The 60,948-nt window shown below is 42.1% G+C and overlaps 4 protein-coding genes across 7 annotated transcripts in view; 2 read left to right on the top strand and 2 right to left on the bottom strand.

The window, feature by feature from the left end:
• The window catches only part of GPR155 (G protein-coupled receptor 155), a 21,060-nt gene extending 941 nt beyond the window's left edge, over nt 1-20,119 (top strand). Inside the window, exons 2-15 of the mRNA XM_010217973.2 lie at nt 4,086-4,485; nt 5,802-5,967; nt 6,452-6,607; nt 7,515-7,598; nt 8,473-8,593; nt 10,358-10,442; nt 10,524-10,614; nt 11,614-11,845; nt 12,471-12,569; nt 14,256-14,389; nt 15,714-15,809; nt 16,880-16,944; nt 17,539-17,676; nt 19,897-20,119. Of these exons, the coding sequence (XP_010216275.2) occupies nt 4,086-4,485; nt 5,802-5,967; nt 6,452-6,607; nt 7,515-7,598; nt 8,473-8,593; nt 10,358-10,442; nt 10,524-10,614; nt 11,614-11,845; nt 12,471-12,569; nt 14,256-14,389; nt 15,714-15,809; nt 16,880-16,944; nt 17,539-17,676; nt 19,897-20,119 (2,090 nt within the window). The remainder of the gene's footprint in view (nt 1-4,085; nt 4,486-5,801; nt 5,968-6,451; nt 6,608-7,514; nt 7,599-8,472; nt 8,594-10,357; nt 10,443-10,523; nt 10,615-11,613; nt 11,846-12,470; nt 12,570-14,255; nt 14,390-15,713; nt 15,810-16,879; nt 16,945-17,538; nt 17,677-19,896) is intronic.
• Nucleotides 20,120-25,170: 5,051 nt separating this feature from the next.
• Nucleotides 25,171-31,325, bottom strand: SCRN3 (secernin 3). Of its 3 annotated transcripts, none has more exons than XM_088527030.1 (7): nt 31,155-31,325; nt 30,807-30,988; nt 30,147-30,346; nt 29,276-29,488; nt 27,474-27,636; nt 26,945-27,125; nt 25,171-25,408 (listed from the first exon to the last, which is right to left on the bottom strand). In XM_088527030.1, exons 1-7 carry the CDS (start codon nt 31,317-31,319, stop codon nt 25,253-25,255), a joined length of 1,260 nt encoding a protein of 419 aa, XP_088383156.1. In that variant the 5' UTR covers nt 31,320-31,325; the 3' UTR covers nt 25,171-25,252. The 3 variants fall into 3 exon arrangements, with proteins under 3 accessions (XP_088383156.1, XP_088383155.1, XP_088383157.1); XM_088527029.1 differs by having other exon boundaries at nt 29,276-29,491; XM_088527031.1 differs by lacking the exon at nt 31,155-31,325 and having other exon boundaries at nt 29,276-29,491; nt 30,807-31,009.
• Nucleotides 31,326-31,395: 70 nt separating this feature from the next.
• On the top strand, nt 31,396-49,858 carry CIRSR (corepressor of RBPJ and splicing regulator). The gene is made up of 10 exons (XM_088527032.1): nt 31,396-31,537; nt 32,454-32,548; nt 33,065-33,138; nt 34,023-34,036; nt 34,127-34,182; nt 34,501-34,549; nt 34,760-34,877; nt 45,163-45,269; nt 46,688-46,773; nt 48,395-49,858. The coding sequence occupies exons 1-10, from the start codon at nt 31,466-31,468 to the stop codon at nt 49,164-49,166; spliced, it is 1,443 nt and encodes a 480-aa protein (XP_088383158.1). The 5' UTR covers nt 31,396-31,465; the 3' UTR covers nt 49,167-49,858.
• Nucleotides 49,859-54,774: 4,916 nt separating this feature from the next.
• Nucleotides 54,775-57,210, bottom strand: SP9 (Sp9 transcription factor). Of its 2 annotated transcripts, none has more exons than XM_088527060.1 (2): nt 57,169-57,210; nt 54,775-56,136 (listed from the first exon to the last, which is right to left on the bottom strand). In XM_088527060.1, exon 2 carries the CDS (start codon nt 56,101-56,103, stop codon nt 54,778-54,780), a length of 1,326 nt encoding a protein of 441 aa, XP_088383186.1. In that variant the 5' UTR covers nt 56,104-56,136; nt 57,169-57,210; the 3' UTR covers nt 54,775-54,777. The 2 variants fall into 2 exon arrangements, with proteins under 2 accessions (XP_088383186.1, XP_088383185.1); XM_088527059.1 differs by lacking the exon at nt 57,169-57,210 and adding an exon at nt 56,687-56,738.
• Nucleotides 57,211-60,948: the final 3,738 nt, after the last annotated feature.

A 60,948-nucleotide genomic window follows, 5' to 3' on the forward strand; every position in this document is an offset into this window, starting at 1 on the left:
CGGTTTTTGAAATAGCTTAAGTTTACTAATTTTTACAAATTAGTTAACTAATTTGGCATTGTTGATCTGGCGCAAGGAATTCATCTAGCATAATATTGCTGTGTACCAGTTATGACAGCCGTGTGTTGAAGCTTAATCGGTTCAGAAGAAGCATCCAATTTCTGTACTACTAAACTTATTTTGTGTCGCAAATCAATTTTTGTCCACTGATCTTTGTTCTGCTGTAACCAGTAGACATGCCCTAGGCTATGTCCTGGGAGGAAATGAGCCCTTTAAAAGCACGATTATTGTATGGTTTGTAGTTTTTCTCTAATCCGAATCATATACGGATATGGCGATGCCTTTCTCATTATGTGCTGATAAACGTCAGTCCAGTGCAGTTTAAAAAAAAAATCAGAATATAACTTATGTAGTTATGTACACTTTTTTTGAAAGTCTATAGTTGGAATTTCAAGCAATATAAATAATTAAACTTGAACTTATTTCAATCTATAAGGCTATTATTTTCTTCCTTTTTGTTAAGCAAGACTTCTTTGTTTGTTTTTTTCCCCCCCTCTCCTTTTGTAGAGGTTTTGCTGATGGCTTGCTCATAGGCTTTTAGCCCTGTGTACCATGACACTTAGGAAGCGGTTGTGGCAGGTTTCTTGTGCCTACTGCTGTGTGAAGTGCAGGTTGCTACCCCCTTTGGGAGGCTGTTCTGTGCCCAGGTAGCTTTCAGGGCTGCCACGGCCTCTGCGGCTGGTGTGGAAAAGCCCCCAGCAAGTACCAGTGCTTCCCAAATGCCCCTCGTGCGGATGGCGTTTGGGGAAGGTGCTGGGACTGTGCTGTGCTTATCACAGTGCTGCTCCCTGGAGGGCAAGCTCTGTATGCCTCTAGAGCTCGCTTGAGATTACGCTTATCATCCAGACCAGGGTAAGAACAAAGAAAGGAAACAAGTTTGTTCTAGCAGAGTAAAAAGCAAGATATTTAATAACAGAATTGCAAGTACAGTTATGAAACAGAAGCGTAGATATGCAATTCTAGATTACACTTTGCAACAACTTGTACTGTTTTTTAGATGAACTTGAGGAGCAGGCAGCTGTGTTCCTTGTACTGCACAGGGCAGCATGCTCTGGAAAATCCTGAACCTTTCTTATTCCCTTAGTTTGCTGAATATGTGTAAAGTATAGACAAATGCAATTGCAGCCTTTTTCTTCCTTAGATCATAATAACCATGTTTCCCTTGGATGCTTCTCCTAAACTTATTCTTCTGGTGTGTGTTTTTTTTTTTTTTTTTCACCCAAGATAACTCAGACAGATGGGGCTGTGAAGATCTGCTTTGCCTCTTGGCCTTACATTGCAGTTGCACTTAGCATTTCTCTCTCTTGACCTTCAGCCTTCTCTCTACATCTCCTTCCACTGTATTCTCAGAGTTAAAACCTCTTTCTCTACATCTCCTTCCACTGTATTCTCAGAGTTAAAACCTCCTTCTACTTTGAATGGCTTTCATGTCAGTTTACTTTTTTCTTTTTTCAGACATTTTGCCACTTTCAAAATATGAAGAATATCTCTGCTATGATACCAAATTCAAAAATTTTAGTTCATAAAGAGTTTTAGTGGAATGCCCAACACTACAGTAATAGAGGTTCTAACCCCTTTGGAGTTCTTTATCTCTTAGGGCTTGTATTTTCTTTCTGTTCCTATCCCCAAACTTTTGCCAGTGTCGGGTTTTTGCTGTCAAAAGTGCCAAAGAAAGAAAAACCGGAGAGTGAGTAGTTCTGCTAGCGGGTGACTTTCTTTGCAAATGTGTGGCAGTGTTCAGGACACCTGTAGGTGAGGCGCTTAGGGACACGGTTTAGCAGGCAAGGTGGGGATGGGTTCACAGTTGGACTGGGTGATCTTCAAGGTCTTTTCCAACCGTAATGATTCTATGTCAGAATGGTAATTCAGAGCAAATAAAGTTTTGGTGGTTATACATAAATAAGTAGATCTTATGAGCAGAGATGCTTTTAGATTTTTTCCACATACACTATTCTCTTCTGTATTCAGCCACAAAAAGTCAAGCTGTATAAGTATTGTTGTTCCTTATAGTCACATAAAGCACAACTTAAGCTTCTGCAAGCATATCAATGCCTTTTTTATGCATTGTGGCAGATATTCTTTACTGTATATGTTGTAACTAAGTCGCTGTTAAATGTAAAGTTAAGTTTTCATTATTCATCTTGGAGAAGTAAATCAAAGACTCCTGGAGAGGATGCAGCTCACTGGCTTGCAGTTTTTTGTTTCAGCATAGCAGCACAGCATAGCTGAATTCCTTTCACTGTTCCTGCAACTGTTGCTAATAACTCAAGTACTCTGAATAATGTTAATTATGTGGAATGCAAAAGCTCTGAGTGAAAGTGAGGTGCTTAATCTAGCAATGTAAGGAAAGTATCTGAAGAAGGACTCTTGTAAGCTAATACTCTACTGAAACCTCAAAGTATTCTGAAAGGATTTTGACTTGTTGGCCGCCACCTGATATTCTTGGTTTCAGAGGTGCTAGCCTCTGAGAAGGATCAAGCAGGTCTTTACTTTGGCAGAAATATTCAGAAAACTTGTTATCGTCTTTCAGAAAAGGTTTATCCTGGTATCATTTACCTAGTACTCATTGCTACTGAGAAATGAAATTGAGGCTTTTTCTTCTTTCATTTTGTTTCAAATGTTATTTTGAAGTTATTTTGCCTATGCAAATGGTTTTCAATTTGTGTACAAAATGTCTACCCTACAGGTGGCTACGAAAAGGAGGTCGTTTTTTAAAGATCTTTTCTTTTTCTTCACAATGCTTTTTTTGTATGTCTGAACAAGTTACACTAGGTAATAACTCACACACAAACCATGAGATGAGAGTTGAGATTTGGATACTGATTTTGATTTTTTTCTTGGCACTGAGATGCTGGTGTTCATCTGCCCCACACAATCTCTTGTGGAATCTACTGGCAGTGCTGGAAATACATAGTTCAGCAAAATAGAAATGTTATAGATTAATCTGCATTATGTTCTCTACTCCTGTGTGTGGAACTTGCAAGAATCATGTCATGCTCATGCAGTTAGTTCTTGTGGAAGAGAAGAGGCAGAAATACTTAGATGAACCCCTCTTTATAGGGAAGACAGATATAAAAATGGATCCAGGAAGCTTAATTTGCTGTTTCCCACTGTTGCGCCAGACTAGTGGAAATGAAATCTTCATAAACCACCAACTGCCTCACATAGCTGTCTGATTTTAAAAAGGGGATGTAAGGAGCAATACTGGGGTGGCAAGATCTGTGATTTCTGTATTAAGCTGATAAGTAGCCAGTGCAATTCTTGCTCTTTTTACAGACAGACCAAGTAAGCCAAGGAAGAGGTAGCTCGCTGCCTAGTCAGGACAGAACACAGCTGTGTGTCTGAGGAAACCAAAGGCTTACCCAGCGTTAAAGAAACAAGCCATGCTCTTGTCACAGCTCTTATCCCAAGGACTTTCGGAGAATGGATTAATAATTTTATGCTAATATACTTTTAAAAATGTTGTTATTGTTGTAATTGTGGCTTATGTAATAAGCATAGGAAGATCACACCAAGTCACCCACTGGTAGTTGGTTATCTTTTAAAGACACAAGACCATCAGCTTGCATCCTGCAAACGTGCTTGTGTTTCTGCATGACTTGCCTGTGGCTCTGAGGAGGAAAAGCCATTCGGTGAAAACAATCACTTTGTTTAGTGTTGGGATGAATCAAAGGGCATGTGGGATTATTTATGTTGCTTAGCAATGTTAAAATCCTGAAAAGGAAGGGGTTTATTTTTTCTGTACCTATTGAATGTTCAGAGGATTGTTAAATAGTGATGGATTGTTCATCTTTGATCATCAGTATTTTACATGACTGTGGCCAAATTGCAAGTAGTTGTGCTTTTCTTAACTATGTCTTCTTACATCAGTTGTAAATGCTGTTAGTTCTGAAAGATATGGCAATATTTTTTTCCTCTACCTCTCAGACAACAGAGATTAATTTCAATATTAGTTTGTTGTTGTTGTTACTGTTTTTTTTTTACTGCAGTATTATCACTCATCATTTATCATTTCTGTCTTCTAGTTGAAGCTTTATATCAAACCACGTACCCAGAATATCTCCAGTACATTTACCTAGTGGCTCCAATATCCCTTATGATGTTAAACCCCCTTGGGTTTATCTTCTGTGAAATACAGAAGTGGAGAGAGAATCGCACTGTGTCGCACAGCAAAATGAAAATAGTGGGCCTAGCACTCCTTCGAGTCTTGCAGAACCCAATTGTATTCATGGTCTTCATAGGAATTGCCTCAAACTTTATTCTTGGCCAGAAGATTCCAGAATATCTTGAAAACTTCCTCGATGGACTGGGCAGTTCATTTTCTGGCTCTGCGCTTTTTTATCTTGGACTAACTATGGTGGGACAAACAAAAAAAGTGACAAAGGGTATGTTTGTTGCACTGATCCTTCTCATCACAGCTAAACTGTAAGTTCAACTTTTATATATATTATTTAAAATGTTCCAATATGTTTAATCCATGATTATAGCGGTCAAATGGCTTTGTGCTTACAATCCTTGTAATAGTGCTAAGTTTCACCTCAAGCATTTTAGATGAGTTCTTTCTGACGTCTTTGATAGAATATGACTATTAATAGAAAAAAAAATCAAACCACGAATCTGTTGTCAAACTCCACAGTTAATCTAAAAAAAGCTCTATGGCTTCATGAACTGTCTGCAGGTCACTTACCACATGTTGTATGGGAATATAAGCTCTTTGGGAAACAGCTGGCTTAAAATTTACCTGTTAAATAGTCAGACAACAATAAATGCAAATATTACTTGAATAGCCTTTCCATTTTCTTTGGATTAGATAACAAATCTTTGAATTAGTTTGTTTTCTTCACAGTGTCTTTAAAGCTCCCGAGCTATTTTGGAAGCGGTTAAAAATGATCACACTCTTAAACTGTCTGATTTTTGAGCTTGAATAAAAGACAATTTTATATATAAGCTTATGCTATCTTTATCTTTCCTTGAATATGCCTCAATTGCTGGTAAACAAAATATTTTATTTGCTATGGATCTAAAATTTGCATAACAATCATTATTTTGATGGAATTCATACTGTAAAAATTGAAGATATGAAAATGTGGAGATTTGAGTATTGGTGCAATTAACTAATTAAAGACCTAGTTTGTAAGTTAGACCAATGATACACATGCAAAATGCATGGGAAAAATGAATGCTGGTTAATGTTACCCCTCTGCTTCATGGGTGAATCTTTGTGCCCCCGTGTGAGGCTTGAGCAGGGGATGCTTGTAAGGTCTAGGGTATTGCTAAGGGCAAAGCAAATAGCTTCAACTGAGATTCTCATGCTGGGCAAAGAATTTCAGAGCGGAAATTCTCTTAATCTTGAGCCCTTGCTTCATGTCAGAGACCTTAATCCTGCCCTCTGATTTTCATAGCAGTTCTGAGTTTTGGTTTTATATTTTATGTTTTGAAAACTGAAGTCATACAAAAAAAAAGGTATCTGACTGTCAGGAAATCTACTTGTATCCCAGAAATTAACTAGTGTGTTCTTTAGTGTTTCTTTTATGTATTTTTTTTTCCCCAGTTTAACTTGTGACTCCAATTTTGGAAGCACCTGGTAAATGCCGTGGTAGCAGTAAAGGCAATCACTAAAAGTGATGTCATTATTTCTCATAAATAGCATTCAGACAGGCTTTAAATGTCTATTAGTTCCTATTCTCAGCAAAGTGGACCTCAAGCCTTTAGGCTGAGTAGTCTTTTCCCTTTCTTTTCAGACTTATGATGCCATTTCTCTGTAGAGAAATGGTGGAACTCTTGGACAAGAGTGATGACGCAGTCAACCACACCAGTTTGTCAAACTATGCATTTCTTTATGGAGTCTTTCCTGCAGCGCCTGGCGTGGCGATCTTTGCAACTCAGTTCAACATGGAAGTAGGAATTGTATGTAATGACTCCTTACCAAAATGTCCTAATTTGTCCTTCAATTGGTTTTAAAAAGCTTGTTGAAATTACTTCTCTGTAGTATAAACTCTGTAGGTTTACTTATCCTGCCTAGAACTCAAATCTGAATTATATTTCAAATCATTAATTAATCAAAGTAATTTTGCTTGGTGACTCCTACACTGGAGTCAACAGTATCTTTGACATCTGTGAAAAAGCTCTGTACGAATTTGTAGTAGGGAACTCTGTATTCATGTTATTTCAGAAACTTCTTAAAAACACCCATTTAACAATCCCTATAAAGCAGATATTTCCTGACTCAAATTCAAATAGATTTGTTGTGGAAAGAACTCCGTGATTGCTTAAAGCTCTGTGTACGTTTAAGTCTCGGACATCATTTTAGAAGTCGATGCGTTCCTAAAGACAGGTTATTTGACCTGAGATGCGACTAACCCTGCTCTGGTTTCTTCCTGCCCCTTTGCAGATTACCTCGGGCATGGTGATCAGCACGTTTGTGTCTGCCCCCATCATGTACGTGTCTGCATGGCTCCTCACCATCCCGTCCATGGACCCCAACCCGCTGGCGGCGGCGCTGCAGAATGTCACCTTCGACATCAGCGTCGTCAGCCTCCTGTCCCTCGTAGGTGCTGCCAAAGAGAAGCCTCATGCTACTACTGGTTACCTCACAGGGACTAACTACCCCAAAGCTTGTGCTCGGATAGCATACAGGCTATACACAAATTTCAGCTGGAATTCAAGCCCCTAAAACATTAATTAATATGTAATTAATGAGTCTTAAACATAATATTTTATTGGGAAAGTTATTTTAGCTTTATTAATTTCCTTTCGTAACAGTTCTAGTTACCAAGTTCTTAAAAGGGGATGGGATGTGACAACCCAGATTTCCAAAGTGCATTATACTTTGGCTCTACAGGTGCTATAAATAGTGGGTTTTTTGTTGTTTGCTTTTTATTTTTTAAGAAAAAGTTCTACATTGGAGGAGGCTGGAATTTTCCTGAATTAGTGTTTCACTGAAATCCTCATGTTATGACACATGCCCCAAGGGAAACAACAAGTGAAGACCGCCCCTTGCTGTCGCGAGTCATTCTGAGAGATTGAAGTAAGGGTGGGATGGAGACGTCTAACAGCCAGATTGCCTGACAGTTCCATGTTTGTTCCTGAGGACAGAAGTGAATTTGCATGATTGCCCTGAGGAGCAGCCAGTTTCTGCGTATCATAGGCAGTCTCTTGGTACTCCCTGGAAATATTTCAGCATCATGAGTAAACAAAAACGTGATTGTTGGTGGTGGTGGTGGTTTTTGTTTTATTCATGGCCATGTTTCCCGTGGCACAGTGACTAGCAGCAGGCTGTGCAGTACTGACTTTCATATGCAGGAACCAGCATCATTCATAGCATGATGCAATGGAACTTGTCAGGAGGTTTTGTTGTATGTTTAATTCCAGCATAGTTTGTCATCTTATTCTTTTGTTTGTTCATTTGTTTGCTTGTTTATAGTCTTAAATTCGATTTTATTTGTGTGTTCCAGATCTGGTCTCTCATTGTTGTTCTTCTGAGTAAGAAATACAAACAGCTTCCTCATATGATTACAACAAACCTACTTGTTGCTCAGGTAAGCAGCAAGAATAATGCCTTTTTAAAAAAGTCTTATTTTTAACATTATTGCAAGATTGCTTTCTACAATCATATCTTTTTAGTTGTCTGAGAGAAGGGGAATCTAATGTGCGGTGTGTCTAAACAATATTTATGCCCTAGTATGTATTCTTGGGAGACTTAAGTGACACTAAATGGTGTCAGTGTTATTTAAGCTTGCAGAAAATTATATATAATGCCTGTGCCTCCTTTTGTTGAAGTCAACAGCAAAGCTGCTAGTAAATTCAGTGAGACCGACGTGTGAATGTAAAATATCTGTACAGAAGGCACCTTAAATGTTTTGTAGAGCTATACCATTCAAAATACTGAAGTCTATAAAGCCCTCTAATGGGGTCACATTTTGAAAATTATGTATGTGACTATCAGCTGCTTCTCGTCTCTAATAGCATGAAGTTAATTTTTAAATATTTTTAAGCTGCTGTATTACTTTTGAAGCCAATTTCTTAAGATTCCTTCAACACTAGTACCGTCATATATGAGATACTGCAGGTCAAAATTTTTATAATTCTTGGCTGAACAGTGCTTTTTGGTGTCAGCTTTATGTCCAAATGCTTTCAGACAAATGCTTTGTACTTACCACAAGCTTTGCATTTTGCTTATTACAAGATGCATAAAGATCAAGATTACATATTTTTCCTGACCTGTCTTATTATTGTGTTGGTTTACAGCTCTGCAAGCTGTTGAATTCATAGAATTATGAATTCCAGTGAATTTAGGAATGGAGTTCGAAACCTTTTTGTAGCTATGCTGCGCTGTAGTTTTTTTTGTTGTTTGTTTTTGCTTGCCATCCTGCTTTTCCAATTCAACTTATGGTGTCTCTTCTTTCTTCTCAGTTTACTGCTTGCATCGGAATGGTGATATGGAATTTCATTGTTAAGGAGAAAGACATCACTGTACAGATCCTCGTATTTATATTCCTGTACAGTGCACTTTATAGCACCTACCTGTGGACAGGTATGATTTGGCGGGAGGAAGAATTAGATGGTCTAACAGAAAATTGATGCACTGAAATAATTGGATCATATCCTTCAGAGTGATTACTATTTATATGTACTACAATATTTTAGGTAGACACTTTTTGCTATTCTGAAATGTTAGCAATGCAGAAGGAAGTGTCAGGCAATGGTTCTGCTGTTGGTAGTTTGTGCCTAGACGTGTCTCGTTCGTCTTTGCTAGATGCAGCAGCCTTGTTTGCTTGTAAGGAGGACAAGAGCCTGTTCTCGAGGCAGAAGCAATTATGAACAGACTGAATGGTGGCAGGTTGCTCTTCAGCAGTGCAAAAGCTTATTGACAATTTTATTTAATGCAGAATGCATATTTTACATTTTTCTTCCACTGTCAACTGCAAGTTCTAAAGACAATGTACATGTTCTGCAGGTGTAGGTGAGGAGTCAAAGGGCTGTTTTGAAGCAGATACGGTTATAGGATACATCAAAGGAGAACTTCATTATGTATAATTTTAAAAAACAGGCTATGGGTGTTCAAGAAACTTTATTATATACCATTCCCGAGTCCAGAGGTCTAAGGGTTTAAGACTGTGGTGTTTTTGTGGAGCAGGGTGTTTCAGCAGCTCTTGATTAGTAAAATGTGTGTAATGCTCTCCTTGCTTCAACAAGAACTAGATTTGATCCTACAAAACTTGTGTGTCACATTGACCACACATTCATGGTTGTTTATAGAGGCTACATGTTTAGGTGTGTGCATGCACATATACTGCAAACAGTGAAGTGTCCCTCATATGTCAAGGTTGCCTTAAATCTTAAAAGCTATTTGTTGAATTTATTATTCTAGATGAGGTGACCCTGTTATTACAATAAGTGCTCTTTGTTAGAGAGCTTTTTTATTTTAACTTTTAAGGAAGACTATATTTGTAGGTGTGAAGCTTTACCAGAGATGCTTCTGTTTACTGCAGTTGCTAAGCAGTCCAGTTGCATTCTGCACAGTGAGTCCGTTACGGGCCATGAGCTACAAGTTCTGTCCATGGTGTTTGTTTAAAACAAAGCAAAAAAGTTAATGCCCTAACACCTTGCATTTATGCTAATTTTGTAAAATGCAACAAGAGCGCTGTATTTTAACCAATTTGATTATCTTCATCAGAAAATGGACAGGCTGTATATTGTCCGTTCCCTGCATTGCTGCCCCTTCTATCTTTCTGACTTCCAAGTTTTTCCTGTCTTTGTTACTTTCCAGTATTGCCTGTTTTTTCCTTGCTTTGTCATCTTCCCTTAGGAGAAAATGGCCCACACATAGGACCCGCAGGCAGGGGAGCTGAGCTGCAATGCAATAAATAGTTGGGGGTCAATGAGCTTTTGTCAGTGAGTTCTCTAGTATTTTCCCAAGCTCCTGAGTGTGAAGAGAATGGGCAGACCCAGAACCTAGATAAATGCAAATTACGTGCGCACACACACACACACACAAAAGTTGGTAAAGGATTAATCAGTTTTTAAATATTAGTTATTACAGAATGCAATATGAAAAGTGAATATGAAGTATGCCAAATGTCTTCAATGATTTATTAATAATAATCTTTCTCAAAGTAATTGATGTTCCTATTTTACTTCAATGGAATAAATCTAGAAAAAACATTTTAGACTATTATAAGGCCTGAAAAAAGAATGTCTTATTTGTTGAACAGGTTGCATCATAAGGGTGTCTAGATTTTGTAACTGTCGCTTCCCTCTTTGGTAATAAGCAAAGTATTTCTTTCTGTTTTCCTAGGTTTTCTGTCTTTCTCTTTGTTCTTATTGAAGAAGAGCGAAGCAATAAAGATTCCCATGGGGTTCATCATCATAGCTGGATGGGGGTAAGTTGGTATAGCTGTTTGTAAAATAAGTGGCAACATGATAATTAACCTGCTTTGACTGGTTGTATTTTGCTCTTTCAGTATCCCAACACTCCTGGTAGGAATCTTATTAATAGTTGGTGAACGTAACAACGATAGCATTGACTCTGCCTTTTTTTATGGAAAACATCAGGTATGAACATTTCTGTCCTCACCTCTTCTTACTCCTGCCTTGTCTAATACATTATTGAGAAACTCTTGTTCTCTGGTTGCTTCTTATGTAAGTAATTTTCAGTCAAATTATAGGCTATCATAACAACAATATCATTATAAAAGATCAGGGTGTAGATTGATATAAAATGTATATTTCTAATGAACCATTAGAAGAACTTGTTTAAACAAGGACCTTCATGTTTAGGCAGCCGTGACTAAGAAAAAGAGGGAGTAGGTCCCCCCCACAAAGAGGCTTAGGAGTGGTAATGAATTACAGGGTCTCTTTCCTGATGACTACTCAGTTTAGCTTGATAACTATCTCAAGTTGTTACCATCCAATAGCTAATTAATGTATTTTGGCCTCTGATAGATAGAATCTGCATTACATGTGTAGCAGTAACTGCTGGCTGTATGGAAGACATCTCTGCTCAATCGAGGATTGAAAGTCCCTGAGCCTGAACTGCAGTTTTACCAATAAATGGTTCTCCTTAATAAAGGATGTGGCACTGGAGTAGACATTTGTGTTGTTTTCTCTCTGCCCTTTTTATGGATTAAGAGGCTCAAGATTATTCCTGACACTTTCACAAGTACTAAAATAGCCTCAGAGTGGACTCTGGGAATGCGTGGCAGATGATTAGAAGGAAAGGATAATTAATGGGGTGTTCCCTGTATGAGAAGGCATAGAAACAGAACTGTGCCAGAACACATTCCTCCTTAGAATTAAAAGGTCCATAAATAGGACTTGGAATGGAGTGGTCCCGAGGGGAGGGAAGGTGATGATGAAATTTCATAGCAAATAGTTGAAAAATGCTGTATTAATGTAAATAAATATAGTAACAAAATAAATAGTAATAATGGTAATGACAGTAAATACAGAAAACTATTCAGATGTATTTAGAAAAATAATAAAGTTATAGAGAGAGATATATGCAAGTAGTTTCCTTTCAACTTAGATGCATCTTCTTTGTTCTCTTAACAGATAATTACCACAGCAGTGATCCTGTTTGTTAGCATATTGATGTCAGGAATCTCGCTTATGTGCATGAACAGAAGTAGACAAGAGTCGAGTTATGAGGTGCTGAATCCCTACTCGCCTCGCAGTCCCGGAGAGGAGGCGGAAGCCGAAGGGAGCGAGGGGCCTCCGGTGTCGCCCGCAGGCCCTGCGGCAAAGCCACCCGCCGGGCCCGCGGCACAGCCCTCTGCGGGGAAAGGTAGAGACCCCGAGTGCTTGGGGTGCCGCGGAACTGTGCCGAATTTGCTTCCAGCCTGAGAAGAACTTTGCTTCAAACTTGAAGTGCTATTGTAGGATGGAGAAATGTCTAGATATAGCTGTGCAAGGATCTAGGCTTCTGTTTCCAAGGGAAGTTTGACGGCTGTCGCTGTTTGGGTGGGTTAAGCAGAGGCAAAAAGAAGGCGTGTGCGGATGTTTTTATGAAACCAGTGGTGTTGCGATAAGCATGTGGTAAATACAGTCCAGGAGGCACCCTAGGCTGTTTGTCTGCCAAAACAGACTTTCAAAATGGATATGCACCTGCAACATTACTTCTCAATGTGCTTCTAATCCTCCTGGTTTATGTCTTGGTCATTTATCTTACATTTTCCCTATAGTTCTAAGTACCTGCATAGCTTCCACAGTGTTAGTGCTGTGTTAGGTATTTCTGTATATAAATAGTGTGACCCATAGGCCCTCTCTACAAATGGGAAGAGTATGACTGCTTTTTCCTCTGAAGTTATTTGTGAAAGCAATAGATAAAACTTTATAGTAGATATTGTTACACTTAATAAATTATAGTAGTGAAGGAAACTAACTCTCCTGTTACCATATGTGCCTAATAGGCTGCTGTTGTCAACAAACAAATGGTGATTTATCCTGTGCCAGAGAGAGCAAAGCAGCGTCAGATGCCATCGAAAGCAAGATTCCTCCAATTGAGGCAGGTAATACAGAAGTGCAACCCTGTTTAACACTATGAATTTTTCCATAGTATCTGTGTCTGTTGTTCTTTCAGTTCTACCTGGATACCGTCCATTTCATGTTAAATTCAAGTCTTGGACAGTACATGAGGTTTTTTGTTGTTTTGCTTTCTTTCTTTACTTGACAGATACTGCAAATCTTTTGTTGCTCAAGACAAACAGCTTTTTAATGCTTCATTCTAAGCATTCAGACTTTACCTCTCTATCACTTTCCTGTTTGTGCAGTGAGAAATTTAATGCATGTCCTCTTCTTCCTCCCTCCGTTTTAGCAGTTTTTGACTTACATGCACTTCTTACATTCTCATACTCACATCTTCTAAAAACGCCTCTGAAACCTGTATTGTAATCACAAGGAGCAAGCATGTGCTGCTGACTAGATAAGAACATCATGTTGCTGTATTATCTGTATCTGGGAAGGAAGAGACTGAAGGCCTTAAGAGCCACTGGAACAGTAGAATAGATTGAAAAGACTGTCCAGAACCTGATGGAAAATTCTGTATGTTCAGCCCATTCTCACCTTATGTCACTCCCATAGCCAAAACTATCCAAACCAGTGCAAACTTTCCTTTTTCTCTCTTGCTGTTTTTGAATGTTTAACAAGCAAACTTGTTTTCACATGCACTGTTTGCATGCAGTATAGCTTAACAAATCTGAATTATTTCCCACTGAAACATACTTAGATGCATGTTTTCACAAATGCTCACTTTAGGCCCTCTATGCTTACTCCCACCTCCCTTTTTTCTGGAAAGTAATTCAGATAAGCATCATAAGAATGCTTCCGAATGACGGAGGAAGACAAGTTTAATTTTCTTATCCTGAAAGATAAGATACTGTTTATCCTGAGTATGTCAAGTAGGAATATTTCTGCCTGCTAAGTGAATGCTTCGGAGTTACAAATGAGTGAAAGCCAATGGTATTGGATACACTTGTTTAGCTTTCACTGTAATAATTACTAATCCTTCTACTATCTCATTGAACTGCTATGATAAGTATCTAGTGTGAATTTTTAGGTATTTTCTTGCCAGGAAGTTTTTTGCTGCCATCTACTGGAAGACGCTCAGAATTCCTTTAAGGTCTCTACCCAGAATAAAAGCAATCATTCTGTATATTTGACTTTTTGATTGACAGAATCGTGGCAGCTTTCTGATATGCTATTTTAAAAATACAATAGCATAACTCATATAAATAGGAGAAGGTTGATTGTCTGATCTAGAGCTCAGCAAGGCTGAGATACAGAATAAAAAAAGCTAGAGTTAATAGTATATTTGAAATATATATTTCAGAAAATAATTCTAGGTTTAAAACTTGCACAGAGAAGTTGCAAATTTTTCATTATTTCTATTAGTGACTTCTAAATGTTAACCACAACTTAAGTTTTACATTAATCCTTTCAAATAGAACTAGAACTGTGGATTATTTATTTATTTATTTTAGTATATGTAAGTAACTGTTATATTTGAGAACAGATGTCTGAAAGGGTTATTGACCCACTTTTTTTTTTCCCTCTCCATTAAATCTTGTAAATTCAGCCCAGATACTTACTGGGGTTACTTGTAACATTAACACACTAACAAATTTGCTCATGGAGCTAGAGATAGGCCATGCTTGTTAGGTCAGAAGCCTAATGCAAAAATCTGCTTTGTTTTTCAGCTGATCAATGTGTGAGTCAGTGCAGTGCTCAAACTTGCATATTGGCGCAGGAAGAACAACTCCTACAGACTGCAGACAAGCAGCTGGCCAGACACGTGTTGCTGTGTCTACTCCTCGTTGTTGGCATGTTCGCTGTAAATATTTTTCTCCTGCTGTTGATTAACTCACTGATGTGGAATGGATTTCAGGAGCATTTTATATATATATATAAAGAGAGAGAGAGAGTGTATTTATATTTCCAGTCAACATCTCATATTTGTGACAATACCTTAAATTAATCAAAGACTTTAGTCCCTTGTCAGAAGGGGAACATTGTAAGATGAATTTTGCTGTGCTATATAAAGTTAATGATAAAAACACGGTGGGGGGAAAAAACACAGTGGAGAGAAAACACTGAGAAGAAAAAACAGAGTTATATCTTTAGCAAATGGATTTCTCTTCTGTCCCTCTCTCCATTTTTCTCAAGAGCTGTTGTTTTCCCTAGCCAGTAAAAATAACTGTTTAAAACAGTATTTAACAGTCTCTAAAGATAACTATTTAAAAATGGCTTCATCTAATCACACTGAGATTTGGAATTTTATTTCTTTAACAGATGCCTTAGTAGTGAAGACAATATAAGAATTAATTTAAAATAGAAAAAAAATCGGGGTTTGGCACTGATTATTTGGTTGTTGTTGTTGTTTGTTTTGTTTGTTTGTTTTTTAATGGGTGACAATAAGAGGAGAAAATATTTTTACCTGTAAATGAAAAACTACTGTACACAAATATACAGCAACGTAGCAAGTGTGGCACAAGAGCTACTACTGTTAATTTCAGGACTTAGTAGCTCTGTAAAAGAAAGCTCTTCCTGTAACAATTATTTCATGCTGATTTATACATATTTTGCATCTTTACAGTAATGAGGTGTTCCATCTTCTAGAGTCTATTTTGGTTGTAGCTGAATGCTTACTTAAATACTATGAAATGAAACCAATTGTATTACTAAATTGACCTTTACGTGCAAATGGATTAGCTTTGGATTTGTTTTCTTTTCTTAGGCATCTAAAATAGGTAAAGCAGTGTGTGCTTCAGCTAACCACAGTCTTACCTATGTAGAAAACACTAGTCTAAGCTAAACAGGCCTAAGGACAATACTGGGCCAGACAGATCCTCAGGATTTATCTGTGTTAAGATGACTGCCTAAATGTGCTTAGGACAGGTTCCTTACATAAACATGTAAAAGGACAGAATCTCCACGATGCTGTTTTTCTTTTTTTAATGTTTTTATTTAAAATCAAACATATACCCTTTGTCATAGCTCTAACTAACATGGTGTCTTAAGATGTTTATTTCCTCTTACTTGTCTTTGAGTTATCATAACATAAAGACAGTGAAAATTGAGTGTGAGGGCTAAGAAAGTATTCTTGCTTTTGAGAATCAATTCTGATCTTTTTTTTTTTTTTTCCCCCCTCCCAACAGAATCTTTCCAGTTGCTTATGGTGGCTGTTCAACCAAGAGCCTGGCAGGCTCTATGTGGAACTGCAGTTCTTTTGTGCCATATTTAATTTTGGCCAGGTACTTATCAGTGTTTGTTCTGACTGACTTTGTTAGTGGATGCTACAGCACATGTTGTAACAGGGATATAAGTTGAAGTCTTCAAACAGTGCTGATATACAGCTCCTTGTGTTGTTTTTTTGTGCATGTTTTCCTTAACATTTTTTTTTGGCATTGATAGTTTTCTTATCATGACACAGTTGTTTGATGTGCTTTTGGGATGAACGTTTCCAAGGCATAAAGGACAACTGAGCGCCAAATGCTCGTAGAAACTAAGTAGGATTTTAGCATACCTGTACCAGAAAGTTGCTCCAGTATAACTTGTGTGAAATGACACCACCGTAACTAAATTGTGTGCAAGAAGACTGTGATCATATTTTATCTATACAATTTTAACTTATTAACTGTTGAGTTTTAGTTACTACTCTATTAACTAAAGCCTGGACTAGATTAATCCTATTTCAGTGTAAAATGACACAAGTTAGTTTTGTTACCTCTGGAGGTGAGAAGAACAAGGCAGTCGAAGTGTGAATACAGAAAGAATATTTTGCATGTGCGCAGACAAGTGTAGACTGCAGATACAGTGCAGTATCGAGTAGTTATACTAGCCTTGATTCAAAGGCAGTACAGAAATTCAAATTAATCAGAGTATTGTAGCATGTAAATTACGGTCGGTCCAGTCTTCTCTTGACATTAATAAGGAGAGATTTAAATAATTGGTTACATAAGGATCCTGATGCTTTGAATATTAGATGGGATGTCACAGCAGTAGATTTACTGATGTCTGTTTCTTGCAGAGTTTCTCTGACAGAATAATATGCATTAATCTTTTTAAAGCTCAAATGAAAAACCAAACCAGAACCAAAATACATTTCTAGTGGGGTGCAGAGGAGGATACTTTTTGCATATATATTCTGGCAGAAGAAAAGTGGGGTGGTTGTTGTTGCTGTTTTGTTTTGTTTTTTTTACACACACGCACATGCACACTCACACTTCTTTGGCAATGAATAGTTAGTGTTTTGTTTTAGTCGGTGAAGAGCAAAACAAAGAATTATTTTCCTAATGTTGCTATTTCTCTATTCTTCCTCCAGGGCTTTATTTCCTTTGGTATTTTTGGCTTAGATAAGCATTTAATCATTTTGCCATTCAAACGAAGGTAAACATTCTTTATACATGTGCCTGGAAATTTAATAATTAATAAGGGTTTTGAATGCTCACTGCTATCTCAGTTTTTATTCTTTTCTATCTTTTTTCCCAAAAAGTGTGCCTGCTGCTAGCTGTGGAGAGCCCATTGCAGGTCCCTGTGCACAAGTGTGTAGTGCCGTCCTAAGGGCCCTCCCATGGGCAAAAATCCCACAGGCAAAATCGTTGTTATCTAATGATTATGCAACATGTGACAGCATCAGTGATAGTGATGAGTGTTCAGAAATAGTTCTAGCTAATAAATAAAACCTTAGGTATGAATGCTGAAGCAAATTTCTGTTATCACTATTTTAATGTCATGTATTCCTGACCTCCTGGAAGTTCTTTGTGTAGATGGAGACTTTTATCACTGCCTCAGTGTGAAGGCATAAATCCAGCAGCCACAGTGGCCTCACAGCCACTTTTTGCCTCTCCTTCTGCTTAAGCCTAGAGCAAAACCTCTGAGTGTTTGTAGGCAATAAAGTACTGAGAAGATTGTATATAAATAACTGCCATTTGGTGACTTACTCTTTTTTTTTTTTTTTTGATTCTCTCTATTGTTTTTAAGACTTGAATTTCTGTGGGGCGGTAGAGAAGCAGCAGGTCATACAGATCCTGCTCTTCCCGAGGAAATCAGGCTGACCTGTCAGCAGTTTGTTCGATACCACCGAGATCACTGTGTGAAAAGCATTGTGAGAGGCAGAAGGTAAGGCCCCCTCCTGTGTGCGTGAGGGCTCCCAGGGCTGGCACAGCTCAGCTGCAGGGCGCGCTGAGGTTTCTGTGGGGGACTCCTGGTGTGGCAAAGGTACTCAAATATCAGCACAAGGATTAAAAAAATAGCAATAATGTTTAGAGAAATGTGTCCAGTCTCAGACTGAAGCACTGAAGTTCCAATTACAACATTGTCCTGTCTGAGCTATGTACGAGTAATCAAAAGTTTCATCGTTTATCTTTAAAACTTGGCCTCAGATTTTGCATTTAACTGCAGTTTAGGAGACAAAAACTTTCTGAAGAACTGCATGTGACTGACTCTGTGTCTATGATGTTTGGTCAAATTTGAGGGAATCTTCCCTTGAAGAACTGTTCTCCGTTTTAAACATTTCAGTGTTTTGGAATGATTTCTTTTTAGTTTCCATTTGTTTTATTTTGGGATTAAGAAGATGACAGTATTTATAGGAAAGAATTTTTGCTAACTCTTACCACTCTTTGCCAGAGGCAAAAGCTTCTGGGCATGCTACTGCCACTGGAGTCTTTATGAAACCACTCAGTGTGTGAGGCTATCGTGTTTTTAGGACCTTTGCTCCTTCCAAGTTTGTATAATTTGTTTTCTCCATTCCTGTCATGAGTTGTAATCCTCAATTTGTGACCTCACCAGAGCTATCATGTATAAATTCTGATGCCCCAACTGAGAATTAGGTTTTCAAGTGTGTGTAGGTAGATGGAAAGAGGATAAGCGCAGGTGGAAGCAGAGGGAGAAGGATGATAACGATTCTTCCTATTTTCAAGTATTTACTATATGAAGCTGAGACATGAGGAATTGTTCTAATAAGGCACTTCCACTCTTGTGGAGCAAGAGCTCACACCACAAGTATCTTCTGTTGTTGTTTTCTCATAATCTGAAAACAGGTTCCAGAACTGGTGGTGGGCAGTATTGGCTGTTCTCCCATGGTTTCAGTCCTTCCAAAAGTCAGTAATGTTGCATAAATAATAAGTTATCAATGCTCTTAAGAAAGATGAGCTATGGCAGTTCAAGGACTTGCTGCTTTCATGCCCAGACAGAAAAGATGTACCAGAAAATGTTTGTTTTGAAAGAGAGCAGGCTTTATATCTGTAGCAATCTGTGCTTCAGCTATCATTGTGGTTTCTTGGCCTTTGTTTTTTTTTTTTTTTTTTCTGTTCCCTTGGTTGGTGGTCTTTTTGGTTTTTTCTTAATCACATGTCATCTGAGAATACATTTGTTGCTCCATTTAATGCTGTGTTTGTGCAAAACCAGTGCCATATCTTATTCCCTGTTACAAGTTAAAAGAAAGTATGTATTTTCTTCTTTTAAATATACATCTAACTGGACCCTAATTCTATACTGTAACTGAGACCTTGTAATCATGGCTTTTATTTTCTTGCTTCTCTGCTAATAGATGTTAAGACTTGCTCCTAAGTCCCTGTTGTTTTAATTTTAAAAAAAAGAGAAAGAAATTCATTGTTTTTTTGCTGATGAGCGTAATTCTAATCATCTTCAGAAACCCTGCACATGGGTTCCATAGAACAGATTTTAGATAACCAGAAACATTCATTGCTGCAGGTAAACTTCCAAATGGTATTTTTACTGCTGCTAGCTAGATGTGAGTGATACTGCCTCATAAATATGTAACAGGGGATTAGTTTAATCTTGTTGTAAATGTCTTTATTGTGAGTCCTGCCTCTGTGGTAAATATTTAACCAGATATGCAAGTTAAATGATTTTTATTTGCAGTATATATAAGTAGTTAGTGTCTGTTCAAGCTGAAGAAAATTATAAAATGGCATTATAGTGCAGCTTGAGTTGCTGATGCTGCAGGCACCCTGCACTCGCATATTTTGCTGCAGAGGTGGTCACAGTAATTAGAGTACATGGGAAGTAAGTATCTGGTAAATAGCATTATACTGTGTGTTTGTAGAAAAATTGCTATTTATGCTTATTGTAGCTTATTTGCACAAGCCTAAAATAACTTGTCATGTAAATTTTGCTGTTCACTGAAACGTCTGTAGGAAAAAGTAGCGAAGATTGGCATGTCCCTAATATGCAAAGCTTACAAGTTCTCTTCTAACATACTCTTAACTATCACGATGTCTTTCCTTGTTTCCTGCTATTCTTCCCTGCCTTTCCCACGGTGCAGTGGCAGTACCAGGTTTGCAGAACATGCGGGTGAATCATTCCTTTGACACACAGGTGTAGTGCCAAGATCTCCACCGGCATCTTCTTCGGCTGCGACCTGGTGAGCTGGCTGCTGCGGGTCGGCCTCGCGTCCGACCGCGGCGAGGCCGTCGCCTACGGGGACAGGCTGGTGCGAGGCGGCGTCGTGCAGCACCTCACTAACGAGTTTGAGTTCCGCGACGAGTACCTCTATTACCGCTTCCTTCCCAAGAGGGCTGCTGCGGCCGAGGGCCGCTGAGCGGCAGCCGCCCCGCGGGACGGCAGGTAGGGGCGAGGCCGGCCCTCACCGCGCGCCCTCCGCTCGCAGGGCCCTCGGGGCGCTGTGCGACTCCGCTTGCCGCGTGTGGGTCTGCCTGCAGCCGCCCCAAAGACAAGAGGAGCGAGGGCTGTTATTAGAGAGCACTCGAAACAGACTGTGGCTAGAAGAAAACACAGTGCTCCGTATTTAGGGGTTTTTTTTTTTTTCCATTTTAAGTGTAACAAATAGTTAAATGATGTGTGGCGCTGTCGTGTTACAGACACAGTGTAACAGCAAATTTAGTGACCAGTGCCACAGTGGAAGAAAAAAAGATGGATGTTGGGAATATTTTATGTTGTTCTATGCTTTTAATATTTATTTAGTGTGATGAAAACTTGATCCCTATTTAAGGTTAGACTTCCCACGGACTTAATAAAAGAATTCTTCCATCTTACCCACACTCTTACTACTTGGTACCCTTGTCCAACACCAGGAACTCTTCTTGGCTGTTTACACCTTAGATCAAGCAGTTTTTCTCTCAAAGATACAATCTTCCATTCGTAATGCCGTGAGTGCTGTGAAGAAGATTATGTCGAAGGATTAAAGCTGAGAAAGTCTTACAAGCGTGTAAGAATAAAACCCCCAAATAGGCAAGCGTTTGGTGTGAACAACTAGGTTTGAATTTTCGCCTTCTGGTGGTAGCTACGGCTTTGTAAAGAGTAGATTTTTGCCTTCTGAAATTAGTCTCTCCACTTTAATCCAGAAGTGCCAGTCTCAAATAGAGAAGTTATGGAAGCCTTGGATATTTGCACAAGTCAAGACCAAAAATTTTATTAAATCATAAAACCTTTTAAATGTAGTGCAATGCCTTTAAAATCCCTTCTGTAAAGAATCCTAACTGAGCATCTATTAGGTTTTAGAACAGCTGAAGTTCTTAAAATTCTAGTATTGTATCCTAATAAAACTTTCTAATAAACCTCAGGTATGTTCACATGATGCTTAAATAGTTACTCCAATATCATTCAGATTCTTGTGCACTGAAAGCAGAATCTGGAGAGTCTGTGTGTCTGACTGTAGTAGCTGATAGCTATTACTCCTGCCCTTCCAAATTGCAAGAACAGTGTTTATTTGTCTACATAAACTACATCTTTTAATTGGCAGAGTGAGGGAAGGGAACCCAGATATTAACCAAAATTGTTTTCACTCATCAGAAATAGCCAAACTTAATAACTTCTTTCATCCTTTTTAAATGGGTCTTCTCATTTTCCGTACATGGATTTTTACTGTACCTACCTATGAGTCTGCTTTGTATTAGGCATTAAAAGTGGTTTTAAAAGCATAAACTACTGTTCAAATAACAGTCTTTTTATTGCAGCCATAGCTCCATGCAAAACTTAGTGAAAGGAACTCTCTTTCCCAGTTCATCAAAGTCATTCTTCCTGCTCATCTGGAGTGTGCACAGAACAGAACCGTATCTTCTCGCATACATATGCTGTTATAAAACATGGCGTATTTTATGTGCTTCCAACGACCAAGTGATGGACATTTGTATCAAAGATTCCACAAAGGAAAACAATAGCATATTTCTGTTACCACTGTTGAAGACAAATGTATTGATTATTTTTGAATAATTAGATATACATGGATTAAGAGCAGAAGCTTGTGGGTATGTTTGGCTTCTAAAAATTGCAACTTCTCAATAAATCTGTTGTTTGATTTCAGAGTTCTGAGCATTGGTATGATGTGAGGTGTGGGAGAGCTATGTGTGCCTGACAGGACATTACAAGAAGTGTCGTTTTCTGGTAAATTTGTTAAAGTTGCTCATGCATTCCAAATCTGCTATTTCTTAGATCCACCCTTCATAGCTTCTAAGTAGGCATTAACAAGTGTTCCTGGATGTTCCCATTAAAGGTAACACCTCTCTTCTAGCAGCCTGCCTGCTACTGAAACCAGTAAGAAGCTAATTCAGTTCTCTAGGAAAGTTTCACATTGTCTATTTATCAAATATATATGTTTGAATTTGGAAAATTCTTCAAACATTCAAGAATTTGCTCTCAACTCCATTTTCCAGTCCTACATGTAGTCCCTGTTCTTGGTCTCTATTCTCCTTTTCGTCAGAGTCCTTTCCTTGCTATCCTTGCTTTCCCTCCATTTAAACAAGGTATCTCTCTCTGTAGGAAAGAAATCAGTCAAAACGTGTGTTTGTGGAGGCTCCTTGTTACAAATCTAATGAAGAGAGCACCTTTAAGTGCCTGCCTGTTGTGACTGCTGATAATTATACCATTAATGTTAACAAGTTGACTAAGGAACATATGACTCAATGTAGAATAACTTAATTGAATATCTAAATCTCTAGGTCCTGGAAGCTTAAAGTAGACTTTGACTGACATTAGGAAGTTATTTAACATTAAAACATCTGTTAAGTATTTGCTTCTAGCAGCATCAGAAAGTGTTAAAAGCAGTTGATCTTCTGAATGTCCATTTGATGCATGAATTTTTGGTGACCAGAAATAGCTTTGTTATGTTATGAGTTCTTTCATTTTGAAAATTGGTTGGGTCAACCAATTGAAATTTGGTTGGTTTGGGTCAAATCTCAGTTAATTCACATGTTACGATTCAGTGAAAACATCCACTGAGCAGGTAAGTCCAGGGGTTTCCACAGTGAAAAATGTGATTTTTTTTTCCTAGCAGTAATCTCAGAATAATTCTTATAATACAGAGGAGTGGATATGAAAATTTTACATTTTCTGTGTAGTATTTTTAGCACATTTTTGAGTGATGTTCCTCCATAAAGCTCTAGTTCTTTTTAAATAAATTGAAATATGTTTTTCTAAACTAAAAATGGAGAAAGATTGCCCTCTAGAGGACATTCTAATTTTTACTGTATGCTTGTGGGAAGGAGAGTTATTTTTTCCTGCTGGTCTCATTGCCATTTTGTATGTTGCACTGAATGTGTTCCAGAAGTAAGAAATTGCAGGGGAGCAAAATATCCTGTACTTGGTTGCCCATCGCTTCAGCAATTTCTGGACATCACACTGGTTTTAGTGTGCAGACCAACACGTAAAAGAGAGCACAGAACCTGCGGTAGCTGGACTGTATCTGCCTGTGCTACATCCTGACGAGGCTGTTAGCCCAACACTCTGGTTAATTACCAGGGCTGTGATTAAGGGCCTGCTGCACCCCCTTCAGTACTCCCATCCCTCTGTAACTTCCCTGTACTTGCTTTGTGGCAGAATCGTGTGATCTAAACTACCTCTGAACTTGACCCCCGAGTTTTGCCTAGCATTTATTCTGGTCTTTGAAATTATCAGAGTGGGACAGCTGATGATCCAAAACGGGCCAAGGATATAAATGAGTGCCAGATACAAACATCCACAAGGAAAGCAGGTAAAATACCACACTTTATTAAATATATCTTCCAGTTGGTGAGTGCACATTGTCCTATTGAACTTCTAGGAAATTTTGTTGGCAGCAAGACATAAAAGGTTCACAGTGAGACTTAATCCTACTTTTGTATAAGATCTAACTTGCTACAGCCATTTGATACACAGCTTAGTAAAAGTACATCAGTTGGAACTATAACAATAGTTTAAGGATCTGTTACCAATCCGTTATGTTTTTGTTATGGATCTGAATACAGTATCCCAAATTAAGCTCTACATTCCCTGTAGGATCAGAAAGAACAAATTCTGGCAAGCTCATTTGCTCATTCATTTAGCAGCATTCTACGACATTAATTGCACATATATTTCTTTTGCCTTTTTTTCCCCCCCCATGGGACTATAGAACAATTTATAAAATAAGAATGCATTTTTGGATTCACATGTTCAGAATTGGAAATACTCTAGAACCTGACTACATTCATCTTATTTTATCGATGTAAGAACACAAAAATAAAAAAGGGCAAACTGTGGAAATAAAATAGCTGTTAACAAAGTTGGTTGAGGACCAACTCTTTTTTCTGAACAAATGCTGGACACTTGTTTCCTTTAAGTTAAAGGAAAATTAAAAAAAAAAAAAAAGGAGAGAAGAAGAAAGGAGGAGTCAGCTCAGTACCCAAGCTATCAAGGACAAAAGATAACTGGCATATTAATTCTGTTAATATTATATGCCTCTGAAGAAATGTATCTTTGGCTGTGTTTGTCCCTTGCCATAGCTAGGAAAGGGATATGACAGATAAATCGGTGCTTTTGTGCACGATCAGGAAGGAAGAATTCCTGGCTAGAAAAAAGCTGTGTTAAATCAACTATTTGACTAGCATTTTTGGCAAAATAAGCTCTGATTAAAGGGGTGAATATTAAGTGTAAAATTTAAAAGTCCTTTTAAGTGTCACGCTGAATATAAGAATACTTAATATCTCTGGGGACTATGACCCCTTCCTTTCTAGCTGCCCGATTTTAAAAATGTAACAATTTGAGACATTTCAAAACAACCCAGTGGGATGCGATGTAGTTAATTTAACAATAGTCATATTGCATAATGATGTAAATAAATATAAATATTTCAGATTAAGGGTGAGCAAAGTAAGGAGATGAGAAAGTGGAAAGTAAACTGTGGTAACATGCAGGACACTTCAGTTGTTGAATTTTATGTTATCAGATTTCAGAAGAAGTTATTTTATAATTGTAACTGATTTGTAGCTGTGATTACATATCACCTTCCCTTTATTTGGTGCAAGCACCGTATTTTAGGAAGTCATCCAGTGTTACCATTTTAATTCCTACAATGTGAAATTCTTCTATCCTCACAAGTCTTCACCATAAAAGCCACACAAGTGTGTCCCTAGAAGGGAACTGTCCAAACCAGGGTTGGTGTTTCTCAGGCAAGGAAGGGGTTCTAACGGGCAATGCATTGTCTGGGTCAGTCAGCCAAGCAGCTTGGTTCCTAGCTGCCTCTCTGGCTGTTGGCAAACCCGTCCCTGCTGGCCGCTGTACTGCCCCTCTCCATGAAGCCCCTGCCTGGCTCTGCAGAGCCAGTTTAACACTGGTCCATACTGTTTGCCCCAAATATGGATGCACATCTCTGAAACTGTCTGTAGTAATTGATATATCAAAAATAAGAGATCATCTATATGTACCCTTAATTAGAAGAGCTAATCATAAAGCAGAGCTATATTGCATTCACACAGTAGCTTTATGTATATAGTTTGAGTTCTTCTTCTACACACTGTGCGAAAAGGTGAGCAGCTTGGCTAGTGTCAAGACAGCTGTTTTGCAGGATTGATTCCATTTCACTGATTTTCTGTTTCTCCAACTTCCGCAGCTCTTCCAGCATCTTTTTACCTTTTTCCTGGAAAAAGAAAAGTCTGTATTTCACCAAAAGCTCTGCAGTGCTCACCCTAACAAAACTGTTTAAAAGTCATTATTTAACCTCTTAATTGTTTCTAAGGTACAAGCTATTACTGGTAGAAGACAGCCCTATAATTTTCCAGGATCTTCTTTGCAAACATCTAGCAATTACTTCAGTAAGTGCTACAATATTATGTGCTCCTTGGCTGGAGAGGAGGGGAAAAAGCCTAAATGCTGCTTCAAGTATTTATAGTAGCAAAACTTAAGTGGGCTGCTGTTCATTTTACAGAATGCATATCTGGGTACCTTCTCAGCTCAAGAACTTCTTCAGTCTTTGATTAGAGCTTTCAAGTAGGAGAGACACAACTGCTTAAGAGTAAGCAACAGTCTCCCTATCTGTGCACTGATACTTGCTTCTAAATTTCATTTCCTAGTGTCTTTCTACATGTGGCAGTTTCTCTGTGTAAACTGTTTATTGACACACTATTTTGGTTACTTCAGAATAATGTTTTAAGTGTTTCAGTTTCATATTGCCACTTCCATGTTGCCAGTTATATCAGCAAAATTAGGTTCTCCATAACTGTATCTACTGTGTTACTGAAATATATATTACTTTCGCACTGCAAGTATGTTTCTAAATTCTACCTGATGCTAGTGCTTGGTATTTTTGGTGCTGCCACTAATCTTAAGATGATGCACTAGTGACAGAAACACCATGACTCTCGGTGAGATGCTGATTTTGTGAAGCAAATGTTAGCACTAGGGAAGAAGGTTGGGAAGAGGAGGGGTTAAAAAAAAAAAAAAGAGTCTGCATGATACATTACTAGAAGGTAGAAGGAACTGCCTTTATGACAGGAGTTGAAGGTTGCGTGGATGATAGCAGCAACAAAGCAGCTAATTGCACCACAGAAAGCTATTTCTAAAAGAAAACTGAGTCTGGTCAGCTTTCTAATTTTCAGTGATTAGCCTTTTAAATTTCACTGACCTCTGAAGTGACAGCTCATACTATTTAACATCCTCACTAGGGTTAGTTACAATTTGGTTTAAGTCATTAATCAGTAGTATTTAGCCTGGAGCAGTCAAGGAAACTTAAATAAAAGGCAAAACCACAGTTGTTTTCTTAAGCTGGTGTGCCGTTACGTGAAGCACGTGGTAAGTCTGTTGGTACCAGGCATGGCTAAAAGACCTAACATGCTCGCTGCCCTAGAGTAGGGTTTAAGTGCTGTTAGCAGAGCTGTCCATCTGCCTGCTGCTGGGTGACTAGCGCAGGAGAGCATGTGGCCTGCTCCTCTGCAAGATCAGCACGACAGGGATTTGCCTTGAGACTGAGCCTGGGGCTGCAGCAGAGCATTAATTACAATTTCTCAGCATTTCTGCAACGTAGGTCTGCCAGCTGCCACAATGACTGGCCTCTGATGCACTACAGTATTCCTCACCATCCGTTTAAGGGTATTAAATAGTATCACATTAACAAAATGTGAGCAAGGAGCTTATATAAACCACCTGCTTGCACTGAAATCTAATTTAATCAACATACCTTGGTAGTGTCCATAACTACAGCAGCACTTTCATGTTTTTTATAGAGCTCATGTCTTCGATCTGGCTTAGTCTGAAAGCGTGGTTGCTTCCTAACTGGATCATCAGGACCAAATGTAGGGGAGCTGGTTTTTAACAATGGTGTTATATTGGGCACAAAAATGAAAGGCTTAAATACAGACCTAGAAATAGAAAATAGAACAAATAGCCTTTACCAATACCACTTTATTAGAATTGTTGAGTCAGTAAATTGCTATATTTTTTCCCCTCATTGTATTTCTTTTTCTTCTCAGGGAAAAAAAATGTTTAAAATAATTTTCTAACCCATTTTAATTCATTTCATCAACTAGATATATGAGTAATGTACACTAAGTCCCTCAAGACTATCCATTTTGTTCTCCCTCCCTTTTGGCATTTAAAGTTTTTTCTTTTTCAGCAAAAATAATAAAGGAAATATAATTGGACAAATTTACACTATGCTTCATTCAGACATTTGCAATTTTTGGTAACAATGAGTTGGTCTACGTCACCTCTCAGGGTCTGGAGTCCCTGTGAAGTAGTGAACACACGGGAGACCCGGCTCCTGAGGCAACACGGAGACCATGCTTCCCGTTGTCATGAATCCACCCTCCATATTAATGCCACTCTCTTTGTCGCGAAGAATTTCCATCATTATTTCCGAACTAATAGAGCCTGTTTAAGACACAAAAGAACTATTTACAAACAGCAATTGTTTTACTGTCAACTAAATGGAAAGTTGTCTACAACTGGCTGCTTTTTTTCTTAATAGGCAATAAAAAGTTTAGTTTGTTCATGTCCACATGACATGAAATAAAAATCATCCGATCAGCATACCTTAAGATGTAACACAATTAAGTACATTGTTTTTATTTTCCCTAAAGTATTTATTTCAAAGAGTAGGTGATAATGAGCTATGAAATTTATGACTCAAAAGCCAAGGAATTCAACAAATCTACAAAGTACCAAATCAATTAAAATCAGCAGTAGTTTGTTCTTTGGCTGCAAGTTAGCAACCTGTCCAGCAGAAAAGAAAGTATTGCATATTTTTGACCTAGACTATTTTACTATTTTGTATTCTCGAAATCAGCTGCTTATTTTTGAAGGTAAATAATGTTTATCTAAAAATGGTCTTCACAAGGTGAAGATAGTCTAGAAAAAAACGTAATGCCACCGAATGAATAAAAAAGCTGGGAAGGAGAAAAAAAATAAAACAGTGATTTTACCATCGCTCTAAACCAAATAACTTTTACTTAGGGCACCTACTTAAGATAAATCTAAGCAAACTGAAGCTATATGAGGCTGATAACATGCACACCTAGTGTGATTTTATAATGGCTCTGGTAAATGCCTGAAAATGGGGATTTAGAATGAAAACACTGATAGAACCTTAACATTGTTATAATATAGGTAAATACAGGTATTAGGAAAATGCTTTCACTATTCAGAACCTACAATTCCCAAAATGAATGCAGGATTTACATGATCTCCAGAGCAGGATAGCAAGAGGTAATTCATGTTAAAACTAAATGCTAAAACTGGTCTGATGGAACTCAGCAAAATAAATAAAAACACAGGGGTGCAATTTTATTTTGGTTCAGATTAATTATTTCAAATGAACAAGTGAATACAGATGCAATTTTGAGTTGTTGCAAAAAGCTGCCAAGTGGAAGCAGTTAGAAGAGAAGTAATAGCTTCTCTCTATTGAGGTCTGAAAGAAGAGTTATGTGGATAAGTTAGTAATTAACAAACCAAGGTGCCTGCTTAGAGTACTGAAAATCCTTTTATTCTGTACAAGGTTAGGGTAAGTTATAAATAAACAAACCACAAACATTTAAAAAAAACATTATCTTACACAAGCCAAAAAATAAACCCAAAATATGTATATGAACACTGCCATTGTCTTAGGCTTGTAACCAATAGGACTGGTAAATAAGATTCTGTTAGTGGCTACAAACTATTGAGAGTCTGGTTTAGCCTGTGTTTTTAATTAGAGATACAGTAATAACATTTAGCTCATGTTCCAGAACTAGATCTTACGGAGTATTTAACCGTGTAGCCACAATATGACCTGTAAGTGTCATTACAGTAGCTGTATGTGTTTGATATGTGACCTATGCTTTATTTTCTCTACCTCCGAACTGGCCAAAATTGGTGAAGGACAGTTCAGAAGTTCACCTTTAAAAAAAAAAAAAAGTTGTTCTTTCACCAAATCATGAATGATGGCCTCACAGCAGATGTTTGTTTATGATTTAAATTAATGCAACTTATTAAAAACTATTTCCTACAAAAACAAACAAAACACGAATGATACCTTTGTGTTTGTTCAGAAGTTTATAGCCTTCACAGTATCGGCCTCTGGATGTAGTCATTCTGGCAGTATTTACATAAGAATATGTGGCAGCAAAATCAAATTCCTTTTCCCCATCCCACCAGCCTTTGCTTTTTGCATATTCCCTCAGTTCTGGATGTTCTCTGTCAATCTTGGTTGTGATAGAGAGCTGATTGGAAATATTCCGTACACCACCTGCTTTTAAGGTGAAAAAAAAAAACATTTAGTATATCAAATGATTTTGCTGGCTCTTTCCTTACATTTAACTTACTAAAACAGGCGATGCATTTAGGAGTTTCCTACAAGATCTGTGTGATCCTGTGGTTTGTTTTTGGCCCTCGCCCTTTCTCTCTGGCTGCTTTTATCTTCAAACTGCCTCAGCTCCATATCATTTACTTTCGTTGCTGCCATCGTATTACAGGTTCCATCCTGATCATTTTCCATCTCTATATGCTTCTCCTTAGACTGTTCCCAAAACCTAGCTTTTCCTTCTGAGTTTGGTGGGAGCATCGATCTGCAGGACCCAACCGCACAGATCCCAGCAGTATTCCCCAACCAAGTGCATTTGATTGCCACCATCCTTAAAAGCATCCATACTGCTGCTATCCTCATGCTGACCTTGATGCTGTCCTCCCTTCCCAAGCGTAGAAGTGATCACCTCTGGTCTCAGAAAGCCCCTCTGCAAGACTGCTGCCCTGTCTACTCTGTGGCCTAATGAGCAACCTCTGCTGTTCCTGTAGGTACGTGTGTGCATACGCGGAGACTATTTTGATGCTTTAGTTAAACGGTAAAGGAGGGATTGCTAATTGTCAGCACACTGGAAATATTTAAAATCCTAACAGAGGATCCATACCTTCTACTTTTTCTGCTGCCCAGTATTTTCCGGATGTCTCCAGCACCCACGCCTCCTTTCTGTCAGCTATCAGAAAACTGTTATGGTAAGTAAAAGCCATATGGCTCTCCATACAGTTTCCTCCCTGTCCGTATTTTTCTAGCAAATCAACTATGACAGTAAGGGCCTTTTCAGCTGTGTTTGCTCTCTCGAGTCCAAGCCTGGAACAAGAGGAAGATATTACCTTTGGAATAAAACACCTTGAATACAACTGTATACAACAGGAAGAGCCGACTGACTGTGAACTGCGGGGCAGCAAGGGGTGTCTTGGTGCCAGTGAGACAGGCAAAAGCCGCCGGCCACATTACTGGGGGCGCAGGGTTAGGACCGAAACTGAGAGTGCGTGAGAGAAGCTGAAGCAAAGGCTGGCGCCGGCTGTGCAGCTCCTGGGCCCTGCTTCAGCTCAGCAGGAACTCCGCGCAGAGAAACACGCTGAGGACTTGTTGCTGTAGCTCGCGTGCCTCTCGCAGCCTCCTGTGCAGAAGCACCTCGCTGCGTGGCCACTCATTTGTAACCCAGCTGCCAGAGCTGCAAGATGGGCTGCAGGGACAGCGCTCGCTCCCACGCACGCCTCAGGGCAAGGGCTTTAAAGCGCAGCCGGGGCCCGGGCGCTCCGCGCACCTCACCAAGTCCATGCCCAGCAGTGTCTCGTCGTCGGCGACCTCCTCGCGGCCCCACACGGCCTCGTTGCCGATGCACACGCCATGCTCATTGGCGCCCATCTCGGCGCCCCAGAGCCACGCGGGGCGGCTCAGCACCACGGCGTGGGTCTCGCCCGCCTGCTCCACCTCGATGTAGGTGCACTACGAGCAAGAAAGCAAGTGCGAGGGGCACCGTCACCCTGCGGGCGCCTGCGACCCACCATTTCCCGGCACGACGCCCCCCCTGCGGCGGGAGCCGCCATTTCCCGGCGCGACGCCGGGCCGCCCCCCTGCGGGCGGACGCCGCCATTTCCCGGCGCGGGCTCACCTGGAGTGCGGCCCCGGGCGGGTGGCTGGCGGCGGGGACGTACAGCACCTCCTGCACCTCGTCAGCCGGCCGGTCCGAGTTCTTGCCGAAGACCACGTGCCCCCCCGCCGCGGCGGGCGGCAGCGCCACGAAGGTGTCGCAGGAGCGGGGCGGCGGCGCGGCCATGGCGGCGGCGGCAGGCGGGACCGGGACCGGGGCGGCGGCGGCGCCCCGCAGGAAGGCCCGCCCGCCGCCCCGGAAGGCCCAGCGCGGACAGGCGGCGGCGCAGGAGGCTCCGAGGCGGTGGGGGCGGCCGCGCCAGGATCGCCGCCATGGGGAAGTCGTTCGCCAACTTCATGTGCAAGAAGGACTTCCACCCCGCTTCCAAGTCCAACATCAAGAAGGTGAGCGGTAGCGGCGGCGGCGAGCTCGGCCCGCGAGCCGTTGGGGCGGCAGGGGAGGCCGGGCCGACATACAGAGTTCAGGAAAACGCTGGGTGTGGGGGAGCGGCGGCGGTTGTTGTAATTTTGTTCTTAGGTAGTTGGGCTAGTGCGTAGGGCGAGTTGGGCCGGAGCGTTAGGTAAGGGCGCGCTCATGTGCGTGTGGCGGCTGCTCGCGGTCCTGCTAGCGCGGGGTGATGGCGAGTAGGAAAGGCTGCCGTTGGGGTCAGGGCATTCCGCCCCGCTCTCCCGCAGTACCCTTATGCAGGTGTACAAGCCTTGTATATATGTTAGCATAGTAATACGTATTCAGAGGTGTTATATATCAGTATGAACTGATCCGAAATGAGAAAGTTATCTTTGGTAGCGTTTTCTCAGGATATTAATTTTGATTTGGGGAAACTTGCATTAAATAAAGAGGAACTGTCAGGAAAGAATAGCTGTATGTTTAGAAACTTAAAGTTTGCTTCCTCACACCTTCATTTAACTATCTTTTTTGAAGGAATAAGTTCTATCTCCATATGAGGAAGAACTTTACTGTTAGAGTGACAGAGCCCTGGAACAGACTGCCCACAGAGATTGTGGAGTCTCTTTCCCTGGAGATCTTTAAAACCTGCCTGGATGTGACCCTGTGCCACATGCTCTAGGTGACCCTGCATGTGCAGGGAGGTTGGACTAGATGACCTCTAGAGGCCCCTTCCAACCTCAACCATTCTGTGATTCTGGTTCTGGCTTCTGAGCATCTAGTCCGGAGAGAAACCCCATACTTCTCAGGAATAAACCTGTCTGGCACCATGTGCCCATCCTTCCATAGTCTTTTATGTACAAGAATGTTTTAAGTTATTATTTATTTAGAGTAGAAACTTATTGTTTTAATTAGGTATGGATGGCAGAACAGAAAATATCATATGACAAGAAGAAACAAGAAGAATTAATGCAACAGTATCTTAAAGAACAGGAATCCTATGATAACAGGTGAGAGCTGGCAAACATTGCGCTCTTCCTCCTGCTGTCTCCTTGTAGCAGCGAAGGGCGTCTCGCTGTGTGTTGTCTGAAGCACTGCCTCCCACTCACCTTAGTGACAGAAGAGGACAGTGACCCATTATCTGGGATCTCCTTCAGCAAAGGTCATGCTTATGGTCTTCAGTTTTTCAGATAGTTTGTGTGACTCATCTAATTCGTTTCACTGTATGTTACATTTAGCAGAGCAGCAGGTGAACCTGTGTAGCAATGTCTGACCACGCAGAAATCTGTCTTCCATAATCTGAGTTATGTTTCTGTTACGATTGAAGTGCATGATACTGGCATGCGGTGCAGCATGGAAAGTGTTGACTGAGCCCTCCGTTCTTCCATCCTGCATGCCAAGTGTTGAAATTAAGCAGTGGGGAATTCCCAGATGTGGTGAAAACGTCCTTGTGCATTTCCTGTCTAATTAAAAAAAAATAGTAACGTGAATGTGTGTACTAATGTGTGTAACTGTCTTTCATTTAGATTGCTTATGGGTGATGAGCGTGTGAAGAATGGTCTTAATTTCATGTATGAGGCCCCACCAGGAGCAAAGAAAGGTACTGTGCTGAGCCTGAGCATCGCCAAGCTGAAAAAAACCCTTCTGAAGGAGGCTCAGACTCCATGCTTTTTTCACTATCTGTAAAGTCTAGGGATGCCAGCCTTGGCAAGCTGAAATTTTCACTCTTAATTGTTGAATGCATTTCCTTTATAGCCTCTTTCCCTGGCATGTGAGATTTTTAAAATGTGAAGCTACAGAGATAAATATGGGCCCATGGGGGTGATGCAATAAGTGACAGGTTAATTTTTTTTTGCTTTTAACAAAAGAATTAAGTTTAATATTAAAGTAACTTGCTTTATAGTAAGCTCATAGCTGCTAGAAAGTACGCTAGAACTCTTGGAGAGGAAAACCTTTCATAAATTAAAATTTCTGTTTTATAAATCAGGCAGAGAAGAAGCACATTCAAACTGTATTCAAGACATATACTTAATTATCTTGAGAAATGCTCATCAGACTTATCTGTTAGACTTGGTGCACTAAATCCTAAGTAGGTGTATTTATAAAACTAATGATAAGCTACCAAAATGAAAAACTTCCTCTAATACTGCTATTTTGTGCAAAATGAAGTGACCGTGAAGGTCATTAAGGTAGAGAACCCAAAGCTAGAAAAAGCCCTCTTTGCAAAATAGCCAGTTCTTGGATATTCCTGCTGTTCTGTTGTACAGTGTTTCCTTTGCAAGCTTTAAAGATTTTTAGTGCTTGTATTTAAGCAATACGGTTAAAAGATTATTTTAGTCTTACAGGATTCATAATGAAGATACTAGAGTTTAATTGTTTATAGTAAACCATAAAATCTTTTGTAACATACGGCTGCTATCTAATTTACAGACATGTATAATTAATATATTATCTCTTTTTTTTATGATTTCTGATAACTTACAGAAGAAGCTAAAGAGGTAAGTCATTAAATCATTTCTTTATGTTTTCTTCCTGATTACTTAAAATGTATAATATATTTCAACCTTCCAATGTTTTATATTTTACAGCAAGAAGGAGAGACCGAGTACAAATTTGAATGGCAAAAAGTTGCCCCTCGAGAAAAGTAAGATATGTGGATTTTATCCAAGTTAAATAATTTTTTTCTTACTTAATCTCACAATCTTTTCCATTTTTTAATTCAAGCAAGTCGTTTTTACAATCCTTTTGTGTCTTTGTACTTAGTTAAACCTGTAACCTTTTCCTCAGTGTTTTGTTTTTGTTAGAATTTTACATTCATATTTGAAAACATGTTAAAACTAATGCTTTCCAGAGATGTATTTGAGAAATGGATGCTCACCTAATATTAACAAGACTTACAGTAGTTCCGTGCATATTTTTAGTTGAAGATTTATTCTTTTTTCTTTTTGTGTTTGTGTAACAGGTATGCTAAGGATGATATGAATATCAGAGATCAACCATTTGGTATCCAGGCAAGTTACATAAATTCCACTCTGTGGATGTCTTGGGTTATTTCAAATATTATCTAACTGCAGAACATTCACATGGACTCTCTTAATTTTATCATCTGTTTCTCAGTGAGTTTAAAAGTCTTTTTTTTCATAATAATATAGACATTTCTTTAAATGTTAAGTTGTATTGTTAACTAAATTCTATCAATTGTTTCTTTTTTCTCCTCTCAGGTGCGGAATGTGAGATGCATTAAATGCCACAAGTGGGGTCATGTAAACACTGATCGAGAATGTCCTTTGTTTGGCCTTTCTGGAATTAATGCAAGTTCAGTCTCTACTGATGGTTCAGGTAGGCACTGAATTTCTTTCAAACAAGTTGGTTATAAATTTTGGAGGAACTTGTCAGATTTAATTTTGGAAGATGTAAATTTACCGTATTTCCAATGGTTGATAAAGTGGGGAAAAGGCTTCTTTATTCCAAATATAGTAACCATGATTTCAGATTAATTATTTCAAATATTAGGAATGTAATTTTCCAGTTAGTAACCTGATTTAAAAATAGTTTGCAATGAGTGTCGCTTTGATCTCTCTGGCAGAAATCCTGAAGCTGCCATGAGACTGTTTATATCTGAACGTCAGTATTTGTTTTACAAAAATTATTTATGAATAGACTGTCAGAGACTGTCCCAGTGCAAATTCCGGAATACAGCTTGGAAACAGAATACATCGAGTACATCTTTGTAAATCATTTGGGGAAAAAGAAGAGTCTTTGTTTTATTTACTTATTAGTCTTATTAAATGCTTTTATAGATGGGCAAGAAATTGAAGCTTATCTTGTCAAATGTCTAGTTTCCTTGCATTTGGCATTCTATTGCTTCATGAACTGCATTTTTTTCCCCCTCTGTTAGTTTTCCTGTTAGTTAAGCCATATGGTGTTTCGTATCAGTAATGTTTAGAGGAGTGGGTGTATTCGTTCAAAAATTGTTTGCCTACAGTAACAAGTCAACCCAAGATTGTGGTATTTTTAATATTCTTAAAATTCTGATACTTTAAAACAGCAGCTGGTGACATAGGTGAGTGTTCAGGGTTTCTGTGTTGCGCTTACGATCATATGCTGAGTGCTCAGTCTTGCATGAATACTATTACAGTTGCACATTTGAGAACTTCATTTTTGCTATCTTGCCTCAGTTTATCCATTTTACATGATAGCTCTTAGTTTTATTCCATATTACATCTTGTCTTATCCTTTGGAATTAGACCACTTAGGTATATATTATATCTTTGAGATAAAGGCTCAAAATACTGAAGTTAAAAGATGGAGTGCCTCTTATTATAGTGTGCTAGTCAGAAAGGTGGTTGCTAGGTTGCTTTCCAGTCATTCTGGGTCTAGAGATTGGGATTTAGACATTCCATGTATTTTGTATGAAGGGAGGTGCTGTAAAACCATCCCTGTTAACCAGATCATGCAAATGCTCTCGTACTTTCTGCTCCAGAACTTACACGAAGGCATGTTGTGCAGAGCACAGCCTCCTTAGCCGACTGAGAGGCAGGATTGCAGGGAGTAGGGTGGGCGACAGATCAAGGTTTGTATATATAATTTGTAAGACACTCTTCATGGGTTTGAATAGTCAGCTGTAATGATACTCTTGCTCTTTCATCCTTTCAGGGAAACTATATGTAAAACCCTGCAGGTAAAGTTTAAAATAATTTTGAGTTCTTAAATGAATAGAAGATAGAAGGTTTGTAGGGAAATGATAATATCTTTAATTAGATCAACCAGTAAAAGATTGTCTGCTTTTTCTAACCTCAAGCATGTAATCCTTTCATCATCTTTTCTAAATCTTCATTTAAATTACACTTATGTAAGACATATGAAAACTCCATATGCACAGAGGAAGCACTGTGGCTATGTGCAAATCCAAGTTATCTAGGAACCCTGTCTTTGACATCTTGTTCCTAGTCTGCATCAGTCAAGTGATATGTAAGCACCATCTCATAAATGAGTGGATAGAATTATCCAAGAGATACAAAGATATAATAAAGAAATAAAACGAAATAATTTTAATTAACTAGGACTCCAGTTAGTTTAAGAAACTAAATGTTTTAGCATAACCAAATTTAGACTGTGTACCATTGATTTTTTTTTTTTAAGGGGGGGAGGGGCAGAATAATCCTAAGGGGTTTTTTTTTGGTTTTGGGTTTTGTTTTTTTTTTTAATAAGAGAAGAGCTCAGTGTTGCTTGGAAGTGATTTACTCAGTAGCACTTTATTGCAGGTGGTTTGACATCATTTTTTTTTTGCTCAAACAGAACAAAAAGCACCTTTTCTAGGCAGTGCTTGGCAGTTGTGTTCCTCTTTTTAGGTTATGATTCTTAACTTCTGGCCTAATCTTGTGCTGAACATTCCCCTTTGTTTGGTAGAGGACACCAGGTACGTATCTTCCATGGTGATTTGCTGCAGAGCCTACCGGCTGGTCGTGAATCCCAAAGCAGCCCATGCTTGGGGAGCCTCTGCCTCCTGCTCCGACGTCTAACCTTCCAAATACGTTCACGTTGGTAATTGCTGGGTGAGAGGCGTTTTAGAAATGGCCCCGGCTTCACCTGTGCTGTACAGTGGGTGGCTTCTTACTGGTCTTGTTGGTCTGCACTTCGCTATTCTGCAGTTCTTAATGCATTTACCCAAATGTGTTTCTGTCTGCAGAATAGGACAGAAATGGTAGCAGCTTTGTGTATTCTGCACCAAAGAAGAGCTGAAACATCTCATATGCAGAACATCTATGAGATAGTAGTGTCTTATATCCCAATTAGACTCATGTCTGGAATCAGTAGCATAATACTTTGAAGTCTTTAAAGGTCTCCCGCTCTCAGAAACGTTACTGAAGAAAGTTAACCTGTAAAGAAAACAGTGGTGGCCATGTTATTGCCAACAAGTCCCCCAAAGGGTGTTTTTAAAACTCTTTTCATATTTTTAAGTTCTCAAACCGCTGAATTGCAGTAAAATTTAGACTCCTATTTGGATGAAAAGAAGTTTAAATAGTACAGAAACTGTTCCTTCAAACAGAGTAGCTCATGTTAAAGGGAAGGAAACAGCATGTGAACAGAACAGGGAATTTGTGCTGTGTATTATGGTCTGCTCCAAAGCAGAGTTTTCATAGTTTCAGCATCTCTTGATGTTGACACAAGTTTTCCAGAGTCCACCTCTTAGAAGGTGCTTTTAAAAAAATCCTATTTGCATAATTCTCAGATATTTGAAAACAGTGCAGTTGATTTTTAATTGCCATTTTAGTTTCCTTTGGCAGTTTTATCTCAACACACAGCAAAAATATTCGAGAGCACTTGATGCAAATTCAGCATGTATTTTATTTTAATTTCCTCTTCCCTCAGGAGGAGAGCAAAACAGTATGTCTTATCTGGGCTCAGATTATTTTTCAGCCTGAAAGAAAATGTTTGAGTTAAAAATGAATGAAAATGAAACTTCTGTGTCTGGTATAGTTGAATTATCTGAAGCCTTTGTTCTGTTTATCTGTGAGGAAAAAGAGCAGCTATTAGTCATCAGTGTACAGTTTTTCAAGCATTGTAAAATAACCATGAACGTGTAACTTTTGTAAAGAAAAACCTTACAGGCTGTGATTCTCTTAATTCAGCAGAAAAATATTTTTCTTTGAATATGTTATCTTATGCGAGAATTGTGTTGCAGTCTTCCTCTTTGCACATCAAACGATTGGCATTGCTGGTTTGGATTCATCTTGTACCCAAAGAGCAGTCACTGGCTTCAGATTACTCTGGTGGAAATGCAGAGTTAAAGCATGTGCCTGTGGCCGGGGTCTGTGCTCCCTGAGAAGAGACAGCTGCCTTGGGAGTTGGGAAATGTGCTGCAGTGCTACAGCAAACAGGAAAATAGTTACAATCAGTACCTGCAAGTTAGGCTTGGTGGCTTGGTTATTTTGCTTCTGGGACCATTTTACTAATCTATTTGGTAATTCATGCTAAAAAAAAAAATAACAATCTTACCATTAAAGTGCCTATTGAATAATATCTCACCAGTGAATAGAGATTATTTTTGCAATGAGGCACTTTCCGTGGATGTGGTTATCATGGGATAATCACACTCCTGGGGTACAGCCTTGTCTGTAATCTCCCAGGAGTGTAATTATTTCATGATAACTGCACCCCCTGGTGCTGCATTATTTCCATTATGAAATTCTTAGTTTTAGATAAAAAGTAACTTAGTTTGATCACTGGAAACAGCAAAGTAGTGTTAGAACGTTCCAGCGTTCCAGCTGTGAGGCTTACAGACCAACTTATGAGATTTACTTCTCCTTTACAAAGTTAAATTAGGCAATCAAAATGCTGCTTTAGGCTAAACTGATTTAGAATGTTCTTTCCTGATGAAATACTTTCAAAGTTCAGGCAAGATGGAACTGTCATTTGTGGTTACTTTGTGTGTATATTCATGTATAGAATTTTTATTATTTTCAACATAAAACCAGGTCACTAGATCCTAAAAGATTGTCTGCTTTCGTAGTTGATTTTTATCATTCACCAGTTGATTTTGTACTTTTAGTGCAAAAATTTTGGTGAGTTCAGACCACAGTCTTTGATGTCTTAATAGGCCAGGAGTTCATAATCGTTTATAAACTTTGAAATGCGTTCATTCTAGAATGTCATTTCTGTATAGAGTGCACGCATACACAGAACATGTCAAATGAGTGATGTAAGTTGAAGTAATGCCAGTTAAATATACTCAATCAAATAAATGGAGCCACTGTTTTGTTTGTTTGTTTTTCAGTATCCCATGCTAGATGATTTGTTTCACTTGTGTTAGTGTGTCTGACACTAAAACTGGAAGGATTTCACAAATGAAAGGGTGGAGTGCTAAGCCCGGGAATGCAGGGCATGAGGGAGCATAGCAGTGCTAAGTGAAACCCCCCAAATTGCTGGACCTGGTCAAGGTTTATATGGGGTGGAGTACAAAAGGATTCTTTTACTAAATATGCCTTGAGACAGCATTAATGGTGGCAGTGGTTTGACAACAATAGGGTAGAGTAACAGAAGATACTAAGCATGATAATTATTTTTCCCTTTTTTATTGACAAGAATAGCTCTCTATCCTAACACTGCTAGTCAAAATGCCTTTTGTTTTCTGAGCTCCATTTCTTATTTTCACACCTAAGTGTTTTCAAGTCATGTAGCTCTTGAATAGAAGGGAGAAGCAAAATTAGTATGAAATTTCCATAATGTGGGTCTTCAAAACCCTTCAGTTTTACTAGAACACAGACTTGCTGGTTTTATGTACAAAACATTTCAAAATAGTTTTGTTATTTCACTTCAAAACTGCTCCTAACTTCCTTGGCCAGGTGAACTAAATACCCCCCCTATATTTTTATTCTGCAAGCAACCCGTCCTTTTCAGTCAGGGTGGGTTGCATTGTTTAAAGACAGTGTAAGCTTAAATGTTTGCAATTTTTACCACAAAAGTTGCTTGTAAACAATTTATTGCTGTCTTATGAAATATGAGTAGTGTCCCAAATGGGGAAATAATTTTGAAAATGTTGCAGTGAGAAGCCACTGGAATGTTAAGATAAATAGGAAGCCAAGTTGGCCTGTGAAACCACAGACTGGAGATTACTGGGCTTCCTTAGCTGCTGTTGATGGCTTTGCTGCAGCACTGACCAGCTCCGTGCGTTATCCCTCCAGCAGGGTGACGGGGGCAAAGTGATCTGCCTGTTATCTGGAAGGTTTGGACAAGTAACACAAAAAAGGTAACAGAGTAACACGCATGTCTATCCAGTGTCTTGTGCTGTGTCTTGATAAAAAAAACTTCAGACATGTCTATGTAAATGCAGCCTTTTTTAAAGATCCACTGGGAGCTCCTAGAGTTGGTACCATTTGTTCGCATCACCTCAGTGCCCTGAATTCATTACAGTTGTGCTTTCAACCAGGCTGTTACTTAAAGTGTTCAGATTATTTTTCACTTTTGGATGAAATTCCTTTCCATGATAATCACTGAAATATCAACCATATAGAAATACTTAAAAAAAAAAAAAATCTATATTACATTACATCTATAATCTTGCTGCATTTTTTCAGTGACAAATATGGTACCTTCTTGTTTCCCACCAAATAAAAACTTGCATTTCATCCAACAGGAAACAGAAGTTGATTTAAGTGTAGTCTTGAATCTGTAATAACATAAAAAAGGTATTTGAATATGTTAACCATGGACACTTATGTAAAAGGTCATCTGTGGAAATGCATAGCATATGAACCCATCCTTTATGATCTGCAGCTGAGTGCTTTGATTGTGAACAGTAGGAACCCTAATAAAATCTACGTTCTGTCTCAGAACTGTCACATTTTAGAATAATCCTCCATTTATGTTTCAGAAGTCTCAGTATTTGATGTAAGTGCATAGAGATTTCTATTAGAAGTGTTGCGCTTAGCATTTAAACAAGAAATATAGATTCATATAGCTGTTTGGCAATGTAAATTATTTTTATTTCTTAGAGGGAAAAAAAAAAGTAAAAGGAAACGTAGGGCTCCCTGAAACCTCAGACAAAGCATTGTTCATTATGCTGAGATTCAGTGATCAATGAAACCACAGCCTCTCCAAAGTAAAGCTAATTGAGAGTCACAAAGTTTTTATATTTGTTGCTTTCCCTCCATGCCAACTGCAACTATTGCTTTCAAGTGTAAATATGGTGTGAATGCAGCCATCTCTGAAATAGATAGGGAAAATATTAGTAGAAAATGATTGGTTCTGCATTAGTGCAGACAGTACTGTATAGATTATTTGCTGCATTCTTCATGACCAGGATCACGATTGCATAATCATGATGAGGACTTACTGTCCTTAAGATAATGAAAGGGTGTTTTCTTACCTCAGTGACAACAATTACAAAAGTTCAGAGAAGATACACTGTAATTAAGCTCAGTCAGTAATTTTTTGCATTTTTACTGCAAGCTATATGAAGAAGACTGTATGGGATGTAGGCAAAAGGAAGAAAAAGGTTATGAATGTATTGACAGAACTTGTTTATTGTTTATGTTGACTATAAAGTGTGTTTGTCTTTTAAAGACAAAACCTTCACTTCTGCATAGAAGACCAGATTTAAATTTTGGAAGAGTTCCAGCATCATGTTGTCCAAGTTGCCTTTGGGAGCAAAAGCAGACAACATGTTTTAGCCCTACTTTGTCAATAGAATCTGTGTAGTACAAAGGATAAGCTTGAAAGCATCTTGTCTATGATTGATGTATGACTTCTTAAACATGATTTGTGGAGTACGCTGATGTATATAATAAATGCACATATATGTATAGTATATGAGATTCATGTATGGGTAGCAGATGTATCCGTGTAGTTATCTTACTTTTTGTCCATGTAAGTTACATATTTTTCACCCAATGGGTAGAGAAGTCTAATGGTATGATGGTGGTGTTGATTTAGATTCAAATGATCACGTACATAAACTGAAAGCAGTCACACACCAGAACTCCTCCTTAGGAAAAGGAAGCCCAAGAAAAGTCCAGCTCCATTCTAGATAATATCTGCTTTGATATACAAACACATACACACAATGGGCATGTGTTAAAGTGTAGGTCAAACAGCTGTAAGTAAGTGATATCATAAGGAATCTGCTGCCTTTATTTTTCAGCAATTTTTATGTAAATACATAACTGCGACCTCTGTAAGTACAACTGGATACTCTGATTTCCTTTGCTGAATGCGGGGTTAGCGGTTACCCTGTTAACTGCTTTTCACCTCTACTTTCTGTACGTAGTCTGGAATCAAAAGCTAGTTAGTCTTAATTGATTGCAAAGAATAATTCAGTTTGCTCATCTGCGCTGCTGACAGCAGTGAAAGCTTTTATTGATAAATCGAGCAGATTCTGTCAAGGCTTTGCATAGGGAATAGAAGTAGAAGTGCTATTTTTGGACATAGCGGCAATCATAGCATTATGGTTCTGTCCTTACTGCCACTAAAACTGTTGTAGGAAAAAAAGTGGTATTTAATCATAGTCGTTATGAAGAAAGGTTTTTAGCACCTTGTCCTGTAATATTGGATAATCTGAAAAATGTGCTTTAAACATGTTAATGGAGGGATGCTAGATGGTGTGTTACTGCCAGCGTTCTCCTAAGAGGAGGCACATCCTGGCAGCAGCAAAGCATTAAATGCATCCTTTGCATGTGTAACTGTAAGAAATATACGAATGCAATTTAAAATGTCAGTCCTAGCTATACATTTATTCTATTTCTGAGCCGGAGGCGGGGGAGAGGTGCTATCCAATTGGGTAGGGGAGCTTTCTGCAAATCAGGCATTTAGTGATTGAAATCCAGAATTATATTTTTCCCTCCCCACCCTGCCATGATTAATAGAGATAGAATTAATTCTGTTAATTTGGTGTCAGTTAAGTGCAATGAAAAATCGGAGTGCTCTTTGTTATACAGGCAAATTAGCAATATGTTCTAGAAATCCTAGTATGATATCCTTCTGCAATTAGCTATGGTTTAGGCTCATATTGGCTTCAAAAAACTTATATTTACAGCACTTTTTTTTCTTTATTGCATTAATATTATATAGATGCATCGACAGCTGTTGACTTAAGGTTGTGCCCAGGTTGTACTTTGTGCAAGACTAAAATCCTTCTTTTCACACTTCATTTAATGGCTTGAGTTTCCAAGTGCTCCAACTCTTTGACCCAACTGAGTTAACTGGATTTTTTTAAAAACCTAAAACAACAGCCTAAGTGGCAGAAAAGAGGAGTAATACAGCAAGCACTTTTGTGAGAAGCAAGGAAAAGGAAGAAACTATGGTCTGTTTGCATGAAAACACTTAATCTTGAAAATTACAAAGGTCATAAAAATAGAGAAAAGCTTTTCTTGTTTCTTAATGTGGAACCTCTCTTTTGAAACCGCTTAATAAAATTTTAGGTAACTGTAAATCTAGAAAACTGAACTTGTCTTAATGTACGAGAAGAAGCATATCAGCATGCAATGTATTAATTCTCATGTGTGGTAAATAGCTCTTCTGTGACTGGATTTTACAGAAGATTAATATTTTAGTTTTAAACAAGCACCACCTGGAAAAGTTTTAAAGCGTTTTTTTTTCCCTTTCAAAAAGAAAATTCCAGAAAATAAGCTTGACACATAGTCATATTAAAAAATAGCAAGGTACTGCATTTGACTTGTTTCAGAAAGAATAAGAAACAGATGATGAAACAGATTATAAGTTTGAACTTATTTTTAGTTTGCTGATGGATAAAGGCTGATAGAGTACTTGTTAGAAGGTCCTCACAATCAGCTATTCTTACAGCATCTCTGTATCTCAATTTTTTGTCAACTCATGACAGTCATATCTAAGACCTTCTCACCTGCATGAGGTTGTGCCAGCTTCTTCACAGACTATTTCACAAGTAAGGGATGAGAACATCAATTTTTGTGATACAAAATATTTTTCTATTTCTGATGTACTCACAATTTTCTGCAAGTTGGTGGATAGTGGCCTTCTACAAGCAGCATGTGCAGGAAAACTGAAAAACATTTTTTTGAGAAAGTGCTATCTTGTTTTTTGTATTTTTAAAAATCTGTTTACTCTTCTGTTCCATACTCTTCTATATCCAAAAACTGCAAGACAGAATCAATATACTTGATAAAACTAGCTTATTCTATTAATTACAATGAATTTACTGAAGTGTTAGAAGTCATGTGCCTCATGCTTCATTTTACATGCCTTGTAATTTAGATAACCTTCATACAGTGTTGCTGATTGGTTGGTGGTGAAGTTAGTGAATGACCTGATGATTACATTTAGGGACTTACCAAAAGAGAGCATCCTTGGAGATGTGGAAAGTATCTGGTCGGGGCAGTGTGAGAGATTTTACTGATAGCAGTATTTGAGCAAAAGAGTGAGTTACGGGGCTTGTAAATTAGGCAGTCAAAGCTGAATAATCCAAAATGTCTCATATTTTACTCTTATAGAGGTGTTTGCCAACAAAGATAACACGCCTAATCCCAGACACCTACTCTAATGTAGTATCCTGCATGTTTTGTAAACTATTACAACGGAGACCTGTGAGGAGCCTTAATATTTACAGCCTAGAAACTTGGCAGATTTGGGGGTCCTTGCAGTAAATAAGGAGATCTTTTTTTTGTTTGTTTTGTTTTGTTTTCATAAATGTACTGAGTTTTCTTGATTAATTTCTACATTTAAATGCAAAAAAAAAGTTTCATTATGAAAAATGCCATATTAATAGCATTTAAAAATGCATTTTCCCATTCCGCTACAGAAGAGGAGATTCTTAAAAGTATCGTCTAATATGGTTTTTCTTGGTTTCCAGTACTATCTAGTAGTATAATAAAAATATACAGCTGGACTTACTTAAATATATTGTTTTCAACATGACAAAGTTACATAAGAGAATCCCCTTGCTCTTAAAGAAAAATGCAATTATTTTCTATTCTGAATCTCCAGACTGCTGTTTTAGAAAATCATATCTGATTATTTGCCCAGCGGAAGATTATTGAGTTGATTTAGCTGTGATTTTACTTAACAAAGCTTCAACTGAATTCCTACTGTGGTGTCCAAAAAAGGTAGAGAGATATAAATGATACATTCAAACTGTGATTTTTGTGAACAGGGCCATCAATGCACCCCTCGGAGCTAATAGCGGAGATGAGAAACAGTGGGTTTGCACTGAAACGAAATGTACTGGGGAGAAACTTGACCGTAAATGATCCATCACAGGTAATGATCTTTTTACCAGTAAGCTGAAAATGTCTATAAATCTGAATGTGATTGCTTGTGAATTGCTACTTAATGATTTCCAATATGCATATCATAGGAAAGCTGAATAGCTATACTGGCAGAAAAATATCCAGAAACCTACTCTGTTTTCCTGTTTTTAGTCAGAATGTCAATTATTTATAACCCATCGTTAATGAACTAAGTACCTCCCTCTGGCTGACTAGAATTCATCACTAAAGGGGCTTCTGTGATACCACACGTAGAATAAAGTTTGAGGAAGCATCAGTTAACTGACAGAAATGTTACATGTGAAGATTTTGTGACTTAATTGGCTATTGTTGCATCTGTTATTATTTGGAGTGAAAATATTTAATCACCTTTATTTAGGCTTCTCAAGGTACACCTATTTGAGGTGCTTTGATAAAAATGTAAGATGAGCAACTTGTATGCACTGCTCGAGTGAGTCGCCATAAAGCAACCTTTGTTCATATAGCAAGACAGTCCAACCACCGTCTGACCAAGGTGACCAACAGCCCTCACTCATCCTGAAAAGCCTGAGTAAATGGACAGCTCATAGTGCCTCCACAGATCTCCCTTTGCATTGAAACAAAGCTGTATTTTTATGTTTATTCCAGAGACAAGTACCATATGGGCAGTATTAAATTTATCAGTGATGTAGGGATTAACGAGGATACTTGTTTTTGATTTCTTTTTTCTTCTTTTTGGAAGAGTTTTTTTATCTTTATATCCTCTTTCACCTTCTGAGTATGGCTAAAGTTAAAAACATCACAGCAGAAAGCTTTGCTGTGTGCTGGACCAGTTGCATACAATTTGAAGAATTCAAGGTCTCAAAAGTATCTGTGCTGTGCTTACTGCATTACTGTATATCAGTTATATGATTAGAAAATTTTGCATTGCTAAAACATTTCATGAACATTGAAAGACAAATAGTGTAACAGTAAGGTAGAGGTTTGTAACATCAATTTTCCTAACTATTACACTGAGGCAGAAAAAATAATATTCATAAATTGACTTTGAGTAGGACTAGAGTCTTCCCCATCCTCCGAGAATGATAAATGACTTATTTTAGGGCATCATGTGGGCTCCAAGATTTGCTGTTTTTTTATCGACTATTTTAGAGATACTTCTTTCCCTAGGAGTAATGTTTCGTATGTTACTAATATTTCTTTTGTATGGCCCCTGCATTATAGCATCGACTTCCCTTTGAGGCAAAATGTGTTTCTTTGTTGTAGCAAATATGTGGTTCCTGTGAAAGCGTCTTGGCTGGTGTGGTAATACAAATGTGTTTGTGCCTGTGGAAATAAAATGTACACATGGAAGTGTCAAATTTAATACAGAACTCTGAATTGAGGGGTTATTTTTGTTTAAGAACTTAGTATCTTACTGCATTTACCTAGGAATTTGTCGCAAGTGAAGGAGATGATGATCCAGAAGTTGAATTTTTAAAATCGCTGTCAACCAAACAAAAACAGAAACTTCTAAGGTAATGGATGGTACCCAGTAGAGGGGTTCTATGTAGCTGGTGATTCTGAGACCACAGCTTTCTTTTGCATGCTTGTCTGTAAATCTTCTATACCATTGTAGAATTTAGCAGCATCGTGGCAGAGAAAATACTTAATTTAACAGATACTTGACCACAAATGGCATTATGCAACATGTTTTTTTTTTTTTTTTTGCATGATAAACTGGTGGGATTTTTTGCTCTCTTTTGTTTTTTGATTTTTTTTTAATCTGGGTCTTTTAGTCTAGTTTTGATACCTCTGGGACTTCATTTCTAATTTATTTCTGATGCTGAAATAAGCACTCTAGTATATGTATTGACTCATTTAAGATACTGTTAATTCCTATTTTAAAATAGTCTTGCACTCCGTTATAGAGAGCTTCATCTTCCAGTATTAAAACTGGTATGTCCTCGCTTATTGATTTACAACTTGGCAAAGACTATAGCTGTTGCAGTGCAGGTAAATGGAGGCTGCCCTGTGCCCCAGCATCGCGGCTGCCGCGGCGCTCAGCTCTGCTCCTCGTCAGGGGGTGCAGGTTGCTGATGCAGCTGAGCCAGCAGAGGGAGCTGCCCGGAGTAATTTATTCTGAGAACTGCAAAAAAAAGGTTTTCTTTCCTTGCCTCTGTCCTACTGATCACATGTGATTAAGGTGGTTCACGTTTTTTCCTCTGTTAATTTACAACATTAAAGGAAGAAATGTATAGATAGATACATGAGTAGCTAGGTACATATTATATTTGTATATATAATCAGTCATTCTCTGAAAATACTGGGTATATTTTATGTTAATTTTAAGTAACAAATGTTGTGTAGTCCGAGTCATTTAAAATGTTTGAACTCGCAGGTAAAGCACAACTTAATTGCAGTACTTTATATTTTCTAAGTTGAAGTTCAGCGAATACTCAAGTCCTCTACATTTCAGGCAGAAATATTCTTTAATACACTGAAAGTGTTTTTACTTTTTCATCACTGATTCCTTGTAAAGAATAAACAGAGACAGCAAGGGGCTGAAATCAAAAATAGGTAAAAGCAATTAAATGGCAGTGACTGTAGTGTGCATGACAGAAGATGGCTAGAAATGATAAATTTCTGTTTGTGACAGAAGAAATGATCAAAAACAACACCATTATTTGCCCGCAGAACTGTTTTTTCACTTTCCATCGTTATTAGGAAATTAATACTAATTGCCAATTTTTCATTTTCAAAATCTCTTACTATGAAAGTGCACAAACAAAAAGCAGCAAATTATTTTCAAAGTCTCCAGAGTTAAGTTGACGTGAAAGAAAAGTACTGCTAAGTACTTTACTTACAATGCACAAATTCACTTTTTTTTCCTCTCTAAATTAAGTGGGGTTTTTAGGTTTGTTTGTTTTGGTAAGCATATTTCCTATTTGGAGAGAGAACCAATATGGAATACAGGAGGATTGTAGCTATGGTTAACTCAAGGTCATAAATTTTAAAATGAGACTTTGTAGAAAGGAGAGAAATCCAAGATGCTTTTATAGAGAATACTGTATTTACTGTAAAGTAGTGAGCAATAGAGACATATTTTTAAATGTCTTAATATATCTGATTATTCTACTCTTATTTTGAAAATAAAAGGAAATTGGATCGTTTGGAAAAGAAGAAAAAAAAGAAAGACAAAAAGAAGAAAAAGCAGCAAAAGAAAAAAAGTAAAAGTAAACACAAGAAACATAAGACAAGATCCTCTTCCTCATCCTCCAGTGAGACTTCAGGAAGCAGCAGTGATAGTGAGACTGACAGCAGAGATAAAGCAGCACAAAAGAAGATGTATTCTAAGAAAAGAAAAAAAGACAAGTTTTCAGAGGCTAGCAGCAGCGATTCAGAAGGAAAGGCGAAGACTAGGAAGGAAAAACTTTATGAAGATCTCTCCAGTAGTCACGGTAACAAGGACAAAGATAGGGAGAAGTATAGACTTTTAAAGCAAGATAGTTCTGCAGAGAAAAACAAATGGAACTCCTGTGAGGAGGAAAGAAAGTCCAAAAGTAGATACCAGAGCACCAGCAAGGGAGAGCCTGAAAGAAAGGAGAGGGATGGCAGAAGCCAAAGCTTGGATGAGAGGAGCAGGAGAAGCCCCTGCACAAGTCACAGTAGTAACAGGCAAAGGCAAGTAAGAAAAAGTCCAAGTCAAAGCCCTGGTGAAGAACGGCGCAGGAGAAATGAAACCAGAAGCCCCAGCACAGATGTTCACAGGGAGAAGAAAAAATGTAGAGAGAGCTACGGAGACAAGCGTGGTAAAGCGGAGCACAGGGAGAGCAGCCGGCGCAGCAGAAGCAGAAGCCGGGAGAGGAAAAAAAACAGTGCAGGGACAGGTGCAAACAAAAATGTCTCCATTTTTGATGAATACCTTTAACAAGGGCTCAATTATGTATTGCTGCTCATTTTCCAACCTCTGTAACTCTCATTTCCTACATAAAACCAACAGCATAATTTCTATAATGTGGGAATATTTGTAAATTAGGTACAAATGTTACTGTATTTTTCTTACAGTGTAAATATGCTTGTTGTAAGTATTTCTTGTATTCATGCAGTAAGTCATAGACCATAGACCTGATTTTAGTGTTTTAAAATATTTCAGAGCAGTATGTGACACTCTAGGTTTTGACAGTGATGATTTCTGCTTCAATGCGACTGTGAGGGGAATTGGAGAGTAATTTGGGAAGAGTCCGAATATTTTAAATGATTACAGACGTTTGAGATAAAACGTCTGGATAAAATCACTGCTTCAGGTGTCAAAACATCAGATTGTAGAGGGTTTTTTTCATACAGAAACATTTTTCCTAAAGTTCCCTGTAAGAGATCAATTTTATGAGTTGAAGCAACAGAGAGACATAGTTCACGTAAGTGTGTAGCCAACGTTTTTTGACCTCCTGCGGTGTACAGCTTGGTCAGGGCTATCTAAACATCTTGAACCCCTGTTGATATATGTCAGTACAATGTCAAGTTATTGTTCAATAATCTCAACACATGAAAAGAATAGTTACTGCCTCGACTGTTTAAGGTATTTCATTGTTTGTGATAGAAAGTTCCTGTAAATATTAATTCTTTGGTTTCTGTGGGGGGAAAAACAATTTCTTCATGATTGTGAAACATTTTCTGCAACCATTGCTATAAAGATGAACTTCCATAATAAAGTGTCATATTGTTTAAAAGCAGTAAGAATGGGCATACTTGCCAGTGTCCTGAGTCAGTACTAATACAAAGGGCAACATTCTCCCAAGTTGTTCTTATTGCAAAGAGGCTGTTTCTTTGCCTCTTTGTGGTGACAGGTGGAAATATATTAGTTAGCAGAGAGGTGAAAAGGTGTCACCCTACTCAGTATTCTGGCAAGCAGCTTTGGTTTAGCCCTCCTCACCCACAGGAAAAATGGGGTCTTTCTTGTATTACCAGTCCCCATCTGCCTCTTAAAATCATCAGAGAAAAACATGGATATCAGATGGGGTTTAGTATGTGTAGAAAGGCCTGGCCTGTGTTTGAACCACATGTGCATGGCTTCGAAAGGGGGAGTCCGTTGGAATTGTCGACATTCCCTTCAAACCGCCTTTGCCAGGCCTTGCTGCGGGCGCTCTCGGTGCAGGAGCTGTGAGGTGCAGGGCGCCCACGGCTCTGTAGAGCCTGTGATGATAACGTGCATGTGAAAGCGCGGAGGCAGAGTGAGGAGGAAGGAACTGCCAGAAAGCCCCTTGGGTTAATCTAAACAAAAACTCTTGTGAAGGTTTATTATTCCTCTGGATAAGGGAGGACAGACTAAAGTGTTAGGGGGAATAAGGCATGTGCTGACGGTACACGTTAGGGGCAGCCTGGACGCTGCACGCGCTACCCAACAAGCCCGGGAACGTCAATCTGGCCCCGAGCCCTTGGCTGCCGCCAGCCCGGGAAGGCCCGGCGGCCCCGCGCGCCCGGCAGGAGGTGCTGCCGCCCAAGGATGGCGGCGCCGGGGGGAGGGGCGCGGCACCTCTAACGGCCGCTCCTAACGGCTGCCCGTGTCCTGGCGGGCAGTCAGGGCCGCTCCGCCTCAGCGCGGGGAGGCGGCCGGGCCGGGCCCGGGCTGCCCCACAGGTGCAGGGCGGCTCTGGCGTGTCCAACCCGGGCGGGGAGGCCCCGCGGGGTCCCTGTCGCCCCCGCCGCCCGCGGCGCGGAGGCGAGCAGCGAGTCACTGCCGTAGTGGCAGCAGCCGCGCGGGTGACTTCGGGACCAAGTCCCCGCGCGGATCGTTACAATAAATATCCCCGAAGGAAGCTCTCTATTTATGTTGTCATTGATTAATTCTCGCTACCTCATTTGATTTCGATTTAGAGCGATTTGATTCTAATTTAATTAGCATGTAATTTGGATGTACATAATTACTGTAATTATGACATTCAGGTAAGGCAGCCTTAGGCTGGGAGGCAATTTCGCATTTTGCGGCAGCCGCCGCGGTGCCAGGCGATGGACAGGGCTGCGCGCCCCGCCGCACGGGCACCAATTAGCGCCGCTCCCCGGCAGCTGCGGCCGCTCCGCGCTGCTCCGCGGGCTGCGCAGCGCCCATAAATGCGGGCGGGACCAGAGCGCCCGGTTGCGCCCCCGGGACTGCGGCGGGGCGGCCTGGCCCGGCCCCCAGCGGCGGCTCCGGCTCTGCAGGTGGGTGCGCGCCGGCACCGCCGCCTCCTTCCTCCTCTGTGTCCTCTCCCTGCCGCCCTCAGCGCGAAGCTCCGCCCGGGCCCCGCGCCCCGCCGCAGCCCCCGGCGGAGCCCGCCCGGGCCGGGCCGGGAGCGGAGCCGGGCGCGGGGCTGGGCCGGGAGCGCCGCCCTGCGCCGCCCGCACCTCTAGATGGCGCCAAAGAGCCGCCGAGCGGCGCGGCGGCCGGGAGCGCGAGGCGGGAGTCAGAGCGAGCCGAGTTTCCCCCCCATACACACCCCCTTCCCGTGCCGTAGGAACGTTATTCCTTGGGGAAACGCGCGGCGGGATTGTTCTCACTTAAAGTAAACACTTAGCGCGCGCCCGTCCGCCGCTGCGCGGGATTCCCGCGGCGAGGAAGCTCGGGAGTGGCGCCCGCGGGGAAAGTTTCCGTGGGCGCCGAACTGCGCCGCGGAGGGACCGCCGGGCGCGGAGCGCCGTGTTGGCGCATTAGCCGCGCGGGCAGAGGTAGCGGTGCCACCTCTGGGCACGACGCGAGCCGTGCGGCCGCAGGGAAGGCGCTCCCCGCGCCGGCGGCACCCCGGCACCCAGCGCCACTTGCGGAACGAGCGGCGGTGCCTCGGCCCCTCGCCTGGGTCGGCGGCCGCTGTTCCTCTCAGCCCTGTTTCTCCTCAGGTGAAGGCGCTCGTGCGCGAGGGGCGGAGGGCGCCGCGCGGAGGCGCCCGCTGCGCGCGGGGGGCCGCGGCTCCGGCGCCCGCTGCCTTTGGCCCTCGCCAAGCGCCTCCCGCTGCGAACCCAGATTTATCTCTCCGTTCTCACACTGCCTGCCTTTAGGGTTTTTTCTTTGTGTGAAAGTTCCTCAGACCATATAATTATCGCCAACATGTACGAAAGAATGGTGTCATTTATTCCTAAAAAGGTGACATGCTTCCTATTTTGCCGGTTAAACGAAGCGGCTCCGCGGCCCCGCGCTGCTCCCTTCTGCGTTTCGGAGCAGCCTGCGGGTGATGGACGTTTTCTGACCCGGCGGGGCAAAGGCGACGCGAAGCGCCCCTTGATCACTGAGCTGAGAATCGCCACCGCGGCCGGGCAGAAACCGGACCCGCGTGGCCCCCTTTGAAGGGGTTTATTATAAACGGGAAACAAAAGTGACTCCTGCCCCGCGCCGCCGCGGCCCGCGGCAGCTGCGCGCGGGGGAGCCGCGGCCGCGCTCCCGGGCCGGGAAACGCGCGCGAGGCAGAAGTGGCGGGAGCGCCGCGGAGGCTCCGCGCGCTGCCCCGCGGAGCTGCGCGCCGGGCGGAGCGGCAGATGCGTTCGCTTCATGCGCCGTCTTTATGCGGGTCGGTGGCCAGCAGAAGAATCGGCTTTCCGATGTTATTTGCATTCCCTGATTTAGGGGGGGATTAAAATATTTGTATTCCTCCACGCCGTACCGGGCAGACTAAATTAACTTCGTTTTTTAAATCTCCCCCACTTTTTTTTAATAACACAATTATCTCATTTAACAATTTGCCTTTAAAAAAAATACTGTGGCTGTTAGGTTGGTGGTCAGGAGACAAAGGGAGTGAAAATAATTTTCATTTCAATAATTGCCTTCTGGTCAATTTAACTGTGCCTTATTTTGAAAGAGCCTGTCTAAATGAGATTCCTGTCCCAAATGTGTTCCCAGGCCTTAGCCCAGCCTTTAATTATTCCCGAGTTTTTTTCTTCAGAATAAGACGCTGCACTGAGTAATCACAAAGAAGTCAGAGAGCATCCTTGAACCTTTTCAATAGCAGAGCCACTGATATTCAAATAACATGCAAGGACCATTTGACTGCATGGGGACATAAGCATTTCCAATTCACTATTTGCATAGATCAACTGTCTTTGAAAAGGAAAGGAGCAGTTGTCTTCCATAACATTAAAAAGCCTAGTTATCAAATCAAGTGCTTAGTTTGGGGCTTTTAAAACGTTTACATTTTATCTCAGGTTGCCCTTTACCGTTTGACATGCAAATTTGGTGCAGTTAATTTGGACAATTAAAAGGATCTTCAAGGGAGCTTTGTCACCGAGAATATCCCGAGTTTTCCCCGTGGACCAGCTGAGATAAAGTTGGCCAGAACAAATGATGTCTAGGAGATTAATTAGATATTTGATAAGACATGAATCCCTAATAAGGGAATACAAGGCACAGGGGGCTGCTGTGTGCTCTAAGTCAAAATTAATAACATTTAACAAGATTTTCATTTAGGCATGAAATGTCTTTTCCGGAGTATTGACTCTAGCGATTTATCCCCTCGAGATCACTCCCCAGCCTAGGAAGCCTTGTGGCGCTGAAGGCTTTTAAAATTAAATAAATAGTTCCTCGGCACACTTCAATTTCGGGCGATTCGGGGGTCAGTTTCGCCAGAAAAAGAAAAAAAAAATCTCTTAGCTCGGAGCGATTGTCGGGGGTTTTGGTGCGGATTGGACTCGCTATATTTATTACTATTATAAAAGCTAATAGGGATGGCAGGAGCTCTGGGAGCGCTGAGCTCGCCCCGCTCGGGGCCGGCTCCTTCCCCCGGCTCTTAACGCGCTCCCTGTTTTCAATCCCAGTGACCTGGGGAGGACGGGGAGGGATGCGAAGGCTCCCACTGAAACCGCCTGGCCCCTGTGAGGGCTGCGGGGTGTGGGGGGTATGAATAAGGACAAACCCGCGAGTTTATTGTTCAGAGTCCTTTAATAATACCAAAATGAAAATATGTCGAGATTTTTTTTCCATACAGATAAACGCATTTAATTTCTTTAAGTGATCTTAACTTACGTGGGGTTTTTTTTGAGTGAAATGCTAACTCAACATTTTAAATATCTTTTACATATATACTGACTTCCACAAAGTGCATCAGAAATTTAAAATTAAAAAAAAAATCCCAAAAACTTCCCTGAATTTCAGGAATTCACCAATTAAAAAAAAAAAAAAAGAAAGAAGAGGAAAAAAACCCCAAGTCCCCGAACCAGATCAACATTTACAAGGGGAAAAAAAAATAAGCGAACACAATCTGGTTTTGAACCCTATTTGTACAGATGTTCATGAGATGCAGAGGAGCTGTCTCAGGCTTGCAGTTTAGTCTCTCACCTTAAGCCTCTCTTAGGATGTTTTCCTTTGAACAGGAAAAAAGGAAAAAAATATACGGGAAAAAAAAAAACGGGAGAAAAAAAAAGTGTCACTTTGTAACTACTTCGCGGGCGGGACCCGCTGCCCGGGAGTCCGCGGCGGTGGCGGCGGGGCCGGGCCCGGCGCGTCCCGCCGCTGCGCTCGAGTCCCGGCGGCGGCGCGGAGCGGGGCGCGGAGCGGGGCGCGGGGCGCGGAGCGGGCGCTGCCCCTAGGAGTCGCCGGGCGCCGCGGTGGGTTCCTTGGCGGGGCCGCGCGCGGCGCCCACGCCGTCGTGCAGGATGAGGTCGGGGGACTCGGAGCGCGGCGTCTCCAGGTTGCTGGCGTCCGTGTCGCTGTCGCTGCCCTTTTTGCCGCCGCCGCCCCCGTTGTGCGTTTTGATGTGTTTGCTCAGGTGGTCGCTGCGCATGAAGCGCTTGTTGCACACGGGGCACGCGAAGCGCTTCTCGCCCGTGTGAGTCCGCAGGTGCCGCTGCAGCTCGTCGGAGCGGGTGAAGCGCTTGCCGCAGAAGAGCCAGTTGCACACGAAGGGCCGCTCGCCCGTGTGCCAGCGCAGGTGCGCCTTCAGGTGCGACGTCTTGCCGTACACCTTGCCGCAGCCGGGGATGTGGCAGCTGTGCAGCCCCTTGCGCCGCAGGCTCGCGCCCGCCGGGCCCAGCCGCTCGGCCTCCTGGCAGTTGGGGCAGTCGCAGGTGGCGCGGCCCGAGTAGCGGCGCGCGGAGCGGGCAGAGCCGCCGCCGGCCGCCGCCGCCGCCGCGCCCGTGATCATGGCGCTCGCGGCCGCCACCGCCGCGCTCGAGTCCGGGTACGAGGGCAGCACGGGCTTGAAGCCCTCCTGGCTCAGCAGGTGCTGGCTCGTGGAGAGCAGGTGCGAGGCGGCCGTGGAGCCCAGGCCCGTGGAGCTGAAGGCGGAGTGCGTGAGCGAGCTGAAGTCGGGGTTGTAGGTGCCCAGCTGGGAGTGCAGCGAGGCCTGGGGGGCGCCCGAGTGCAGCGAGCCCTGGAGCCCCCCCGCCGGGTTCTGCACCTCGAGCCACGAGCCCGGGTTGCTGTGCACGTCCCACCACGAGGAGGCCGCGCCGTTGGCCACCTCGCCCGCCGACAGCGTGGAGTGGAAGCCCGACTTGTACCAGGACTCGTAGGGGTGCGCCATGCCCACGCGCGGGTACAGGCTCTCGGCCGCCGAGCTGTGCACCTTGGAGATGAAGGCGGACTGGCCGCCGGGCTCCTGCGGCGACACCCCGGCCGCCGCCGCCGCCCCCGAAGTGGAGAAGAGACCGCCGTAGTCGCTGCTGAAGGCCGACGAGGTGGGCGAGGTGGAGGCCAGGCAGAAGGCGCTGCTGGCCGTGCCCGTGCCGCTCGCCAGGCCGCTCGAGCCCCGGCTCGTGGCCACCGTGAAGCCCGACAGGCTGGAGCCCAGGCTGCAGCTGGAGCTGGAGCGTTTCCAGGGGTGGAAGCCGCCCTTGGCGAAGGCGCTGGACTCGGGCAGCGTGGTGAGCGGGCTGGTGTTGCCGATCTTGTTGCAGGTGGCGGCCAGCATGGCCAGGGGGGTCGTCCCAAATCTCGGCTCTTCCTAAGCGGGAGACAAAGCAGAGCCCGTGAGCCTCAGCCCAGCCGCGCGGTCCCCGCCGGCGGCGCCGCAACAAACTTTGCCCTTTCTGCGTGTCTGTTTTCGTTTCTGTTCCCTTTTCCTCGCTGGGTTCTGGAGGAGAGCTCCCGCCGGCACAAGCCGCGGTGCCGCGCGGTGAGCGGAGGGCTCGCCCCGAGGGCAGCGCCGGCCCCGCTGCGGTGAGAGCTGGGGCAGCGCGCGGGGCCGGCGCCGTGCAGGGTGGCACCCTCCGCAGTATCGCATCCCGGGTCAGGAGCGGGACCAGCGCGAGTTGGTCCCGCTCGCAAGAGTTCTTAAACTGCGGCCGTCCGCGACCGAGCTTGCCGGGAGCCTGCGCAGGGAGCTCGCGAAACGAATCGAAATTTCCCTCCCGCCGCAGTCCGGCGCGGTTTGCTCCTCGGGGACGCGCAGCCCCGCACCCGCGACAGCCTTTCCCGCGGGGGGCGACCCGCGCGCGAGGAGCCGCAACGAAAAACGAACGGAAAAGGAGCGCGTCGCGGAAAAGCCGACTTACCCCGAGGATGGACGTAGCCATAGCCCGTGCCGTGGCGGGGGGAGCGGCAGGAGGGCGGGAGGGAGCGCGCGCGGTGCGGCCCCGCGCTGCCCCGCGGCACCGAGGACGCTGGCGGCTCCGCGGGGCCAAAGTCGGGCCGGGCGCGGGGCGCGCGCGCTTTGAAGGCGCGCAGCCGGCGGCGCCCGCCCAATGGCGGCGCGGGCCGCGCGCGCGGCAGCGCCCGCGCAGCCAATCAGCGTGCGGGGGGCGCCGCGCGCCGCGCTGGGCGCGCGTGTCGCGCCGCGGCCGCGGGATAAAACTCGGCGCCGCTGCTGCCGTGCGACTTCCCTCCCTCCCTCCTTCCCTATCCCGGGATGGCGCCGCCCGCGGGACGCGGGCAGCCCGGGGCAGGGGCTGGCGCTGCTCCTCCGCGTCTCTGGGGTCTCTAGCCCGGGCAGGACGCGCTCTGCCCCCCACACTGTGTCGCTCGTGTGGGCACAAACCTTTCCTTCCGTTCAGCGGGCCCTCCTAGGCCACCGCGCTGCTGTCCGCGTTGGATGCGAATAACGTATGCCGCCGATCTGTGAAAGCGTGCTACTTTTTTCCTTTTTTTTTTTCTTTCCAGAGTACTAAAAGTGATTCCAGACAACGTATTTGTTGCTTTCTTCGCAGAAGAAAGTGAGGATGCTTTGTAGTTACGTTGCCCTACAGAAATCCAAAGACAGTTAAGCAACATATATCTCGTTTTCCCCGTACCTAGGGAGACAAAAAGGGAAGAAAAAAAACCGTCTTGAGCGACTTCCTGCCGCTCGAAAGAGAGGGTTTTATTTTACAGAGTAATTGCTGGCTGAACACTTGGAAAGTCACATTTTCCGGAGACCGGAGCGTGTCTCCCAAGCCTTGTGCGCCCCTCGAGAGCGGCGCTGCTGGTGGCAGCGCTGGCTCCCGCCTAGCAGGTCTCGGCGCTGCTGCCAGGAGCCTCTCCGCGCTCGCCCTGCCCTTTGCTCTGCGCGACAGGGACTTTACCTGCTCTGCGTGCGCCAAATGTAGCTCCAGAGCTCGGCTCCTACACGTCCTGCACGCTCGTCCCTTGCTTTGTAATTATCGAGAGCTCCTTAAGTAAGGGGCGAGAACTTCCCCGCGCAGCAGACGCGCAACTTCGGATGGCGGCGGCTGCGCTGCGGGGGCTCCGCTCCGCGCAGCCCGTGACACCCTCAGCCCGGCGCGTCCCCGCAGCGCCGGGGCCTGCGCTGCTCCCGCTCCGCGTTTCCTCCCTTCTCCCCGGTACCGCTCCAGCCATCCAGTGTGCAGCCTCAGAGGAGATGCGAAGCGCACATCGCTTCGGAGCAGGGGGAGAAACAGCGAATTTGAGAGGATTTCGCTTTTCTTTCATTGTTTTGATTTTTTTACACGCTTAAATAAGGCACGGGTTGCATTTCTCCGCACGTTGCGTTGTGCAACCCGTGGGACTCCTGCCATCACGGCGAAGGATGTCGGCGAAGATGACCTCGTATTTAACCGTCCAGCGCTATTTTCAAAGGGCGCTATCGTTTCTTTTCCCCCCTTTTCCCGTCGCCGCGCGTGGACCCGGCCCGGGGGAGCGGCAGGAGAGGCGGCTCCGCGCTCAGCCCGTGCCCGCGGCGCGGAGCAGCGCGGCCTGCCCGGAGCACCCGGCGGGCCCGAACGCGGCGCCGCGCGGACCCCCCCGGCCCAACAGGTGCCCGCGGGGGCCGCCGCCTCCCTCATGGTGCCGCTCGCCCAGGGCAGCCCCGCGGCAGCGGCGCTTGCCCCGCTGCTTAAGGCGCCCAGAACAGCCGCGGAAGAAGCGCGGGCTCCGGGGGAGCTGCGGCCGCGGCGGCACCGACGGCTCCCGCGGCCCCGGCAGCAGCGCAGCCACCCGCGACGGGCGCGCGGAGCGGGGCCCCCCCGTCCTTTTGGGGGAGTGGGGGGGAGCCTGGGGGGGAGTGTCCAGTATTTTCCGACAGATTTATATATATTTTTATATCCCTACCCCAAAAAAATCAGTTTTTAAACAAAGATCAACGTGTTATGCTAAAGTGTTGAGCTGACTGTTAAAACATTTGGGGGGATAATGACAATGTAACAAAGGCCTGGTTCGGAGTGAATCATCACCCTTTTAAAAGTTAAAGCAATTTTCAGGAGAATAGCTTTCAGCAAATGCTTTACATTATTCAAAACGGCCAAATAATGCTCTATTATAGCGCCTGAATGCTGCCAGTCAGCCCATAAGTGCAATTTGTGCAAAGGCTCGGTGCCTTATCTCCACTTCTTTATAAAGAGGTGAATATAAAACAATTTCTTCCAAACCCAGACAGAGAGCACGAAAATTGCTTCCCTTTCTGCAATCAGGGCAATTTAACTGGAGTGCAATTAGCACTATTAAATGTCGATTCTGCATAAACAAATCTGACTAAGAAGCGAAAGTGGGGTGAGAACCTCATATAAACTGAAACTGATTTTTTAAAATTATGTATCCGGGTCCTTTACAATTGATCCGTGACGTTTCCATCTCAGAATATATTTACATCATAAATACACTACGGTTAAATCAACATAAATCTTTTTAAAAAATCAATATGAATACTAATAAAGAAGAATAGCCTAATTAAATGCAACAGTTCACTCCCTTGGAACAATGTTGTTGCCCATCTCCCTTTTACGGGTGTCTTTTGATGTGGGCACCTAGGAAAGTTGCTGTGTTCAGGGGAAAAAAAAATCGCTCCTTGGAGCTGACTGGGAGGCTCCCGGGCTCGCGTTCAGGAGCATCACACGAAATGTCTCTTCTGCTCCGGGAAACGTCTGCAAAATATTTCCCAAATAAAAGGATTTGACAGCAGCTAAGCGCAAGGCTCCTGGGCAGCTTCCTTAGGATCCTAGGGGCACGGAGTTTCACACGGGGATGTCGCGGGTGGGAAGGGAGTAAAAGCCTCCTAAGTTCCCGGGAAGCAGCCCGCTTTTCCCGGCAGGCAGAAGGAGCGCGGCGGGAGAGACAGGGGCTGCTCCTCGCTCGGGGAATTATCGCGCGCTGCCGATTTTGAGCGCCGGGGCTCCCGCGGGGACATCTCCCCCTGCCTCTCAATTACGCGTCTCGTTTGCGCGCTCTAGAATCCACCCCTGGTTATCGGAGCGGCGCGGGGGGGAGCCGGCCATAAATTAGTAACTTCACTTGGGAAGAGGCTTCCCCTCGATTCTGCCAAAGAGCGGAGAGGAAAGGGGGGGAATAGAGCGAGGTAGTGCTAAAATACAGACCTTGGTGCCTGTTGAGTCCACTGAATTCTTTCTGCCGTGGAGTTTTTCATGTGTGGGTAAAGATGAAGTGCAGCTTTTGATTAGAAGGAAATCTTTTATCGTTAATAAAAAGGGGCTGAGCACTGGGATCAAATAGATCCTGGAAATTAAATTAAAACTGAGGAACTCTCCATCAATTTCTGCTTGAGCTTTCATATAATATTTATTTCATAACGCGCTCCCTCCTACTCCTACCCCCCTGCAAATAAAGACCCAAGATGGAGCATTAGACAGGGCTTTAATCTCTCCTCGGTCTTTAAGGTGACACTATTTAGAAGTAGCAGGGCGACACGTATTGCAGGGCACTTAGAAAATCCACAGGAGAGTTTTGAAAATCCTCCTGTCTGTTATTGCATTCCGAAATACCTCTGTAGAGGTAATTCTCCGCTACATTTATGTGGACCGTGTATTTCAACCTCTCTTGTGTTTATCTGCGCCGAAGACACGTTAACAATTAAAGGGAAGGCTGGTGTCAAAGGAAGGAAGGTGACTGCAGACTCTATGATGATTTTAATTACTACAATTATTGGAAGATTATTCAACAGCACCATAGATTTGTTTTCCGCGGCGGTAGGAGAGTCTGAGGAGCCCTGCCTGGGGATGAGGGTTTTCTCTCCTGGTTCGCACGCTTTACGAGGCTGTTGTGATATATGGGCTACACATGACACGCTCAGGCTGCACCAGGCTTGAGATGCAGCCAGTGGCAGCATTCGGAAGCCTTTCCTCAAATGAATGTGTTCCTAAATAGAGGGACTTTAATTAGCCAAGGGTCGGACGCGCGTTTATAGAGCACCTTTTCACACAATGTGTTAAAGCGGCTCTGCTGGCTGCGCAGCGAGGGCGGCGTTTCCAGCGGACGAGCCCTGGCCGCGCGCGCAGCCGGCCCGGGTGACATCCCCCGCGCTCGGCAGCTGCGGGAACGGGCGGGCGCTCGCGCGGAGCTCCCTTAGCGCGGGAGCCTCCCCGGCCCCGCT

The sequence above is a fragment of the Tinamus guttatus genome, unplaced genomic scaffold (genome assembly GCF_059628265.1).
Source record: "Tinamus guttatus ecotype Peru unplaced genomic scaffold, ASM5962826v1 Tinamus_guttatus_pri_ptg000260l, whole genome shotgun sequence".
Taxonomy (NCBI): domain Eukaryota; kingdom Metazoa; phylum Chordata; class Aves; order Tinamiformes; family Tinamidae; genus Tinamus; species Tinamus guttatus.

Bases quoted from the DNA above. Each gene is read 5' to 3' on its own strand.
- SCRN3 (XM_088527029.1), bottom strand. From the start codon at position 31,319: ATGGCCGCGCCGCCGCCCCGCTCCTGCGACACCTTCGTGGCGCTGCCG. The intron at 30,347-30,806 runs GTGCGCGGAGCG...CTCTTGTTCCAG, and splicing joins CTGGGCATGGACTTGGTGAG to GCTTGGACTCGAGAGAGCAA. The intron at 29,492-30,146 runs GTATGGATCCTC...TCACCTTAAAAG, and splicing joins GGCAGCAGAAAAAGTAGAAG to CAGGTGGTGTACGGAATATT.
- SP9 (XM_088527059.1), bottom strand. From the start codon at position 56,707: ATGGCTACGTCCATCCTCGGG. The intron at 56,137-56,686 runs GTAAGTCGGCTT...TCTCCCGCTTAG, and splicing joins TGGCTACGTCCATCCTCGGG to GAAGAGCCGAGATTTGGGAC.
- CIRSR (XM_088527032.1), top strand. From the start codon at position 31,466: ATGGGGAAGTCGTTCGCCAACTTCATGTGCAAGAAGGACTTCCACCCC. The intron at 34,183-34,500 runs GTAAGATATGTG...TTTGTGTAACAG, and splicing joins AAAGTTGCCCCTCGAGAAAA to GTATGCTAAGGATGATATGA. The intron at 46,774-48,394 runs GTAATGGATGGT...TGAAAATAAAAG, and splicing joins CAAAAACAGAAACTTCTAAG to GAAATTGGATCGTTTGGAAA.